We start from the raw sequence: 65827 nt of genomic DNA on the forward strand, positions 1-65827 counted from the left end.
TATAAAGCACTGTAATTGGTTCAATTTTATTAGTAGTTAATTGTTCATAGCATATAATAGATTACCCCTGAGGGGGTCTGTGAAATCTTTCTCCCAACACTAAGTATCAGTGGGGCTTAACATTAACACCAGCCACCCGCCAAATGTTGGTAAAATTCAGCAGTGGCCCGTATCTCCGTCACTCTTACCAGCTACTTTGGGGGCGGGGGTGACCTTTTGGTATCATTTTCTATGAAAAAAAATCATTGTAGTTTGCAAAGGGCATCTTAAGTAATTAAGTCAATTTGATGTGATGCTACATGATACCACTACACCCATGTGCACTGAGTAAACACTGTGTGCTCATCCTATTGGCCCATCCAGTCCTTGCCTCCTCACTCAAATGTGAATATTCTTGATAAAAGGAGAACTTGTTTGAAATCGAAGCACTGCCGAACACGGTGCCGCATACACGCACTGCGGCTTTAAACTGTTCATTTAGTAACACTCCAAGCTAGTGGAGAGCGCCGATTCAGCTTCTGTGACTGTGATCAGACAGCGAGAAAGTGACAAGGATTGCCGTATCCAATGAAAATTAAGGTGAACATTTTGACAGGGCTAGTGACTTTGGAAAGCCACTAGCCACAGTGTCTGGTGAGCCAATGTCAAGCCCTGAACACAAGCTTATTCCATTGTAATTTTGCAATGTACATAAATAACTTATGAAATATACTAAAAAGATATAAACCTAATTGATTAAAAATAACCCGAACCTCAGATATGTCACTAAAAATGATATACAGTGAATCAATTTTAAAAAAATATTTAGGGTGATCTGTATTACGTGTATGTCCACATGATGTATAAGACATTGCAGTACTCATGTAATGCTTGTCTTGCCCCCGACACATCTCAAGATAATCAAGAAAGGGATGTTAAAGTGCCAGAAATTGATTACCACTAAAAACCCTCCAGTCTGATTGATTCTAGCAAGTTCCTGCTGGTTTGCATGTGAATTTGCTTATACACAAGATCGTTTTTTAGTTTCAATCACTGTCTTTAATTTCATCACCACCTACACCAGGTAGTAATTCATCAGAAGAAGTAAATGACAATTGGTTTATTCGTCAAACAGAATAGCGGATTTACCTCACATCCCAGTGTCAAACTGGCAAGTTTCATTATGCTATTATGTGAGACAGACAAGACTAATGTTTCAGGCAAGCTGAAAGTTTTCATTTGGGCCACTGGGTGGCAGTAAGGTTCCAAATGTGACATGCTGAGTGCCTTAGCATGACAGTTCCAGACCCGAAAAGCCTGATTGATGTGTGCGATTAAGACTGTAATCAGAACACACCATCAGGTGGCGATTAAAGGATGCCATTATAAACTTGGATGCCAAAATCTGTAGGTTACATTTCTAGTTGTGCCGTGGCTAGAGCACTTAAAGTACATAAAATCCAATACGTATCCAGCTCAGGATATAGGTATCCCTTGAGAATATGTAAGTTAAGGCTGCTTAAGGGTAACCGTTGGCTAAATAGATTATGCGATAAATTGTAGCATTATTTTTTTATTCCAAATTCCAAATCTGCTGATGAATGCTGCACCCAAGTTGGGAGTCTCACGTCATGAGGATGTAAGTGAGCTGGAGAAAGCTGGTACTGTGGAGGGACAGTAGCGTCACTAGGGTTGGTGACACCTGGTGCGGTCGACCGTCGGTGTCACCCGATGTTGTCGACGGGTGAGCTGGGGGGGGGGGGGGGGGGGGGGGGGGGGGGGGAATTACGCGTCATGCATTCAAACGACAAAGCGCTTCTCGTCACATTCATACCGCTAATTAAATCAACCGGCAGCAAACTAAAATCGGAGAAATTAGCTGTTTCAACCAGTCACTATTTTTTGAAAAATAAAAAAGTGTATTGCCAGTCATTTCGGTGTCACCCCCCTCTGATGGTGTCACCCGGTGCGGTCCGCACCCCCAGCACCCCATTAGTGACACCTCTGGGGAGGGACTCACCCCCACCCCACCTGTCTCACATCTCATTTCATCAGATAGGCAAAACAATACAAACTACTCTTTTTCCTCTTCTTTAATTTCCAGAGTTAATCCTCAATCCAACTTTCCCCCATTGTCTTTTCCCCCTTTAAAACTGTCCCTGAGAGATTAATCCCAGCTGTCCAACTGAGCAAGAGGATGAGCTAGGAAGACCTAGGGAGTGAATATATATATTTGTCCCAAGCATTTTGGAGCTCACTGTACAGTATATGCCCGTATGTTCATTTTTGTGTGTGTTTGTTTGCATGTACATGCACTTTCTCTGTGCTCATTGCGTCCTTTGTATTGCTGTGGAGGCAGCATGGGTTTAAGGGCTTTTGTGCGTGTATGTACAAGGACTATAGACTGGCAGGATTAATACCGCATGCGTGGAATTTGATCTTCCTCTCTTAAGATGAGAGAATGATCGGTCAGGATGAACCTTTCCTCGGAGCACCAGTCAATCAAGGCAGCATCTATACTGGCGGATGTAAAACAGTCTCTAAATTCTCGTGACCTTCATCTGTCAACTGGCAAGATGTCTTCTGATCTCAACAGCGCATAAGAACGTCATACCAGAGCTATAAAAAGAGGGATGGATGATTATCCCCTTATGAGACAAGCTCGCGGCAAAATGAATATTTGTTCTGCTCTCCATCGTGTTTAATCTGCTTTAAAAAAGGCCAAGTGGTGGCGATGCATTTCCTGCCGCCTCCCCCAGCCCTAGGTCTAAGCCCCAGGACAGATCTTCCTGTGCGTAAATCCTGTCCTTAGATTGTGCCGCCATGACATGGGACTTAAAGGCAGTTCTTATATCCTCTGACAGCGGATCTGTAAATCTGTAAAAGGACATCTAGGTCAGCTGATCAAGACAACCTCCCAACTGTCTGTTTTTAGTTTACACATTCAACACCCTTACCACACACGTATACATGCCCATCCACCCACACACACACACACACACGCACACACATACATGCAGCTACTATTGTCAGTGGGAAGCATAACAATTAAGCCATTATCACTCTGTGCTCAGAGATGCTCTAGCAGCCTGATGGTAATAGGAACTGTTTACACTGTTTGCTGACATCAATTACCTCCTCTACTGAGCTGAAAGCAGGCAGCTGGACCGGCCCACTTCCACTTATGAACTGTGGATGTTTATCTGTTTGCTGTTTAACATGAATCCTTTTCAGTTTTAGTACAAACAGTATGTCACCACCTCTTTATTATGAATACTGGCTGAGGTGCTTGAGCCCAATGGGAAAAAAAAGTCTGAATGGCTATTTTACTGCCCGGATCACTACACAGCAGTCTAACAATGTAGCCGTAATGGGTTTGTTGAGAGAAAGCTATACAGTCTGTGAGGAATCCCAGTATCTCTTTGTCTTATGAAGAGATACTGTCATTCAGATGGAAAGTATAATTGTATGGCAGTAATTGACCCTAGATCCACATCCAATCCACAAGTGGCCCTTGATTGAAAGTACTGGTGGGAACAACCAATAAGAGCTGAGCTGACTGTACTAAGTGATAAATTGTACATAAAGGGACCGAGAAATCAGGTTTATTATTATTATTATTATTATTATTATTATTATTATTATTATTATTATTAATAATAATAATAATAATAATAATAATAATAAATTATGTTTATACAGTGCAAACAGGGTGCTTATAGCAACACAAATACTAATATTTATACAATATAAATGCAATTATAGGAAAACTATACAGATATGTCCAAAAATACAAGATCATTGGAGCGCATAATAACAGAAACAGCAGATAATGTAAAGGCTTTTTTTTGTTTTAAATAAAAAAAAGGTTTTTCAAAACTACATTTTCTAGGAAATGTATTTGATGGATTAGTTTGTGCATAATCAGCATCAGTTCCTCCAGTGGTTTCAAGAAGTGGAGAGCAAGTGCCAATCAGTTTATGGCGGTTGATGTAGTGTGAAGAATGAGCTTGCGAGATATAATTGGACAGAAAGTTAGACCACGGATATGGGCACAACGTTGATGGACACTTGTTGGAATTAGATATACTGAACAGCTTCTTTCTTATTCAAAAACCTTCTCAGGGCCCTCACATAGCAAGTACAGCAAAGCTTTACATTCAGTACATTACATTACATTACATTACATTACAGGCATTTGGCAGACACTCTTATCCAGAGCGACGTACAACAAAGTGTATAATCATAACCAGGAACAAGTATGACGAAACCCCTAGAGAGAAGGTACCGGTCCAAGTGCAGGGAACAACCGCATAGTTCAACTTGGACCCTGAAGGTTAAACTGATTAACGCTAACAACGAGAACGGCAACAACGCAGTCTATGGAAAAAATACAAGTAGTAGTTAAGACAGTTAATGCACCTAAGTCACCTACGAAACAGCTGCCTAAGCTTACAGTCATTTACAGGGGGGTAGGGAGGGATGGGGAGAGGTGCAGCCTGAAGAGGTGAGTCTTCAGTCGTCGTTTGAAATGGGTCAGTGTCTCAGCTGTTCTGACCTCCACAGGGAGGTCATTCCACCATCGTGGGGCCAGAACAGACAGGAGACGTGTTCTGGAAGTGCAGGTGCGAAGGGGGGGAGGTGCTAGGCGTCCTGAGGTAGCAGAACGGAGGGATCTGGCTGGCATGTAGGGTTTGAATATCTTGTGGAGGTATGCTGGGGCTGATCCCTTGACTGCCTGAGTACCTTTGACCTACAGGGGGCAGCAGACAATAATAAACAAACAGACACCAAACAAGTACTTTATGCACTAAAAAGGGCCAGAGGAAATCAGTCACCCCCACAGTTAGTACAATTACACTTAGAAGTTGATATTATAAATATTTCAGAAGTAGTAACAGAATTAATTCCACCACCCAATGGCTTCCTCGTGTCAGACTGCTAAAGCTAAGCAGGTGTTTTCTCAGGAGCTTCCAAGCTTGGATAATCCATGGATGGGAAACCTTTTGAGAAAGCAAGATACCACTGGAAGTGGGGCTAAATGCACTAGCATTACCCAAGGAGGGTGACAGAATCTCACTCATTGCATTACAGGCTTTAGCAGACGATCTTATCCAGACTGACACAACTTGTGTAAGTCAGAAGCATTTCCATTGTATCCAGATATACAGCTGGATATATACTGAAGCAATGCAGGTTAAGTACCTTGCTCAGGGGTACAACAGTGTCCTACCGGGGAATCAATCCTACGATCTTTAGGTTACAAGACCAATTCCTTTGCCATTATACTACAATGCCGCCCTGGCAACCCCTGCTAATTTTTTGGGTCTGCTGGATGAGCAGCATGTAAAGTGTCTTCCTCCAACTCTTGTCTGTGCGAGCCCACCTTTAAAATGAGGTCGGATATGAAGTGGTGGCTGACATCTCATTCTTGCAGCAATGAGCACTGATGAATGTGATCAGACATTCCAAATTGTGAGAAGGGGGGGAAATCCTGTGACATATTTCAGAATAGAATCAACCCTAGTCAAATTCCCATAAAACTAGCTCCATACATCAGTCAACCTCATCATCCTCTACATCTGATTGGCTACACAAAAACTCATATCCCTACAAGAAAGATGCATTAGTAATTTATTGTGGTTAATAACAATAAAAGGGGGATAATTGATATAAATGTAATACGTTTTTTTTTTTTTTTTTTTTTTTTCATTTTGGATGAGGAAAGCTGCTTTTGTTTCTTTCTTAACACCTAGGTAAGCTTTTACAAAGCAAATAGCCTACTGTACAAACCAATCTATTGTGTGCTTATTATAAATGCCTGTGGCCAGGGAACTGTTTCTTTTCCATTAATCACATGAAGCATCCACAAGCTTAACACATTTAATATTAAACTAACACTGAACTATCTTAAAAAGTCCAACATATTGATGAGTACAACTTTCTTTTACAAATGTTAAACACCATTTAAAATGCCCAAGGTCCCCCCAAAAGTAAACATGTAGATGGTTTTTCAACTAGTGTCCCATCTCTAATCTCCAAATCTGAAGCCCTCTCCATGACTTGGGTAACAACCCCCTTGTTTTGTCTGTAGATGGCCTTCTGTAGACATATAACAGCAAAAAAAAACAACAAAAAAACAAAAAACATGTTTTGTTATAGGCGTAACTCAACATTGTTACATTTACTGTATACAGACGGGGACATTATGTTGTTTGGTCACCGGGCAAACAATTTCCTCTAAAATTGACTCAGAAAACCATACTGACTTTTTTAAATTATGTATGATTTGATTTATTGTAGATACAGTAATTCCTTAGAGCCTATCCAAAAATGACTTCCGAAACAGATGTTTACTTACAGTACCTTGCTTTTTACTTACAGTACCTTGCTTTTTTAATATATTTGCCAGGTTGTCAAATTGCACCGTTCTTTTGGCACATGATAGAGGACTGAATTATTTGTGTAAAATCTTGAAATGGCTACTGTAGCAGCAGTGTACAAAAAAGTTTTTGATTGAATATGCCTGTAAACAGGTTTTAAATTGTTCTTTCCTATTCTTCTGATTCAAACTCATGTCATCCAGAGGAACAGAGGCGATGAACTTCACCATGGGGCACTGTGGTCAGGGCGGGGATCCACGATGATTAGTCTCTTAAATGGCTTGGTCATTCATCGGAAAGCATACAGGGGAGACCCGGATTAAACAATAACAAGCACCTTACATAAACTATTTTGATGTAGAATTATATTAATTTTATTTTGCATAAATATGACCGATTACATTATCACAAATCCAGATTTAAATATTAAAGGATTCTAAATCACTTAAACTTTTGACACACTAGGACATCAGGCTGAAGTGAAGCAGGAGGTGAAGAATAATAACAATATTGTGTCCAACCATACACACGAATATTACAGACATAACTGGTATTCTTGAAGACTGAGAATTCATTGCATCATTTCAACGAAAAAACAAATCTGTAACCGTACCGTATTCCCTACACGTAGCCTACGCACGACAGAAGCGTGACAAAAGGGATTTCCTCATGATTGTCCGATGACAGTATCAAACAACAACAAACAAAACACATCATTGCATCCTGCCGAGTCCCATCGCCACTTGAAAGTGAAATAGATGTCTGACATGGCGTTCTGCAAGTCTCTACTCTCTCCTTTCGGCGGTCCTTATATAAACTGTTTCACTTTTTTCTGAATAAATTCATGCAGAAAAGGGGTAGGAAAACAGGAAGGTCCACTGAATGCGCTCGAAACACTATTGTCCCCCCTCTCTCTCCTTTTAATCATTCTAATGGGTCCTTTCATAATCCCGGGTTTAACGTTTTTTTTATTTTTTTTTTATTTCAAGTAGTTTCCCTTGTAAATATTTCTCCTTTTGTATTATATGTCAAATTCCGAGTCACTGGATGCTATGGAGATAATGGAGGTCCCCGTTTCGATTCGGTCCATCATATTCAAGATGCTAGTGGATGGTGAACCGCATGGCTCCGAAAGAGAGCGCACCCCATTTTGTCCAATTCCATGGTGTTGCAACCTGGAAGAAACAAGACGTGAGGATAAAACAGATATCACGACATAGCGCATTCCCTCCGCATAACTTGTTCCTCTCACTCTGCTTTATCCTTAAGTGCACCAGACCTACGAGCATTAGCCAGCTGAGTTGTTTTGTGCTAATTTACACAAATAACTACCGAAATTGCCCTAAAAATTTAATTTAAAAAAGAAAAAATTCAGCATTCTCGCCAGGTCTTCTGGATGTTTTTGTATTTATTCAGTGAGTTTTCCAATAAACGTCAAATTAGATACTTTTTTTTTTAAAGCGAAATGTGTCATGATTGAACCTATACAGTAATTACTTAGTACTTCTTACTATTGACTGTGAATGATCCACCTGCATTTTGTTTCATTTTCATGTTTCATTTTAACATTGTAGGCTACAAATTCTACTCAAAGTTTGACATTAAAAACTTCAGAAGTTGTTTTAAAGAGAGTGTACGTTTTGTCAATAGTATATAGTTTTTCTTAAACTGAAAACGTTTTTGTCGAGATTTCTCCCATAACTTCACAATACGACACCAGTGTCAAAACAATTGGGTTGCACGGCTAACTTGGGACAAAATAAATGTCACCTATCCGATACGGTGAAAGGGGAAAACGCAATGTTGTTTCCAGTTTAAAAGGTAGGCTACATTAAGAGCTCTTAAAACAGAGTGGCAGAAAATGAAAATAAACGGACAATAGACATATAGGCCTACTTTAAAATTATTAATAAAAGGCATGTTAAATGCGTTAACATTTAAACAAAGCGAGTGTTTTGAATCCAACAATTCCTTTAAAAATCATATTTTTGATCAATGTATTCGTAATAAATTAAAATAATAATCAGCTATAAGCATACAAAATAAAATTTGAAGACATACATATACCTTTCATTCAATAATATATTGGAAAATAGTTAAATTAATGCTTCCTTTTAAGATAAGTAGGCCTATAAGATGTTTTTTTTTCTTATTTGTTCCACCATGTAGCCTAATAGCTTACATATATATATAAATATATATATGTGTGCATAGCTATTACAAAACTAGGCAGAATTGGGGCTACACTTCAGTTGTGAACACGGAATGCAATAACTCTTGTAGGCTATGGGACTTTTTCTGTTGTATAATGTTATATGTTATAATGTTTGTATAATGAATAATGTTTTAAAAATAGTTAGCTAGTAATATAATAACCGTGTTTCGATTGTATCTCTCCTGGAAAGTATTCACAATCATATGTAAATAAAAAACATGCGCAAACAAAGCGGAGGTTGCATTATGCTTTTGTGATTTCTCCATTCTGTATTTATTTTTAGGCTTAGGCGTGGAACACAGATCTGTAAGCAATTGTTCCACGTATACAACGAAAAAAGAAAGAGTTCTTTGTAAGCTGACTTCAATCATTTATTGTTTTGTTCACATTTTTCCTGCTGGTGCACCGTAGTATGGTGTCAACTATCGCCGAGCACCACTAAAACAAAATGCAGCTGACCTGTGTTTTGACGCCGCGGCTCTGTCCCTTTGCCTTCGGTTTTTAAACCAGTTTCCCACTTGCGTAGGTGTGAGGCCAGTCGCGCGTGCTAGTTCCCTTTTCTTACTTGGATTTGGGTAGGGGTCCTGGAGGTACTTTTCCCTTAAAAGGCCGCGTGTCCGCTCTTTGAAACAGTGGCTCTTCTGCTCGCCATCCCAGATGGTCCTGGGCAATGGAAACTTCTTCCGCACCCTGTACTTATCGACCGGTCCTAATGGGCGACCCCGCAGCTTCTCGGCCTCTAGATAGTGTGCTTCGAGCCACATAGCCTGCAGTTTTCCGTGTGAGTCCTTGGTGAACTTCTGGTGCTCCAAAATGTGATAGAGGTCCCTATAATTTCCTGCGTGAAAAGCAACCACGGCGCGAGCTCGCAGAATGGATTCGTGTTTGTTTATCGCGTCGAAAACCCCAGGCGCCACTGGCAGAGACCACAGGAACCGTCCCAGTCTCTCCACATCGCCGGTTTCTTCCAATGTCTCGCAGACACTTGCTACCTGTTCCAGTGAGAAATTAAGACTGGGAAACATTGACAAGTCCTTTACTTCTTTTGGCGCAGGAGAGTTGTTCGCCAAGAGCAACCGGTGATCAGCGAAGTTTGAGAGGAGATGAGAGGAATAGGCTATAGCTGTAAGGGGTGACAGAAAACCGCGGAATGACCAGAGTTGGTGAACAATCAGGTAGAAAAGAGGGGAAAGAAAACTGTTAAGCAGCTATCACCTTAATGACACCTACCTTTTCAAGATCCTCATCATTTCTAGATCGAGTGAAGCCTTTAAATAATTGTGTTTCGTATTTGGCACCGTTTTCATGGTGCTACTGTATGGTTGTCCTGGCAACATTGCCAATCACTGTCAAGCGTGCCAATCACTGTCCAATACGTAGAAGCCTTAATTGTGCTGCGCGCTCGGGGGGTTATAACAAAGTCCGATCTTGTTTCTCGACACCGACTCACAGTAAGTCAAACATGATGCATGACAGTTTGTCAAAACCTATGAAAAATAAGAGAACAGGACGCTGTAAAGTAAACAAGACCCGTTAGTTCTTTAGAAGGCATTTTGGGAGGGGAGACAATCTGAACGCTCTAAATGGGCTATGACGGAAAGATCTGCTGATTCGCCTATAACCTTGATCTTTTGCACACAAAATCGACAAGAGCAGCACGTCAAATCTGTGGCTTGTTTGTGATGGCAACACAGACGGAATGTGCCAATCCCGGAATATTAGAGCAGTCTTGTTAATGAAAAAAGAGCTGCAGCTCGTTTTTGCAATAAGCTCGCTGCACCCATGTTGCCTATAAACGGTTAACTGTGCCATTATAAGGAATGCTTCCGCCACATAATTGCTAACTTATAAAAGTAGAGTCATTGTCCGCGGTGAACCGAGATAAAAATCGAGATTGTATCAATAAATGCAAAGCATAAATTATCATTGTTGCGATTATTACCGGAATACTCTTCTCACAGCTAAATAATTTTGGCCATCGCATGGGTCCAAATTGTGCGGGCTTTGCAGGCAAGACATTAATGATGTTTTGGCTGGATCGACTTGAGGAAATAAAGATGCTGGCCCTAATATTAATATTATTCACGAAGATGTATTTATTTCCATTGTCCCATTGTTTTTTCGTTCAGAGCTAAATGCAATAGGCCTATTGGCTATTGAACATTAAAAAATAATAACTTAACAATCACATTATATACAATCATGTAGCAATCCATCCTTTCTTAATATTAGCACTTCAGATTTACCATGCCTTTTAAATAAAAATTTTTTTTTTTTCAAAAATGAAGCAATCACATGATCCTTTACTTATAACCCAGGAGTGAGCATCTGTTTGAAATGCTGAAAATTCGTGTGTGCATTCTGGTCAGTGTAGTTTAATGACATATATGCTTTGGAAAGAAGCATTACATCAGTACAGATCTTTGTTTAGTTTTTTTTTTAATTCAGCCTTGTTATTTCAGTTATATAGAAGTGATAAAATGATAAAAGCAAGTAAAACCTTTCATTGTTACATACATGCTTATAAAAAGACCGAGGTAGGCCTAATTGTTATATTGCTTAAAGCAGCTCTTAAGTGCAAATATTTCAAGATGTTAGCTTATTTGAAGGTGCTCCGCCTCCACAGCAAACATGAGAGCCAAATGTATATTTAAGGGTCCAGGAAACTGAAATCTGTGAATGTTTTAATACTTTTTTTTTTTTTTTTTGCATTCATAAATGGCCCAGAAATATTTTTTGATTGATTCTTGCACAAAAAAGACTGTGCCAAGATTATTTTGCTTCCTCCATAGGCTTAACTCCAAGTTTCCAGTGGGTGGGGTTGGCTGGGCACAATGCGCATCACTGAAACTTTAAGACCAGTGAAATCCTTTCTACTTGTAATATGTATACAGTATTATGCACTTGCCACTTGTGTGTGGGCAAGCAAAGTCAGAAATGCCTAAGCATTCTGCTTTCTCCGGAAGCAGAAAAACCAATACACCTTTTTCTTTTTCAAAACAACAAAAAGACCCAGAATAAATGGGTTTCATTTCTGAAGGGCCACAGGCTCTGCAATATTGCAATAACCCCAAAAGTTAATATTTGTTGTGCATTTTCATGAGGAGGATTTTACCAAGTATCTACTATAACATCGTAGCTTTGCTGAAAAGCTAGCACTTCTGCATGGTGCAGTGCCTTCCCTCCCTTCACCTCCCTCCCAACTATTGCTGCTAGTGACACTCGGGGTTGCAGCAGAACAGATGCGTGATGGTTTGATAATTATGACTACTCTTAGCTAGTCCTAATTAAATAGTTTTCAAGCTTAGATATGTGGACTCAAAGTCTTTCTTTATTCGGGTGTAATGCCCAAAGTCTGAGATTGCTGTCAAGTCTAATGTTAGTGTACAGTAACTCAGTGTTACAAAGTTATTGTAGCCTGGTTTATGTTGCTTTTTCATATTGTCTGGTAGTCTAATAATACAGACTTTCTAAATATTTGATTTTGTGAAAGTAAAATGTTTAGAAATGACTTTTTCTGATATTCAAATGCTAGTTGTACTATAGCATTAATAGGAAAGCATCCCCTCATTTCATTTGTGTTATTTATTTTTGATTATTCACAGTAAAAATGAGCAGTGTAACTCTCCAATTGGGACCATAATATCTACTCTGTAAGAGTTGATTTAACATTTTACTGTGTTTGGCTTTTAAAAGGAGGAGGACATATAGTGATGTAATGCAAATATGATCAGAAAACCTCCATCAGAGCATGATGAACAGAAAAAGAGCCGCTTGTTAAATATATGTATACCAATAAATAAAAATATATATTCACATGGACACACAGTCCATTATCCAGGTAAGAGTCAATGATTGCTAATGGAAAATATAAACCAAGCTATAAAATGAATTTCAGTAGGGAAAATGTATTTTAACACTGGTCAACTGAAGTCTATGAACAACTATTTAAAATTTAAAATAGGCAATATATTTACAATAAGTATTTCAATGTGTGAATGTTTTTTTTTTTTAAATTAAATACTACTGCTACTGCTACTACTACCTCTACTACTACTACCACTAATAATAATAATAATAATAATAATAATAATAATAATAATAATAAACATACAAATGAAAATAAAAATCATAAATAATAATAAAATGACTATAATATAGTAAATAACTGTTAGGGCTTCTGAACACCATTGCCATCATACTGTATATGGCATTAAATAAAAATATGTACTTGATTAATATAAAAATTAACTATCCCTTTAAATTTTAGAATCTTGAAAGCAAGCGAATTTCGACACTTTTATATGTTTTTTTTTTTTTTTTTTTCCAAGAATCATTTAAAAATATTTGTCGGGCGTTTGTGAATGCAAAAAAGTATTAAAACAACACACCAGGAAAGAATTCACAGATTTCAGTTTCCTGGACCTCTAAACATTCTACTATCCTGTTCTATCTAGAATCCTCTTCATGAACACCAGTGTGAGTGATTGATGAAAAAATGTTAGGTAAAGACTTTACTATCATACATTCAGTGTAAATTAGCAACACAACTGATGCTAAGGAAATTAATGCAGAGAAACAACAGAAAACTGAGCAGTCTTGTGTAATGTCTGATAACCTCTTTTGGTTAATCGCTCTGTCAGAAAAATAACATTTTGCTAAATGAGTACTGTACTGAGGAATGAAACAGACACGGTTAACACTAACAGGGGAACAGAACAACCAGTCAATTCCAGAACCAAACACCCACCCACCAAGTACCACTATTATTTTTCATAACCTACTCTTCAAAAGGTTAATATTTTAATTTGTGTATATTAATATGTGACTGAAAATCAAAAAAGTGAAGTGTTTTTTGAGGTAGTACAATGCCATTTGAAATTCCTAATTAGACATTGAACTGTACTTTTGGAAAGCATCAATGGAACTCACTGAAAATGCTTGTGGCACATACATGCTGTACAACCTAATCACACATATTCAGTTTACAAAGGCAAGGACATTATGGAGAGAAAACTAAGAAGCAATGTAAGTGATTGACAGTTAGATGGCTTGGAACTAAGTGCAACAACCGGGGGAAATGTGATCTCAATCTAAATGCATGAATCAGATGTGCAGCCAATTGCAAATCAAGTGTTCACAGATACCCATATATAGAGCATGTGCATTATGCAGACATCCAATTTGCCAACAGCATCTGATATGACAGGGTGCAAATGCATTCTGAGTGAAAACGTCTAGCTATCAAATGGCCCATGAACTTTCAATACATGATTGATCAGATGGTCACAAACAGCCCCTGAGGCCGATTAGCATTAAATCTGACCTTATATATAATCCCTCCCTCACAGTCTGCCTAATACTGTTTTAGGGGACTGTTCTCTCTTGATCATGTGACGGACATGCTGGAAAGACAGCTGCATATGCTCTGGTTCAACCCCTTACCTCCACGAATGAACATATGAATGAACAAACATCTGAATGAATGATGTAATGAATGAATGAACGGCCATCTTTAAAATCCTGTTTGAGCCTGCTATATTCCACATGTGTGCTGAAAGCAAATCGATCTGGCAGCCTTCCCCCCAGTCTCGTCTGTCCCTGAAGTATGTGATTTGCTGTATCGCTGTGCACCTATGTATCTCTGTCAGTAAAGGGTTCTGGTATGAGTTCAAAGGGCCGTGGGAAGAATGAATGCTCACCTTTTTCAGGTGTATGACAGCAGAATAATTAAAGCAGACTCCAGGGAATCTCTGACTCTGGTTTCTTCAGCTTATTGTCATCCACTGAGGGAAAACCTATTTGTTTTAGTCCCCTGACAAGACAAGCATTTTGTGCGCCAGGAGAAGAAAAAAAAAACACAAAAAGGGGCACTGGTGTGAATAAAGGGGAAAAATTCTCATCCGAAATTGGGGTTTGTCATGGTTTCCTCACAGAGCAGATACTCACAGCACCAGCCCACAGCCACACAGCGAAACCTGAGGTAAGAGAGCCGATTTACACACCCGTTTGACCCCATCTCGTCCATAGCCAAATTAACGCTCTTATTTTAGATTACTCTGCCCATTCTGTCAGGTGGTGCTAGCCCGAGGGAGAGGAAACCTAAAACAAGCCTGAATTCCTCCTTCTGAAACACAGGCTTGGGCCCCATATTTAGAAAGCATCTCAGAGTTCTGATCTCAGTTTAGCCATTAAATTCATAATGGGTAAGGTTAGGATATGCATTTCAGATGTGCGAAAGGGAACCTGCTTCTACATGAACATTGTTAATCTGTGACATGTAAAAAATAAGCCCTTGATTCAATAGCCATTTGTCCTTAGACTCCCAATTATATACAACGGTTTATCATATGTTTGGAAAATACAGCAATCAGTTCAGGATTGATTCATTCTTGGACAGAAACTCCAAGGACTAGAAAAATCAAGTTGCTAGGAAAACCACTCTTCCCTCTGGACCAAATATAAATGCACTCTCAGAAATAAAGGTACAGTGGATGCACATTTTTGCTCTTTAAGGAACAGATTTGACATGTATCCTGAAAGTACAAGTTTTTGTGTGCTAATAAGTAACTTTTACAAACAAAAAAAATTATGTATTGCTGACCAGCGGTACAGTTTATGTAACTATTGGGTACTACGCCACTTGAACCTTTTAAAGCATTTTTGTACCTTTTTTTCTGAGAGTGTATAATGTCCCAGCACTGTATCGGGGACACTCAATGGTAGAAATTCCCACATTTGGTCTTAAAAGCAAGGTGCAGCAGTAGTGGTAGAAAAAAAATTAGAATTACTGCAAATGGGTAGAGGGATTATTTCTGTATAACCCTGTTATTACATGCATATTATTTGCTTTACCAATATTTACTGTGTTGGAATTGGAGGAAATGGGGCATTTTGAATCAAACAGAACTGAATTCAGAGACGGGAATGTTGTGGTGTAAATGGTCTCTTTACACGGATTTGATCCCCCCTCACTAGGGGCAGGACAGCTCATTTAGCCATAGCTGGTAGGAAAAGACACCCGGGACTAATGGAGAGTGCAAAGGTTAATCACCATGGCCTGTTTAGCCTGTGAAGATCCACTAATTCCTCCAAAAGAAAATGACATGGTGTTATCTCCACTGCAGTTATTATAAAGGCCAGGGCAGGGGGCTTGAAGGTTTCAGGCTTTACTTATCAGTAGATACTCAGCAACGGCACAATTCCAATGCGCATTCAGTAAGCCTCGTTTTTACCTAATTTGGCTGACTAATTACTGCTCCTCCACCCTTGGACCCAGTCTACACCGTCAGGCACCACCCACGTGCGTCTCTGTCTCACTCAACACATCCAGAAAATAACGGACCTCATCTAATATTAAGATCACTGTAATGCCTGCAAGAAAACACAATTTAGCCTAAATTAAATAGCCTAAATTTTGGTTTGCTTGTTATATGTTCTTGCGTACAGGACATTCAAAAACATATTAAAGAAAATGGAGGAAAAACATAGCAAACAGAGATAAGTCAATTAGCTTTCTTGTGTTCCTCAATTAATGTGAAAAAAGAATGGGCAGGTTTAAAAATACATGTAAAATTATACAATCTTTGAGGTGCCCTGCCAAAAAGCACACCCACCCCTTACAAACTTGCACCTGTGTGCAAGTCCTCGTGCATGTGCACACACTTACACATACATGTTCATAAACACACACACATATTCATTGCATGCACACAAATGCATAAACACACTCACACACACACATACACCCACATGCACACGCACACACACACACACACACAGACGCACACACACAGGAGACTATGTAACAAACATATTCAGAAGGAACCTCGCTCCTAATTCTTAATAGGTGTCACAGAAGGACCACTGCTCGGGTCCTTCAGTGTCACCGTCAATGCTGAAAACGTTGGGGCTCCGGAGGTAGACATTTTATTTTCTGAGCACTTGTGTCCTCGTGGCTCCATGTGTTTGCTTTTCCTTTTCACTTTCTTTTCCCGTAGGGGGAACACATCTCAAGCTGAGGGAATGACTGAGGGCAGGCCCTGAGCCCGTAATGAACCTCTTCTTGGGAAACAGAAGACACGGAGAGAAAAGGGCGCCCAATTTTGAGGCCTGAGAGCAGCAGCGAGCACAAAGGCCTTGTTTAAACACGTTATTCAGGGCTTTCTTCAGCTGCGCACAGTCCCTGCCGCAATGCGCCATTCACTTCAAGTGTTCCGGTCTCACTCGCCCTGCAAACAAATGGCTACAACGGTCGCTATTCACAGTCTGTACGTTTCACTTTAAAGTCCCATACGCGACACTCAAGCGGCATGTAGGGGCACGGCTGTGATTGTATGCGTGTGTGTATGTGCGCACATTTGTATGCAAGGGGGTGCTCATTCACAGACGAAACTGGAAATAAAACGATTATAATAATTATGGTCTATTGCGTACGGCGACCTAGGCGTATGAATAGGGCCGCACTAAAAGGGACGGATGTTTCCCCAGGCGATAACAAAGCGCGCCACATTGTGCTGCTCGGCCTAATTTCACCTGAACCCATGAGCTTTGGCGGTGGAGCGCAGAACTCTCAAGGCCGTCCCATACTTCCGCGCTCGAGGCCAACAGGGCCGAGTGGAAACGAGGTCATGTGAGACATTGCCGCAGGAAGGAGAGAGGCTGTGGAAAGTGAAGAGAAGTGAGTGTGGAGAGAAGGTAAAGAAGGTGGGGAAAAAGGACACACCGTCAGCAATGATTCTGTCTTTGTGTAGCGGATGGTTTTATTAATGGGGTTGGTGTGTGTAGAGTTTCTAAGGCTGCCGAACGTTCCAGGGAGGTTCGGGTACAGTAGTTACTCAAACTCAAAAGGCAGATAATATGCTCACCGATAATCGCCCAAATAGACTATAGAATGTGTTAGCATAAGAAAAACACTGTGTGTCTGTGCATGTGTGTGTGTATGTGTGTGCAAGTGAGAGAGACTGAGAAAAGACAGTGCGAGAAAGAGACACAGTGAGACAGACAGAGAGTGAGAGAGAGAGAGAGAGAGAGAGAGAGAGAGAGAGAGAGAGAGGAGCTTTGCAGATTAAGGTCTCTATTAACTTGTTCACTTGCCCTTTCGCACAAAGCCTGGGCCAGCCCATTGGCCCTCCCATCTCATTAAGTGTGATTAGGCTCAGTGAGCCCTATGCAGAGGCTGGGCTGACCTAGGATCTGTTGAGGCCCATTAGAGCTGCACGTATGAACACACAGTCATACAAGCCCAGCGCTTGTTCCAGAAGATCAAAATAACCAACCAGAGCTGGCAGGTCTCGGTTAGGACATGTTTTCTGTTCCCTCGTTGATTTCAGTTTTTAAAAAGTCAAGAATGAAGAAGTTAAGGGAAGAAGTAAAGAATGAGTGTGGGTGTGTGGGGTAGGGAGATTGGTGGGGGGGAGGGGGGTGTCCGGGTGACATGAACAGAGTGGTGAGGGGGGTCACACAGGGGTTAATGCGCATGACAGAGTTAAAATTCATGACTGTCCTAACAAGCATTTATACGACTGGATTAAAATGGACATGCAGTGCCGCATTATCAGTCTTCAGCCACTCCCAGCTCATTCCATTGTGTTCTGGGGCAGTGCAGATTAGAGGATTACACTGTGAGCTGAGGGGGGGGGGGGGCACCCACAGCCTGCATCATTCCACTTACTCTCCTAATTTAACACATATGTTAATCAGCCAAATTACAAACTGCTGTAAGAAGGTAAACATTGGAGCTATTTTCATACCGAAACCGAAACTGCACAGTTTCTGCAAAAGCAATCACACATCATTTGGAATCAGAAGAACCTTGACTTCTTGATTAATCTACGCGAGAGAACAAAAAAGGCAGGGCTGTCATAACCGCAGATCCGGAGAACCGTGGGAGCAGGTGAGATGCCGGACCTGATGGGGGAGAGGGAAGTTTACAAAAAGCATTCCAAAGGGCAGCACTGATTGGAGGCGTCACATTAAACACCAAACACATAACACATTCAGAAAAAAAGCTTGCATGTTGATAAGCTTTTCTGAAGATGAATAGAAGGTTCACAGCGTTTGCAGAAGAGAGACAGAATGTTTCTGCCTTTTCAGAAGGCAGATATATTTAGGTCATTAACTGAAAAGATGTGGAAACTTGTAACTCAAACTATCCATTGAGGAGATACCGATGGTTAAATCACAATGTAGCATTCATTTGTCCTGAATACCAGTGTGTGCATTAGTATTCAACCTGAACATACAACTCATTTAAAGCCCTATAATGTATAGAACAATAGTAGGCACATCTCCTTTTAGGAAAATCTGAACCAGTAGAGGGTAAATTCATTGCTTTTGTCAGCACTGCTAGGGCTTTATTAAAGTATAAATGTTCTATGTGGCTTTTCTCAGAAACACTGGTGGGAATGTAAGTACAAGCTATAGAAGACAATGTTCCCATGCTTGGCTGTTTCACAAATCCAAAAAAGAAAAAAGTCATTTCAAGGTACCATCCTCCCATATTCAAAGGAGGAAGAATGTCCACTTGGCAAGTGTTGCAAACAGTTGGTAAGTAAAACAACATTTCACTTATGAAAGTGAAAAAAGTGACAGTACAAACCCCAAATCATGTTACTTAGAATTTAAAGTCTGAATAAGGAATATTTTAAGGTCATCATCTACATGAAAGTGGATATAAATCTTTTGTAATGCATTGTCAAAATCTTATAAAAACTCATTAAGTACTTCTTCAGGAATTTTCCCTGTGTTTGTCATTTTGAAAAATGTTTTAATTGTTCTTAAGGACTTTTGAGAAGCATGGGAACATTGAAAAGATGATGTGGCTCCCTACAGCCAGACCAAAGGCAAACCTGGTTCACTCAGTGCCCTCCAGAGTCAGAACAACAGTATGAATTTGGTCCACCAGCTCGCCTTATAGCCAGAATAAGAGTTGTTCCCTCAGCTGTGGATCTTGAAGTTGGTGGTTTGAAATCAACAACAGGTCTATCTTTGTTACACCTGCAGTTGTACTGTACAGTCTGTGAGTCTAACAGGACATTTTCTCCTCTGAAAAACCCTTGCCTCTCATTCCAATCTCCTGTCGCACCACAACCCACAGTTTTACATATTTTTCCGATGCGTTGAGAACTCTTACTCTGGAGGGGAAAACCCATCTTCACATCAAGGGACAAACATAGCTGGCTGGATGGACAGAATAAGCAAATATATATAAATGTTAATGCTGATGTAAAACACCATGCAGAGTGAGAGAGAACAGGGAAAATGCTCTCTCTCTCTCTCTCTCTCTCTCTCTCCCTCTCTCATAATATTCTTCTCTCTGTCTCAATCTCTCAGAGTTATTTGCTATTGGTCCAAGTCATCCCTTTGCTGGCCTGTGAAGCATGAAAAAGAGGCAATTTGTGATGGATGGAAATTGCTCTCTCAGCCAGCCCATGGAGAATAGCACGATGTAGGTTATTGTCTGATGAACCCAGAGTGACATCTCTCAGAGACAGAGACATATTAGTACTCTGGAGGCTCTCTACAGCCAGGGTGGCCTGCTGCTACTGGTTCCATCTCATGGATCCTGTTCAACCAATGCAAAAACACTGGGCACAGAGTCACTGTGTCAATATGTCCCTGTAAACGTAAGGACACACAAAAAAATATTCAGAGGGCCAGGACATTGTCTTCAAATAGTAGATAACCACACTGTGATAACTGGTGTGCTTTCTGTGTTTGTGTGTGTGTGTGTGTGCGTGATGGGGTGGGGATCACAGTGCAGAGAGAGGCATTTTACCATACCTGTTCAACGCTTAAAACATCCACTATTTCAACATTCTCAGCTAAAGCAAATTGTCCTCACCCCTCACTCTCGACCGGAGCCATTCCAACTAGAGCATGTGTCAGCCATTCAAAATGCTTTTACCCTTAAAAGCTGCCATCTGCCATCATTAATCAGTCATTATTAACGCCCAGTAAACAAATATGAGGTCCCACGGGACCTTAGTCTCTGCTCCTGGCAGGGGATCGGACTCTATTAACGCCCCGAATCAGGAAATGCAAAATCTGCCCATCCGAAACCATAAAGCCGTTCACCCGCTTGCGCCCACAGCACTGACAGAACTCTTAATCTGCTGAAAGAGTGAAAGCGAAGCCACGTAGTTATCTGTCTGTTTACTGTTGTGGCATAAACCCATGAAGAAGAATGAGAAGGGGGAGGAGAAGGAGGGGTGAGCAATAAATTGAATAGGTGAAGCACTAAGATCAAAATGAATAAAATTATGAATATGATTTTAGATGTGCAGGTAATTAAAGATCAGGTCGAGCTGCTTTATGTGTGTAACTCCTTCATCATCTACACTATTTCCATTAGCATCAAGCCTCACCCACATGATATTAAGGGCAAGGTGTAAATCTTAGCTGTTATGTATGCAGGATATTTGCCATAATACATTAGATGCCGATCATTGATATACAGCACTGAAAAAGTGCAAAAAAGCAATAAAGAGAAGCAAATCAGCGGAAACAGTGCACAATAAATAAATAAAAACACAGAGGTTGTAATTCTATCACAAGCTGCAATAACACAGTCCATGTCCCTGCAGTGGCAAGACACAGAAGGCTAGAACCGGACTTTAGCACTGTTAGCATTTCAGAAGGAAATGACCTTCCACTCACTGAGCAAACTGAGCAAATGGAAGACATCGTGAGGGTACCAAATCACCCCAACATGGCGATGGAATGTGATCGTGCCCACTGCACTCATTTGGCTGTAGGGCCAGGGTTTGGGGGTGGGGCGTGTCAGACCCCCCGTGGAAGTGAATCTCCTGCAATTTGCCATGGCTGTCTGCATAAGCGGAGCAGTCATCCAACAGAATGGCTGTGCATCGAAGCCAGTGGCTTCCAGAGTAACATTAAGCTGCAGCTGACTACACCTATTTAAAAGTGTGTACATTCTACTCTCCAAAAACTCACAGAGGCTTAACAAATACAAAACGACATTGCTATAACTTAACAATGATTAGCATCTAATGGTGTAGCATTAAGGAAAATAAAAAATGCATAAAGTAATGATTTTCAATGGCAAAAGAAATAATTAAATAATGAAAATTAATAAGAACAACAAAGATCTCTTCCTCGCAAATTAAAAATTCAAAGTTGTCCTTTAATTCATCTTTATTGGCATAACCAAATGAAGTATGGTATTGCCAAAGCAAGCACATAATAAAGGGTGTGATGATAGTAACAGTATAACTGATGGAACAATCAGAAAATAATTTCTCCACCCAGGCTGGTGTGTTGTGAACATTCTGGGAAACAAGTCGTACTTGTACAGTTCAGTTTCCCAGGGAAGGGCCGTGCGATGACATCGTTCTCTTGGGTAAATGTGGGAGGGAGGGAGCCTTTCTGGCGACTGAAGCGGGTGTATCTCTGCACTTGTTGCTCTTGGCCTGCCTTCCTGGTGTCCTTCACATAACTTTGCAAATGCTGTGCTTTCCGCCACTTTTTTCAAGGTCACTCGCTCCCTCCCCCATTTTGACTGTGCCTGCATTTTTCTGGGATAAAGAAAAAGTGCTTGTGTGTGTGTGTGTGTGTGTGTGTGTGTGTGCGTGTGCATGCACGTGTTTGTGTGCGTGCATGCATGTGTGTGTGTGTGTGTGTGTGTGTGCACATGCATTATTTCTGGGGTCACTTCTCCATTGTATGTCTCTGGGTGGTAGTGTGACAGATTTGTTACATGGCAATTTAAGCCACACACAAAAAGGCTTTCACCGGCAAGGACAAGGAGGAAAAAAGAGGAGCTTGCCTGTGACACAGTGCAGTCTTTTCAGTGATGGAGTGTGTGTGTGTGCGTGCCTGTGTGCCTGCATATGTGTGTGTGCGTGTGTATGTGCCTGTGTGCCTGCTTATGTGTGTGTGTGTGTGTGTGTGTGTGCACACGTGTGTATGTGTGTGCATGGGTTGTGTGTGTAGCAGATTAATAGGTATTCTCTTAGGGCTTGCACATTTGCAGAGTCAAGAATGATGCAGAAAGGCACCTTTGGTGGAATGCAGTAACTAACCAGGTAGAATATATTTTAACAAAGAAAAAGTACTTGAAAAACTTTATTCTCCAAGATCAGGAATTTTCAGGCTCTGTAAAATAGACAATATGTGTATTTATTATACACATCATCTGAGAAATGTGAGGAATAGACACATGGCAATGGCAAAATGTTTTTTTAATTATAAAGGCTTACCCAGGCCTTGCACTGTACTACGTTAGAGTATGAAGGTCCATAAATTAGGAAACTAATGGTACAATGTGTGTGTGTGTGTGTGTGTGTGTGTGTGTGGGCATGTTTTACTATCTTTGTGAGAACCAAATATCCCCACAAGGATAGAAAGATGAGGAAAACTATGCAAGGTGGGAATCTTTTGCTGGTCCCCACAAGTTCAAGAGGCTGTTTTAGGGTTAGGACTTAGGGTTACAATTAGGTTAAGGGTTAAGGTTAGGCATGTAGTGGTTGGGGTTAGGGTAAGGGTTAGAGGTTACAGAATGAATGTAAGTCAATGGGAAGTCCTCACAAGTATAGCAATACAAACATGTGTGTGTGTCTGTGTGTGTGTGTGTGAGTGTGTGTTTATGAAAGAACGTCTTCATGTGCAGTGGGCACAGTGAGTGTGTGTGTGTTGTCCTCTCCTCCTTTTAGTCTGTAGCATTTCAGAATGCAATATTGAATATTCTATGTAATTCTCCTGTGATAGGCAAAATTCTACGTCCCTTAAAACACTGCAAATTCTTGGATTCTTTCAGGTAGATTCTTAAACTGTGACACAACTCAAACCCTTCTTCAGGATTATTATATATTGATTTCATATAGAGCCATACATTATTTTGGATTAGAATGTGCAGCAGATGCTAAATCCAGCACATTGGAACCTAACTCATTATCTCTGCTAACATTAAACAAACACGGTGGCCCACAGCTGGGTCAGCTCAGGTGCTCCAGAAGGTATGTCGCCAGTTGTAAATTCTGGTTGTAAACAGCTCTGTAGCGACAGCGAGCTTGAGGACAGGAGTATGGATGTGCACAGAGGTGGAAAAAGGTAAGGAAAATAGCTGCTCGATTTCACATGGGCATAGAAATGGTGCACCTTGACCCTGACCCACACGAGGCACCTCTCTTTGTGCCGATACTGCTTTTCCCACAATGCCGAGCATTCCACCTCCCTCGACATCTTTGAGGTGTGGACAAAGCTGCCATCTCCTCCCCGTTTCTCTTCTGGGCCCGTTCCTTGTGTGTTCTCTTTGAAACAGGCCAACAGCAAGAAATTGAGAGCAACAAAGAAATGTTTTTCTTTCACACTGGGGAAAGGATCTTTATAGGTGGAGCGTTCTCGACGTGAAAATCTCAAGGCTACCTTTCATAGTGGTGTCGGAAAGAAAGTACAAAAAAATGTGCGCACACGTTATGGGGGTAAAATGAAAAAGCATTCATGGCAAAGCTAAACAGCCACATTCCAAACACCAGCCACGTTTTGAATATTGCCACTAACACATAATGTATCACTGTAAATCGCAAATGTGCAACTCTGAGAGAGAACATGGGAGAGTGAAGGTGAGAGGTGATGAGAGGCACAGAGACAAAAGGAGGAAGAGGGTGGAAGAGCAAAGGAGAAATGGGAGCATGGAAAATGACAAGACAGGGAGAGGTAGAGGAGGGAGAGATATTGTGTAAGACAGAAGGAAAGATTAAAGCATGTTTGTCGAGTAAATGTGGATTTGTCCTCCCCTTTGAACATGGACAGGAGCAGAATGCATTATCATACACTACATGGACTACATGGTTAAAAGTATGTGGACACCTAACATCTGACATCTCATCCAAAATTATGGGAATTAATATGGGGTTGGTCCACCCTTCTCTGCTATAATGACCTCTACTCTTCAGGGAAGGCTTTATACTAGACATTGGAGCAGTGCTGCAGGGATTTGCTTCCATTTGGTCAGAAGAGCATTAGTGAAGTCGGGCACTGATTGGGCGATTAGGCCTGGCTCACAGTTGGCTTTCCAATTGATCCCAAAGGTGTTGGATGAGGTTCAGGGCTCTGTGCAGGCCAGTCAAGTTCTTTTTCATCGCTGTGTGCCCGGGGGAATTGTCATGCTAAAACTGGAAAGGGCCTTCCCTAAACCACAAGGTGATTGTTAGGGCACATCCGGTTGGAGTTTTAATTTCCCAACACCTTTGGCCTCTTGCTATCTGCATCTATCACACATTCTGAATGGTCTCTAGTCTCTCATTGACTTATATTGAAAAGGAATTCCAGAGCATTTTTTATTATTGATTTGTTTGTATAATTGTATAATACATAAAAACAAAATATTCTAGCTCTATTCTAGCTATTAGTAGGGTACTAATAGTGATTCCTGTGAACTCCCCCAAAATGAGAAAAGAAAAATACTCCATCGAAAAACATAACAGGCAGAGCACGGTATAATATATATCCATGTTGAAATACACATCAGCTTTAGAAATATTTAATCCGCAATTACCATGTTAGGAATCACTGCACTGTATAGTTAGTGAGCTGGGTATTGTAGTTCATTATTGAATTATAAGATAGCAAGCCGGCTTGCATTGGATTTCAATTTAGAGTGAGGTAATCAACTGAAGCCACTGTCAGCAGCCAATGCTATGTTAAATAAGCATTACACTGCAATGGTTTTGATTCCAACCATTAGCCATCCCGACACGCTTTCCTTTCAAAATTAGCCAGTAACACAAAGGAATTTAAAATATCAGTTATTTTGGAGAATGTATTACCTTCTGACTGTTTCCTTTGTTAGTGGATGAGATTTAGCCTTCACACAGATTGGTGGAATACTGGTAATGACATGATAACCTGTGGAAACCAGGCAGAGGCAGGAGAATGTAATTTGTTGCTTTCAATAGAGTCTACGCATTACATGGAGTTTTAATAGCCTTTCCCTCTCAGGGTTTTGTTAGGACTCATTTGCTTCTAATTTGTCCAACAGCTTCTGAAGCTCCAAATGGACGTCATGGCCACCTGCAACACAAAGAGCCAAGTCTACGAAAAGCTTTCGGGACAATTCTTTAGAGGCAACGGAAACATTTCAAGTGTCTTCCAGAACATAATGTATTAGGTGTTGAATGTGACACGTTGCATTTATTTTTACATGCATTTCTTTACACATTTAACTTAACTATCACATTTCCTGCCGCATAAAAGCCATTTTAAAGGAACTGTTTATAAGGACCAGTCACAAAATATAACAGGATACAATGATTGATTGGATGCTTTTCTACTTAGTGAGGTTGCATGTGCACATTAAGGTTGTATTTGATAAACAGGACATTCTGTAACATTTCAAATGTTCCCTCCGTTGAACAGCATTCAAACAGGAGATGCTTCATGGGTCCTGGGGGAGGAAATATGAGCTTTGATAAATTAATAGAAAGGCAACAGTAACTCAAATAACCACTCGTTACAACCAAGGTATGCAGAAGAGCATCTCTGAACACACACCACGTCAAACCTTGAAGCAGATGGGCTACGGTAGCAGAAGACCACACCGGGTGCCACTCCTGTCACCTAATGAAGTGGCTGGTGAGTGTATGTATATATGTATATATATATATATATATATATATATATGAAGCGTGTGAACGGGCACACACAACTGCCCTTTCATTTACCATAACTAAAACATTCTGCGACCGCATATCCAGTCCATTTATAATTTTTTTTATATCATGTGAAGGTTGTGCTCATGAATATGTAAGTGTTTATTTCAGGTTGATTTCCAGCATAGAATCTCTGCCTCTTAAACACAACTAAGAAAAGCACATTGCGTTAGACAGAATACTGAGACCCCCTGATCAGAGCCAACTGGTCTGGTGCCTTCATGGTTATAACTGCCAGGTGCAAATGAGTGGCCAGAAATGATATGGACGAAGGACCTTGAGGACAGCGGAGGGGAGCATAGAGAGCTAATACCACATTGGCTAGGGAGGAGGGAGGAGGGAGGAGGGAGGGGGGATGAAGGGAAGAGGGAAGGACCGTAATCTCTCTTTTATTGTGTGCGCCCAGATAGACAGCTCCACGGTCCCTTGGACCGCGTGCCGCTTTAACTCGCTTTAATTAACGACAAGAAACCCAGAACCGAGCGAATGGAAGATCATCACTTCCCGCATTTTATTCTCTCGTCGCGCTGAACCCTCCCCTCATTGGTTCTTCAAATGAGATATTTAAAGCTGGATAAACAAACACAAAGACTCCTTGAATGATGGTGGGCGTGGATGGGTGATGTACACTGAACTGGGATCAGCAGGTATGTGCAGACGCTGTGGTTGACTCCGTGCTCCTCATCGAATTCGCCATCTTAAAACCTGACTTCCCTCATCAAGCATGAGAGAACTTAAGGGAAGTACATATACAATAGCTGCATTCCCATTAGTGAAAATAAATGCAGCTTGACTGCCAAATCTTCCACTATTTGTGCTTCATGGAACAGGCGTTAATCAGCTGCCAGACCTAATTGCACTTAGTTGACAGTTTCAAAAATGCAAAACATATTTTTTTTAAGGGAATTAAAGAAAATGTACACTGTTGCTCTCAGCAATCTGCATGCCAATTTTTACCCCCACCACAGCTTTGGCTGCACCAAAACATCATTCTCACATCCATCTTTTCAACACTCCATTGTAATGGCAATTACCATTTGCACATGCTACACAGGCACACACACAATCACAAAAGCAATCACATTGTAAAATGAATAAGTTAGAGCCTAATCATTCTGCATACGCACCACACACATACAGTAGCCATGCACACACAGGCATATACACAAGCAAATACGCGGACACACACAAAGCACGGAAACATAAGCAGCACAGTTGTGCACTACTTCCTAACATACACACAGTAACATAATTCAACGCCATCAGGTCAAAATGTATTAATTTAAGAGACAGTAATAAGGTCCCAGGGGGTTGAAGGACATACAGCAGAAACAGTCAGTTAAGTAGTGAATTCATGTAAACAATACAAACGTAATAAACAGCAGTTCCCAGGTCACCGAGGCCTAGGAAATCCTGTGGAGGTTTGGCAGAAAGGCCACCCTAAGGAGTTCTACATTAAGGACAGCATGCAGAAACATACATATCAGAACAAGGTGTGAAGGTCAAACATGAGCTAAGTGAAGGCTCACATGTTGCTGAAAGCACAAGAGCAGTGTGGACGGAGAGAACTAAATCCCAGGTGTGAAGGTCAAATGGGCAGCCATTTTGGAGAGCTGTTGATGATGCTGATGGCAACGGGGCAAGGCAGAAACTGAATAAAGCTGTAAACTATGAAACCAAAACTATCATTTCCTGCATCTTAGCCTCGACTCTCATGGAGGTGTCTTGAGTAGTCCATTACCTATGCTCTTATCAAATTCCTCATCCCTTTTGCCTCCAGTCTGGATCTTGTCTTTTTTTTAAATAAAAAATATTTCTTCATAAACGCATGATTGCTGAGTATACCCCTCTTTGTGCTGTATCATTTTCAGGCAGGGAGCTCCATACTTTCAAATTTTGATTAGGATTTCATTTAGGATTAGGATTTCATCTTTTCACCCTCAGAAAGGTGTGTGTGCAGTGGCTACCTACTTTGTGTCCTGGGGTCAGCGGTGGGGTGGGGGGCTTTGTCACTGACTTCACCCACAAGGGTTAGATGTGACATCTAATGTTTTCCCCATTGTTTTGAGCCTCTTTAGTTGTTCTGTAAATTTGGGATCGACAGAGATTTATAAACTTTTGGTTGGTGGGAATTCCCTCCATTGGCTGTCTGTGTTACAGGCATTGTAAATCGTTAAAAACCTTTTTCCAAAGTGACAGGTACAGTCTCACATGTGGGCACAAAAAACAAACGAATGCACAACTGAGCTTCCTGTAATTAAGTCACAGGGCCTATCTTACCCAGGAGAGAATCTTCTGCACTCAGGTGAGAAACTGCTAAAACTACACACATGTAGCCTGAGGGGTATAAGTCAAGAGAGAATTTTAATTCAGAAGGTCATTATTTTTGCCCTTTTTCTTATTCGCAAACCACATGACAAGTCTGCTTTGCTGTTCTCTGCTCTCTTACCTCAAAATAGGCATTTATTTCTATAACAATATAAATATAAAAATGACAATTATTGCACAGAAACAGCAATGTGGAGCCATTCCAAAGCCTTGCGCTGATGGTACGTGCTAATTGATGCAACTGTTACTAGCACAAATGTTGACTGGAGTGAACAGGCGCTAGCATAAATGCAGCTGTCTGGCTCTGACCACCTCAGTGCTGGAACAGAAAGCTGCTGTCAAGCAGGATATGACATCAGGGGCAAAGTCCCCCTGGTGCTCACCTGAACACACTGCAAACATAGTACTCGTGAAACCCACCGCAAGTCCTTATCTGCCTTCAGTCAGAAAGCAGGGGATTAAGCACCCTCTGGTGGCAGTAGATGTATTCGCACTTACGTAGATGTACCCAGCACTTCACAAATGTGAAAAAAATACTGGAAAAGACATGCCAGTGGCAACAAAGGAAGCAACCTGTACTCTCAAGGGTGGTTGTTGCTATTTTGCATATTCAGTTGAAATCTCAGCAAACTAGATGAGACACTTTACTTTGCTAATCATTTTAACATTTAAGTGTTTTGTTTTAACCCTTTCTGTATCGCCCTCTTTTTTAAGTCTGAAAATAACACACCCAAAATAAAATGGTTACTACTCTATGATTACAGGCATAACATCCTGGTCTCTTCTTGAAGTTAACCCTTTGGAATTTGTTTCCAAAGAGTCATAATTACTCTAAATATTACTGAAACAAAGTAACAGAAGCTCAAACAGTTTTTTCTCACCTAAAATATTTTTTTCAGTGAATACAGAGGCTTGTGGCTGTGTCCGGTGGGCTTAGAAACAATACAGACACAGCCACAAAGCTGGAAAAATCTTGGTTCAAATTTGATGGCAAAATCACCAAAAATTAGTATTCTACATAGTTTTTTCAGAGCTATGTCTTGGCAGCTTTCCAAAAAAGCCATTTCGGAACTCCAAAAGAACACTTGGTAACCAAATGATATGGGTTATTAAAGGTGTAAAATTCCATATGTTTGATTCTATACGCTCATGGTAGAAGTAGTGGCTAGCTTTCCCTCGGCCGGTTCTCCCCCCCCCCCCCCCCAACACCTCCCTCTCCTTGAAACCTCTGGCAGCAGCAGGTCTGATAATTTGTAGAAAATAAAAACGTTAGATGCCAAGTTTACAAATCCATTTATTGAGGTTCATGGATTGAATTTTACGTCAAATACCACACCTCATCATCTATCATGTCAAGATATTCTCAATATTCGCAAAATATTTTTATTATTCAATATGCCTACTCCTTATTGTGAATGTTTTATTTAGATGCATACCAATATAAAATGGGATCATTCACTGATCTCTGCTATGGAGTCAAAGTAATTTTCACTGTTCTCCTCAGAAATTTCACTCAAACGAGTGATTTCTTCCAAGACCCCCAAATTTCGAGTCCTCTGTTTAGACTTATAGTAGGCATTGCAAAACATATTTTTGTTGTAAAACAACCTTTGTAGGCAGAAGAATGTTGAGACTCATGCATAAAATTTTCAGCATGCACACAGAAAAGTTTATGACTTGTTCAGCCAGGAGAAACAATGTGTGTCCTTTTATACAAGCCTAACAACCAATATACCACCATAAACTTAATTTCACTATCGAAAATGGTTCTCAGTCTTGACTAATAATAGCTTGCCACTGCCTGGTAGAGTACTGGGCAGAAGTTATACTGTCCACGTTCAGTTGTTGTGGATCCCATTGACTAGACTTAGGGACAGCTTGGTCAGTACTGGTCAGAGAAGCTACGATATTCTTTCTGTGACAAGCATACCGACGTTATTGTCATCCATGTCATCTGCGGATTTCCAAAACGTAAAGAAGGCGAGGACCCCCCAAGCTTGTTCTGCCACCTCACATTACAAAATAAGAAACTGTTTTTGCTAATACACTGGCATGGTAAAATAGTTAATAGAGGATTGAACTGTGAGTTTCGACACTTTCAAATGGTGTATTGTGTGAAAAAAACTAATTGAAAATTTCACCATAGTAAACGTAATGAAAGCCAACAAACCCACTCCGGCCTGAATACAGGAAGGTGCGACTTAAGGGGTTGATAGCCATTCCACAGCTATCACTTTGAAAGACCTTTAAGACCCACAAATATTTTGCTGTATGCTGCATTTTCCTCCCCCCGGAGCATAGGTTACCCCAGTCCTCATGTTTGACGCTGTAATCCAGGGGGTGGGGGCTGCGTTGGCGGGGGGGGGGGGGGGGGGGGGGGGGTCTGCGAAATTCCTCTCAGGACCATTCCATCCAGATTACAGACATTGAGATGGATTTAGGTGCTTGAATGCAGATACTGAATGGTCACGTTTTCACCCCATCAAGCAAGCATGGTTGAGCAAGTGACCCCTCTGACATCTGGGGGGGGGGGGGGGGGGGAATTAGTATTTTTGTTATGTGTGCAAGTGTGAGGGAGACAGAGATGGAGAAAGGACAGTCAGAAACAGTACAATTCCTCACCCATTCAACAGTACAATGGAGAAATGGGAGAGAATGTCCCCTTTCCCCAGCTGTTAATTATAGAACACACAGCAGGGTTTCCCCCAACACTTACATAGGAGGCGCTACGCCTCCCCTAAATTACCCAGCGTCTCCCCAAACGTTCAGGGAAAAACGCAGAAATGGGCACTTGCATTATTCTATTATAAAAGATTTTAAAAAAACAAGTTTACAATTAAATTATATCACAGAATTAGAAGATAGGATCTAACATAGCAGCGAATGCGGTCCCTGCAGCATAGGCTGCAAAGAAATGAACATTTTAAAATATGATACAATAATATCCACATCAATTAAATAAACAAGAAAATAATGATTCAGAATCAACAGCAGGAGCAGGAAAACTTCAACTTAAATGGTATAAGTTAACGTTGCTAATAGGCTTTTTGAATAGCAGTTGATAGGCAATGGCCTAAAATGGGTACGGAAGTACGTTTTTCTGACCATTTTGCACAACTCCAGTTCCTCAAATATGGCAGCCTTTTATGCTGGCTTCAGGTGGTTCTTGGGCAAGACTAGCATCACATATCCTGTTTAGCTAAACGCTTTCACAACAAACTGATATTGCACACACCAATCCAAAATATTAACTTTACGGACGAGAACTTCTTTATTGACCGGCTGTATAATGGACACTGGGCATATGCTAACCATTTAAAATGATTCTGAATCTGATTAAAGAGACCATGGGAATTGGAGACATATGCAGCCACTGACCTTGGCATTGCCTCTAATGGACAGTACCAACTTGAGACATTTGGACTAATCATTTTCTGAAGTATAGTACAGAACAAAAGTATTAGGCCACCTTTGGTTTAAAAAAAAATAAAAATTTAAGCAAAGAAGAATTAAGTTAATATATGTGCACTTATTGCTAGACAGCGCAAGATAATGTTTACAGGAGATGACCTCTTGATTTTCCCAGTCATCTCCTGTAAACATTACTGCCCATCAGCTGGACCCTTCTGAGAATGTACTGAACACTTCCCCCAGAAATCTTAAGCTTCTTTGCAATTTCTCGCTGGGGATAATTTCCACAATATGTTCCCCCTCTCCCCACCTGGACCTGGCGCCTAATGCCCTTGAAGCAGCAGCTAACATCTCCTGGATTCATCTAAAAGGAAGATAATGCCAGATGTGTTTAGCGATTCTTTATTGAAGACAGCAGGGTGAGCGTGATCATTGCATGTTACGAAACAGCATAATATCATATTGGGAATTGGTACAAGGAGGTGTTCAGGTGGACAGTGAAGAGAAACCCGGAGCACTGGGAAGGAAGGGGGATCCGCACCCCCTCCAAACACACCCGCAAACATCACCTCAGCACATTCTCATTTACCGCACTTCATCTACAAAGCTAAAATCTAGGAATAAATAAATTAAACCATCGCAAGAATTCATTCTAAATCTCAATAACTGCATTATACCAAAGGACACGCGGTCCTTGAATACCAGAAGCACACAACGTGATTATGCAATCAAATCATCTGCATTGGTAATCATAGCTTTATTCACCATAATGGGAAGCCTTCCAATGGCCAGCGTAGAGTTGCAGTGAACTAGCAGGAAAGGAAGTGTGGGACAGTCTTAAAAAAAAAAAAAAAAAAAAAAAAAAAAAAAAGCTGCACCGGAAAGGGCAAAAAAAAACACAGAACGGGGGGTGGGGGGGGGGGGTGGGACATCAGTGGAGTCTTAAGAAGGCCTCCATTACTAATGTATCTGTAGTCGTGTGAAAGTACATTCAATGCAACCCCGAGAGCCTGCTGTTCTGCAGTGTGAAGCCTTCCTTTTCTCCACAACCCAGCAAACGACAGGAACTGCCAAGGCTCAGTTCCTGAAACCCAAACCTGCAAAATCGTGTCACACACAAAGCATTTTCAGGAACCAATCATCTCGTACCATGATGCCAGAGGCGACTAATCGAATGCTGAGCACCCACCTCCACCCCCCCCCCCCCCCCCCTCCATTTATTGAAACCACAGAAAAACAGATTTTTAAACACTAGTCATCTTAGTTAAAATCTCAGCTAACATTTGATTTTCAGCACCTATTCCTTGTTGCTGAATGTAAATTAAAAAGCAATTAAACAATACCAACTATACACAACACTCTCTGAAGGGGAAAAAAAAAAAGTCTAAATTTGTTCTGAACAAACCCATTATTAAAGATTATTGCGGGAGAAAAAGGCAAAACGACGCAAGGATCCCACAGACAGAACAAAGTTAAAAAAGGTAAGGAGAAGAGATAACAAAAGGCTAGGAAAGAGCAAGGGGGGGGAGGGGAGGGAGGAGGAGGTAAGGAGTTGTAAAAGAGAGGTGCCTTTTACAGGTCCAGAGTGCGTGCCTGAAAGTATCAAGCATCACTCCTCCCCCTTTGTCACACTTCCTACTGTATATGCATTTCATCCCATTCCAGGAGAAGTACATAAATCCTTTTTTATATCCTCTTCAACACCGGGACGAAAGAACATCGGGCCAAGGATAGAGGGGTGATAAAATGAGCTGGAAGCAGGTGTGTGGATGCCAATTCTGGCTACGGCAGAGAGCTCGCGACGAGTCAAGTCGTCCGTTTCCGTTAAAACTCGTCTGCACTCGAGGTTCCTGAAGAGACAAGAGCACAGGTCTGGGAACGGCGTGCTCTCGGTGTCCACGGCGACGGGCGTCCCGCCTCGGCCTTTCCGCCCAGAACGAGGCAACCCTCCATCTCCCGAATTTGCAGCGAATCCGGCAAAAGCGAGCCCTGAAAAACGTGTCTGCCTGCAATCAGGCCATCTGTTCATTTCTACGTATTAAATATTTTAAGAAAAAAAATGACAAAAACAATCCAGAAAAGCATTAATTCTCTTGATTATTCCGGTTGATTTGATTAAAAATAACAAAATATTAAATTTAGGGTCCTCTTCTGACTTAAAAAAAAAGTCTACCATCCTTTTTGAGTGGTATTTTTCTCCTATATTTATTTTTAAAAACCTTTGAGTTTCCAGATGATCTCTTGGTGCTGAGGAAAACACAAACACTGAGGTGAATAGCCATTGGCTTCTGTATGAATTTTGGGAACATTCTTGTGTTTGGGGTGGGGGGGGCCCAGTCTCTCTACCAGGTGTCATCCAGGTCACCACCATTCTGAGGGAGACAGACAGGAGAAAAAGAGACAGAGAGAAAGAGGGAAGTGAGTGAAACTGAAAAAAGATGACAGAAGGTAAACAGACCATGTGAAGCACACTGAGGTCTCCACAGGCAGAAAGACTGGAGGAAAGCTGACTGAACCCTGGGAGACTATTGAAGGTGCTAGGACTGAACAAATTTACAAACCGGTTTAAACAGGCTTAACTCCTGAGGAGGAATTAAGCACGAGGGGAATATGCCAATTTCACTTGATTGAGTGAGGAGAAACTTGCAATCACAAGTAGTGGACGTGAGGTCCAAACGGTCTTTGAACTTCTCCCCAACCCTTAAAAAAGAAAATAGGAACCTAGCTGACTAAACAAAAATCAGACAATGGAGCTGAAGGAATTTGAAGTCCAAGGCTCCATAATTGTAGTCCAAAACCCCTGTGAAGAGAAAGCCCTTTTCACTCTGGCTCATTTGGAAGCAGCTGTGATTACCTCTTACATGCTGACATGCTCTCTAAAAGATCCCCAGTAATTAATATCACATCACAGAGAGGAAGACAAGAAGACATTTTCTGTTAAATGAAATTTTATTTGCTCAGGAAAAAACAGCAGCACGAAACACCTATAAAAAACGAAACTTATTCGCTTCAGCTCAAAAATAACAGCGTCGGAGGAAAATTAACTGGAATGCATTTAAACTTCTCATCACACACCCACTCTTTCATTTCGAAAAGTTGTCCTGTGGCAGGAGAATTCTGCCTGCTTTACCTCTGCTGTGTAATTTCATTTTCTCCACAGGTTTTTGGTGCTGAGGGTATACACACATAAGAAACAAACATGCTTTTAAAACACACAAACAACAAAGATTGATCATTTGAAGAGATTAATATGGAAAATCTTTGTTTGCTCCCTAGCTCATCAAAAACTCTCCGGACTGTGGTATCCCGGCCTCACCCACATATAACTAATAACATTCTGTGAATGACAGTGGGGTTCGATACCCCACCAGCCAATCACTGGCTCCGTCAGGGGCAATGTTAACTCCCTGTGCCAGGAGGATGTCAGAGACCAACAGAGACCATCCATGTTGGTGTGGAGTCTCATCCTGTTGCCTGTGATGTCACTGTTGTTATTTCTGTGGTGCTGCCATTATGATGTCACAAAAAAAGCCTTGACCTATCAGGGTTACCTCACGTCTAAAGTAAAAATGGCATTAGGAAATGCAAGTGCAGAAAACATGACATAAGGTTCAGAATGCCAAGACATTCTGTGAACTTTCCTTTTGGTTATTTTGTTGAATAAAAATATTCACACAGCTAAAATGTGTGCAGTTAACAGCCTTCCATTCAGCTAAATATAGCATGCCAATGACAGCTTGTTAGGTTACCTAAGCAGTGAGCAGAAAGAAGGGATAGGTGAGAAGTGTAGGGAGAGAGGGAAGAAAAGAGTGAAAGAATACTCCTTAAAAGACATCTGCAGCACCCACCGCATGTTTTGCACATACGGTCTCATGCACACAATCGCATTCTTTTTCTAAAACGCATCTACTGCAGTACACCTATCCTCCGACACACACTTGCACCTTGCATTCAACATCACCACCGCTCCTCTACCGGACACTTACAACACACTCCAAAACCTCTCACCTGTTACACTTTCAACACAACACGCAACACCCAGACTGCCTCTCTAACATGCAGCCGCATTGACACTTATACACGCTCGTGCACACATGCTAGCATATACGCACAGACGCGCAGGCATAACAAAAACACATAAGCACGCTGTTTAAACACAACAGCATAAACTTAGCACGGCCAAAAATAGCGCATGCTAATAAAATGAGACAGGCCTAATTGTTCCAGCCAGTGACTAGACTACAGAACACAGAATGCATTGCATGTGGGCAATGTATTGTGGGAATCATGGGCTCCGTGCTGCAGAGTGACAGGGTCTCTGGACCCAACACACAGTCAACAAAAGCAGTGCATATCCTCTCGCTCTTTCACACAGGAATAAGCAAGCAGGCAAAAGGGGAAAAGTATGACAGCTGCTCACCAAAAATGCATGCACACTCTACAATATCTCAGTCAAGTACAAGTTATAGTTAATTCATATGGTCTCCTCATAAAAGCTCAATGAAGTGCGTGGCTAAAGCTGTCTACAGGAGGACAAATACAAGGAAGGGAGCTGGCTGGGAGACTAGGCCTGGCTGATCCTCATTAACCGTTGCAGAACGTTAGAACACTTGCTGCCTGGAGAGCACCGCCCCCTTTGCCTCACCCTAACGATGCGAGTCTCTGTCCTGGGGAGGCGTGTCACAAGTATGTTTCCTTGGCAATTTGTTCCCTGTGGATTATCTGTGACGAACTGTCCCGCCCCTCTCTCCTCTGCCCCGCCATTCTGATTGGCCAGAGGGTCAAACCCGAACTGTGCGCTGTGGTCGGGGCGGGGCAAAGGGAAGGGCAGCGGAAGGGCTTGCGCTCGGTGTCGCCGGGGAACGCGGGGTCGCGAGGTCAGAGGTCACACGATGGGCGGGTCAGGGCTTTCGGGAGGCGGAGGGGACGAGCTCCCCAGTCGTCCCTCCTCGTCCTGGGGTCCCGGGGTGGCCGACTCCGAGGGCGGGGCTTCGTCGCCGGGGGCGGGTCCGGGGCCCTCTTCCCCCGTCTCGCCGAGCAGGCAGATGGTGGACAGCGCCTCCTCCAGGACCTGGCGGTACTGGCCCCTGTGACTAATGCGGAACTGCCGCAGCGCCTCCCGCAGGTGTGTGCTGTTGCTGCCCTCCTCCGCTTCCTCCGACTCCTGGCGCGAGACCCCAGAGTCAGAGAGAGCAGCCGACACACACACACTGCGCACACAGCTACAGCACCATGGGAGAGTGCTGCTCACACATCTCCCCCCTTTCCACTGTAGAGCAGGAACCAGGCCCACTCATTAAACCCCTTAGACTGTAGAGCAGGAACCAGGCCCACTCATTAAACCCCTTAGACTGTAGAGCAGGAACCAGACCCACTCATTAAACCCCTTAGACTGTAGAGCTGGAACCAGGCCCACTCATTAAACCCCTTAGACTGTAGAGCAGGAACCAGGCCCACTCATTAAACCCCTTAGACTGTAGAGCAGGAACCAGGCCCACTCATTAAACCCCTTAGACCGTAGAGCTGGAACCAGACTCACTAATTAAACCCCTTAGACTGTAGAGCAGGAACCAGGCCCACTCATTAAACCCCTTAGCCTGTAGATCTGGAACCAGGCTCACTAATTAAACCCCTTAGCCTGTAGAGCAGGAACCAGGCTCACTAATTAAACCCCTTAGACTGTAGAGCAGGAACCAGGCCCACTCATTAAACCCCTTAGACTGTAGAGCAGGAACCAGACTCACTCATTAAACCCCTTAGCCTGTAGAGCAGGAACCAGGCTCACTAATTAAACCCCTTAGACTGTAGAGCAGGAACCAGACTCACTCATTAAACCCTTTAGACTGTAGAGCTGGAACCAGGCCCACTCATTAAACCCCTTAGCCTAGCTCATCACACCAGTTCTGTACTGTAGAGCAGGAACCAGGCTCACTAATTAAACCCCTTAGCCTAGCTTATCAGACCAGTTCTGTACTGTAGAGCAGGAACCAGGCTCACTAATTAAACCCCTTAGCCTAGCTCATCACACCAGTTCTGTACTGTAGAGCAGGAACCAGACCCACTCACTAAACCCCTTAGCCTAGCTCATCACACCAGTTCTGTACTGTACAGCTGGAACCAGACCCACTCACTAAACCCCTTAGCCTAGCTCATCAGACCAGTTCTGTACTGTAGAGCAGGAACCAGGCTCACTAATTAAACCCCTTAGCCTAGCTCATCACACCAGTTCTGTACTGTACAGCTGGAACCAGACCCACTCACTAAACCCCTTAGCCTAGCTCATCACACCAGTTCTCCAATGTAGAACGGCCATCATAACTACTAGCTTTATTGTAGCTTTTCCCACCGTAGAGCTGGAACAAGGCTGTCCCATTACACGCCATTAGAGAGCTACAACGAGGCGAGCGTGAACTCCACTCCAATTTCAGCTGAAGCTGACCCGGGCTCATTGGTCGACCCTGCTACCCCGACCGACAGGTTTGTCAGCGCATTAATTCTGACCAATAGGAGAGGGAACGGACAGCTCTCGCCGCACAGGCCGCTACGGAGGAGGAGGAGGAGGAGCGCCCGCGTGACCCCCCACCCTCGGCCCGTGGCTTTCGGGCACGGGTTCGCCCGAAGGGCGCGCCTGGCGGCGAGGTGTGCATGCGGACAGATTAGAGTAATCAGGAAAGGCTCACCCCGTCCTCCTCTCTGTGAGGGTTGATTCTGCTGTACGCCGCCTCGACCACACTGCGCCTGGGGGACGGAACACAGGCACACACGCACACAACGAGAGGCTGAGATCCCAATGCACGCACATCACATGGAGGTCTTCATTATAAATCGTTGTTATATTAGCTATATTATATTACAGCATGTTATGTATTATAAAAGTGTGTACCGCACAGGAGGTGCAAGCCTGAGATCTCAGGCATTCACAATAAGAAAGAACACAAATGAGAAATGAAAATGAAAATGAAAATGAATCGGTGTTACAGAGAACAGAATGCACAGGAATCTGTGTAAATACACGTGAATGGGAACCTACGCACACACGTGAACACACACGCACAACAGTGAAAGGAGCTGAGCATGGCATTGCACTTCCATGCTAGAATGAGCGCTTGCTTGTACATTTGATTATGTGTGCAATCTGTGCATGCATGTTTGTTTGTTTTGTGTGTGTGTGTGTGTGCGTGTGTTCGGCGAAGTAAAGGAGTTTCCTTACTTGCTGGCAAGGCCGCCCCCTGGTGGCAGGTTGGGGATAGTCTCTGAGGCTAGGGTGCGCATGACGTGTCCAAGGTCAGGAAGACCGTCCTCGCCAGACGTCTCCATGATTTCTGCAAGACACGGCAGGGGGAGAGGAGGGGATGGGGAACACCCTCAAACAAAACCGCACCGGAGGCAGATACATGCACAGAATTTAAACGCGGAGCATTTTCTGTGCCGGTATGGGCGAGGCCATGACTCTCGCGAAACACCCACGTCACATGGTGCAGCACATCACCACGACACGTCTACATGGCCACAATCCTGCTGGCTGCATTCTTTCACAAGAAACGTTTCTACGCGAGCACACGGGACGTAGTTCCACAGATGAAAACGGTTACTATCGCACGTTAAGACCTCAACACGAGACCATCAAATTAACGGCTTTGGTCCGCGGTGAGAGAAGCGACTGCGGTGCAGAAAGGAAGTGATTATTAAGGTAACGCGGTACCTGCATCACAACCCGCTGCTCAGGATGAATCACCATTTCACGCAAGCAAGACGCAGGCAGAAACTCCCTTCACACAGCTTGGTGCTCATGGAGTAACTGAGCTGAAGTAATTTCCACAAGCTGAGCGTTTGGGGAAGAACCGAACGAAAGTTGCACACGGTTGGGTTATTTGAGGTAATGGATGCACAGCTGGCCGTTTATAGGGTAACTGAGGTAAAGTTGAGCATAGAGCTAGAACCATTTTGGCTCATGATACCCCTTTTCCACTGCAGAGCTAGAACCATTTTGGCTCATTTTCCCACTGCAGAGCTAGAACCATTTTGGCTCATTTTCCCACTGCAGAGCTAGAACCATTTTGGCTCATTATACCCCTTTCCCACTGCAGAGCTAGAACCATTTTGGCTCATTTTCCCACTGCAGAGCTAGAACCATTTTGGCTCATTTTCCCACTGCAGAGCTAGAACCATTTTGGCTCATTATACCCGTTTCCCACTGCAGAGCTAGAACCATTTTGGCTCATTTTCCCACTGCAGAGCTAGAACCATTTTGGCTCATTTTCCCACTGCAGAGCTAGAACCATTTTGGCTCATTATACCCCTTTCCCACTGCAGAGCTAGAACCATTTTGGCTCATTTTCCCACTGCAGAGCTAGAACCATTCTGGCGCATTATAGAGCCGGAACCAGACAGGCAATGAGGAGGGGAGAGGAGGTTCCTTGGGGAATCAGGCACGTGAATAATTTGGGTGCCAAGCAAGTCATCACCATCTTTCAGCGCCCGTGACTCCCAAAATCCAGCCAAGGCTGCATTCCAGTGGCTTTCCAACGCCGCCGAAACAATTCCCTCCGCGGGAGAGCGAGGAGCTTCCACAGCCAGAACGTTTCAGAAAGGTCAGGGGGAAGAATGCAACCCACACAGCCAAGGGAGAGAAGGGAGAACACAACAAACCCCGCCCGCCCGCACACCCCCCCACACACACACACACACACGCGCGCGCAGGCACGTACACACGCATGGATGTGAACACACACACGTGAGCGGGTGAGCGTGCTTACCTTCCACGCGAGACTCCAGGTACTTGTCTAGCTCAGCTTCCTTCTTCTTCGCCTCCTCAGACACCTTGGGGGCGTTGGGTAAACACACTAGCACCACACTCATGTTGTCACGGCTCCCCTGTAAAACACACACACACACACACACAGTTTTGCTGTGGTTTTTAAATGGCAACTGACTCATTCCCTCACTCCCACACCATCACACACATGCGCACACGCACACACACAGATGAAAGTGGTATTTGGGAGGGTGGTGGGGAGGAAATGACTCATCCCAAATCATGTCCTACCAGTGAAAACTCAACACAGAGCCTGACTACAAACATCCACTGCCAAACGCGCTAGAAGCGACAGAGGACATATCAGTGGAGAAGCCCGACAACCCCCCTGTCTACAGTCTACACACCGTACGGAAATGTTAGCCATGTGACCTACAACTGGCAGTAGCTATATGCTGTTAAGCCCGGAAAGGCTTTTAGGCAACAAAGATTTGTAAGACCAATCATATGAGCAGGCCCATCTTTCAGTAAGAGTGAAGACTAGGATACATGTCCTTTAAAGCATTTTTTGCTAGCCAACAACTGTATTCACTCCACAGTTTGCTGGGCTGGGCCATACACTATATGACCAAAGGTATCTGGACACCCCTTGGTCTGGGGCTGTTTTTCACAGTTTGGTCTAGGCCCCTTACTTCCAGTGACAGAAAATCTTACCGCTACAGCATACAATCACATTCTAAAAAATTCTGTGCTTCCTCAACAGTTTGGGGAAGGGATAGGGGGCGGAGCTGGGAGGGGCAGGGATAGGGGGCGGAGCAGGGACAGGGGGCGGGGCGGGGCCGAGCAGGGACGGGGGCGGGGCAGGGCGGAGCCGAGCAGGGACAGGGGGCGGGGCTGGGCGGGGCTGAGCAGGGACAGGGGGCGGGGCTGGGCGGGGCCGAGCAGGGACAGGGGGCGGGGCTGGGCGGGCCTCACCTTGTGCAGGCACGTGTCCACCACAGAGTTGCAGACCCTCTCCAGGTCGTCGCACACCTCCAGGCGGGAGCGGACGAAGTCGCAGAGCTCCTCGTTGCTCATGACGTCCCAGATGCCGTCGCAGGCCAGCACCAGGAACTCGTCCTCCGGGGCGCGGGCGATCTCGAACACCTCGGGCTCGGGGGACACCAGCTGCTCCGTGGGGCCCTTGCCGTCCACGCACTTGTAGTCGTAGTCGCCGAGGGCGCGGGAGACGGCCAGCGAGCCGTTGACGCGCTGGATCATGACGCTGCCGCCGGCGTTCTGGATGCGCTCCTTCTCGCGCGGGTCGCAGGGCTTGTGGTCCTGCGTGCACAGGCGCACCTGGCCGTGGCGGCTGAGCACGGCGCGCGAGTCGCCGCAGTTGATGAAGTACAGGTGGCCCGGCGACAGCAGCGCCGCCACCGCCGTGGAGCCGCTGCGGTCCAGCCCGTTGCGCAGGTCCGAGAAGCCGCGCATGTGGTCGTCGATCTTCAGGAAGCCCGCCCGGATCCCGCTCTTCACCGCCTCCACCGCCGGCTCGCCGTGGTCGCCGCGGAAGCCCTCGCTGCCCGTGATGTGCTCCAGCAGGTGCTGCGAGCAGTAGTTGGCCACGCGGGAGCCGGCGTGCCCGTCGTACACGGCGAAGAAGGACCAGTCGTCCAGGCCGCCGGGCAGGCCCACCGCCGCCGTGTGCGCGTCCTCCATCTCCACCCGCCAGCCCTGCATGCTGCTCAGCCCGAAGCGCAGGCCGTTGCCCCCGCCGTGGGCCGTGTGCTTCTCCGTCTTCGGCTTGTCCAGGAAGGCCCCCATCGCTCAGGGCACCGCCTGCGGAGGGGGGGGGGAGGGGGAGGGGGAGGGGGGGAGAGAGAGGGGGACGGACAAGGCTGCCCTGTCATTGCACATCACCCGTGTACTGTTCAGGCAACAAAAGTTCTCTTGTCGCAGATACAAGGGGTTTTTCTGAGCCATGCTTCGATTTACATACAAATGTGATTTGGCTGATTTGGAGCTCCAAGAAAAACACGAATAATGAAGCAACTTGGCGAAGCAAAGATCTCAGAGAGGTGATGTTGTGATCTGGTTGAGAAGTGAACCGGTGATTCAGAGATTTGGTCAGCCCAATACCTGTGCTGTACGAACGCAAATACAGGTTTGATTGCAAATGTTCCAATCCAAACGAGCATGCGCAAGTGGGAACTGACTGTCGGCGGTCAACGAATCAACGAATCACTTTCAGAGCAACTTCCGAAGGCGGGCGAAGTTGCACTGCGGCTGAAATGGCGGCAGCAAGTGACGTTCGCGTAGGTATGTGCGGATACGAGAGCGACTGTGAAGCGCGCACGGCTCGGCAGAGCCGCTCCAGCTGAAGCGGAGCGGCTGTGAATCACTGCAGGTGTGGGAGTAAACTGCGAAAGCACGAAGACGCCATTTCTCTCTCAACACCGGGGACATACAGAGGAGCGTCTGCACAGCGGCCTGGCTGGGGGGGGGGGGGGGGGGGGGGGGGGGAGCTGTGCGACAGATGATGAGATAAGAAGAGAAAAAGAGAAGGAAAAATGCGTGAGCCAGCTCAAGAGATAAAGAGAGTGAGGAGGAGAGGGAAAGAGGGATGAGAGAGAAAACAGAGGTAACTCTGTGATAGTCAGGCTAATAGCAGTGGGAACAGAAAGAGAGAGAGAGGAAGGGATCGCTAACAGTTTGAGAACGAAGCAGTTTCGAAACTCCGCGCTGAGCACGCACACAGACAAACACACAAGAGAAATGCCCACAGACCCCACCAACTGTGGGCCAAACTGTACGCTGACAAGCTCCCATGCTGCCCCATAACATGCCACTTAATGTCAACATGCATGTCTCTTTTCAGGGTAAGGAGCATAAACAATGGGTAAGGAGTTGGTCTTGTAACCTAAAGGCCACAGGTTCGATTCCCTGGTAGGACACTGCAGTTGTACCCTTGAGCAAGGTACTCAATCTGCATTGCATCAGTATATACCCAGCTGTATAACTGGATACAATGTAAAAATACTGCGGTGATGGTTTCCCGCTACGTCAAGGGAAATGTCCTCAATGCACACGTCCAATGGCCTTTCACCCCGCAACCTGCTACCAGGATTACAGAGCGGTGCGGCTCTTAAGCCTCTTAAAACAAACCTCACCGGTAAGAACATTACGCACCTCCAAAGATAGCATCACACCATGCGTTCCTGGCTCAAATCAGGCGTCGGCTAAATCAGACGGAACCGCAGGCTGATGGTGACCCACATCAGCGCGGAGGCTTTCTTACGTTCAGAAATAAACCGAGGACCGTGGAGTGGGCTGGGCTGAACTCTGTACCGGGCCACAGTGAACCGTGAACTAGGCAACAGGACCACACCCCACCTGTAGGACATCAGCAATGTTAGCTCTTCTAGCCAGTGACTTGCTTTGCAAACTGTGAATGTCCAAAGTTATTCCCCATAGCATAGTGCCATGCTGAACAGCTAGCGTCCAGAGTAGAATGGTGGTGAACAGGACCATGGCCTGACTGAAATCCAGGTCATGGTCCTGTTCACCGCTTGAAATCCAAAGCCAGAGCTTGAAGGAGCTGAATTCAGGATGACGGCTTGAACCCTCATCACAGGCTGTCCCGGGCCTTGGGTCAGAACCGGCAACGGGACGGTCTGGGGCTATAATTAAGCACCTCGTGGCCCTGGGCGCGTGGGAGGCACACTGGGCACGTTCCCAAAAAAGGAACTCTGACCCAGACCACAGCCCTCGGCGTTGTGAAGAGTCACGACACTGTCCGCCAACATGCCTGCAGCTCGAACAAGTCACACTACTTATAAACCCTGCCAAACTCAGTCATGCAGTCTCACAATTAATACCCCCTAACCTGCAAACCACCCTTATTATCCCCTACCCCCTTCCAATAAGTATTACTCCATATCAGTCATCCATCAAGACTCCATTGGTGGAGTGCACCCCCAAAATCACATGCATGTTCTTCCATTTGCCTGAAAAATCAAGAGGAAGACACTTGGTAAGTGCTGAAGACCAGGACTGAATTCTAACAGATGCCCATCTCTTCTACACCTCTACAGTACACAGCACTTTTGCTGAGTAGACACAAGGAATATCAAACGCACTTGAACAGACGGGCATGCGCACTTTCACAGAAACTCAGCAGACGCCCACACACCACATCCCCTCGGTCTCGAAACCACACACTCTCGACCTTTCTCACCCGAAACTGCTGCAGCCAGAAACCTACCGCTCCAAAAGCGCCGATGGAAACCCGAAACTCGAACGCTCGGGCGAAGCGGCAAATCAGTACGAGGGGCTGAGGCTCGCCCGGCTCGATCCCGCACGGGCCCAACGCCGCTCCGCTGCACCTGGGCGACACGGCCCGGCGCACGCCTTCGCGTTTGTTGTCGTAGCGACTGAGCTGGCAGCAGACCAATGAGAGCCACAGGCTCGGCCCGTGTCTCGCAGCTATTCTGTAAGGATGGGGTCAAAGCCACAAAAAGTAGCCAATCATTATTCAACTATAACAGTTAATATGCAGCGGTAAGCTGACGTCACCCAGAACCATGATATTAAAGAATGGAGGAAGTAAAACGCATCAGTGTGAGGAGGTCACATGCTGTTATTGCATGCTTGAGTTCTGAAACGTATCAAAACCGGACAGAATGTTTAGTTCTGGTTCCAGGTTTCTCCAGCACTTGGTTCAAGTTCCTCCGAGTGTTTGGTTCTGGTTCTAGGTTTTTCTTATTGATTCTTGGTTTCCCACGTTTCAACAAGACACTGGCGAAGAACCCACAACGAAGGGCATGGGGCCATTCGTTTCAGAGAATACCGATGAGTATTTCATTGTTTCCCCATCTTACATGTTTCTTTTTGGTAAATCATTAAATTAGAAGTATTTGCATTCATCAGAAGTGTCGTTGTGTTCTCACTTCTAACATATATATGATATGAAAGAAATCTATACAGCATAATATAGCGACGCTCTTTTCCGTGATACAGTGGTACCAAGTATCAATATTTTTATCTGAAGATAGTATATACGTATTTAATAATACATGTTAGTTTTAACTAACAGAGGGGAAGAAAGACAACATATACGTATTACCCAATTAATACCATGGCCACTTCTTTTTAAAAGAACACTCACTTATTTTCGGCACACATTTCGCATTAAAAAAATTAAAGGTTATTAGGAAGAGAGGCGCCGTTTCCTTGGCAATACATGACGGACAGACTAATATCTTGAAAACAACCACTGTCATCCCATAATAAAGATTAGTTTAACTATAGATACTACCTAGCAACCAAACATTCATTCTAGTCCCACCCGCTCTTGTCAATTACCCAGCCAATGTTGCGCTAGGTTTGCTGTCACTTGTTTAACTTTGTATTAAAATAAAAATAGATCTTTGATTAAAATGGCCTCACAGAAGGTTTATTAAGGCCTATCATGGATAGCTAACTAGCCATCTACTCCATTTGCTTCAAAACTGCAGCTACTGTTGTAGCAAAACCATAGCAAAATTAAACTGAGCAGCTATGTGATGAGATGGGAGCTCTCATAGCCCAACACAGTATGACATAGTTCGTGGATACTTGCTAAATTGAATAAATAAAACAGATATTTACACCAAACTGCTTAGCCAGCTCAGAGTTGATGAAAGATATTCAATGTAAAACAAGTCCTGTTAGGCCTACATGTTAAGAATGCACCGTCTGAAACTGCATGATCGACAACTAAAACTTCTGACATTGCAGTGCTGCAAATGATTCTCACTGTTCATGTCCATTTTTCCATAAATTTAATTGCACTGATTTATTTATTGAAATTAATTAAAGCAGCCGAAGGGGCCGTATGTTCTTGAATGTTTTTTATTTTCCTCCTGGATGCTCATTGTGCTCATTTGCACGAGTAGACGTTTTAAGAGAAATTAATTCATTGATGCAAGGCTTTTTATTATGGGGTGTAAAATAGCAATATATCGCAGGATCAAATCAAAATACGTGATCACAAAAAGGTATCACAAAAATACACATACAAAAAAATACTGCATTGTAACCCAAGCATCGGGAAAAATTCATATTGTGAGGTCCCTGTTGATTACCAACCCTAATGTATGAGGTATTAATGAAGATATATACAATTACTACCCAATACACAGTACAGAGAACACACTGACACCAAAATGATGTTGGATAAAGATGTTGTCCTTTCAAATCAACAGTGAACTTTTCTATTGGTGTATCCCTTCGAACAATAAGTAGTGCTCTGGGCCCTAACAATCCTTTTGTGCAACAGAAGACTTGGAAAAGACAGGATACACCTGACAGCAAACGTTACCATGTGAAGAAAAATCTGCAGTGATGTACAGATGGGAAGAACTCAAGCTGCACTTGCGTTTTGAGTACAAGCCAAACCTGCGTGTTCGTTGGGCAAGACAGCTGCTGTTAGCCTGCAAGTTCTCTCTTCCTGTAAAAACTGTGGCTTTCATCAGCAGTTAACCAACAAAGCACTTTGAACTAATCAGAGAATAGAGCTCTGTTGCCTACTGCTCCCCTCCTTCACTGCACTGTAGCTGGCTGCTCACCTCTACCTCTTCATTCTATGTTCCTGACTGCTCACCAACAGCTCCCCATTTCACTATAGCTTACAGCCCATCTGTCTTTGACTATAACTTATTGCTCAGCTATCTAGATCATATTCTCCATAACAATAACCTACTGAGATTTATTTAGTTTTACTTGTACCTGACCACATTTGCTGAGCCAGAATGACCCCAAGAAGGGCTGTCTGAGAGCAGCAGTGACTGTGAGGGGTGTAGCCTAGAGGGACATGTACATTTTTGCCCAGAAAGGTATCAGGACCAAATTAAAACATGGATATAAAGTAGCTGAAGTAACGTAAAGTAGCTGGAACAAGTTTCTGAGGGAGGGGCACAATTAATGAAGATAACAATGCCACATTGAGTACAATAAAATAGGATTCAATGCATTTCTCAACACAATGAGAACTGCATATCAACATAGCTAGAAGCAGTTAGAAGCAGTCGGGGGCTGCCTGGGCGTCCATGGACAGGGTAAGTCCAGGTCAATACAACACACTTTCGGACCGCATCGTCACAGATTCAAATGAGATTTGGCACGCTTATTTGGTCTTATAAGAAACCCCAGGAACGGAAATTACATTTATCCTTTTATTAAGGGAGACATGGGCTAACAAATTTTGGGTAAATTAATTGTTAATTTACTTTCAATGTTAACGATTTTATGCCATATCTCCAGCCATAACCCCACCACTATTTCACTGCAAACTGCTCATCTACCTCTTTCATTATGCCTGTAGATTACTGCTCACTTTCATTATCGCTCAGACACTTTTAGAAGCAGTGCTCTGCAGAGGGGTGATCTTTAGCTTTGTCACCACACTGAAGAAGGGTAGGCCTAAGATTATGGTGCAGGCTTCATGTTCAGGTATTTTAAGAACTTTCTGTCTGTTTGATCCAAACACTATAAAACACAATCACAATAACATTGAAGACAGAGGCAAACAGAAAAGGGTTAATGACCCGACAGAAAAACTTTGACAAGCTTTGAGAGTAAACCTGCCATGCCAAAGACATGCTTCTGGCAGAGATCACACAAGCAAACATGAATCCTCTCTCTCTTTCTCACAAACACACAGACTACTAATATAATTGCCATTACTTAATTATAATGCAAACAATAATTCAAAAATATGAAGTATAAAAAACTCCTCATATTGTATTTATAGCAAAGGAAATGTATTAGCCTTTGAGGACTAGCCTAATTGCTGCCTCTCGATTTAAAAAATTGTAATTCACAATTCCTGAACGACACGGATTACGACAGCACCAATGTGTCCTGAGGGCAGTTGAACTGAACGGTTCAAAGGTTGCCTGCCCACAGGAAGGGCAGCACAACCGTGCACTGGCCACACGCTCGTGCACACCAGACGCAGCGAAGCAGGAACACGGTGGGGCCGGGGCCCACCACGGAGGCCGCTGGCAGTCTGACGCCGTTTCCGACCTCATCGCCACGGATGCCACGCACGGACGGCGACGGCGCGATCGCTGTCAAGGAGACGTGTCCCGGGGCCACGAGTTCCCAGTGCCGAGCATGCGAAACGGACATTCGTACAAGGTGAACTTCAGCTAATGTTCGCCAACATATTCTGATTTTCTATTGGCCGTAAGAGTTCCTTAGTTTTAGCCAACCATCTGACAAGGTAGTGTGCAGCGAAAAAAGACAACAGGTGAAAAAGTAAGTCGACAATCGTTTTGCTGTTATATGTTATCTAATGAAATGTAATATACATGCCAAATTTTTTAACACACTCCGCAGATTTCCAGGGGTAAAAATAGCCACTCATCATTGTCACATAAATCTCAACAAAATGAACATAACTGGTGAACAAACCAGAATATTCAATTTTAACTGATTTAGCACTTTTAAGATGGGAACATACAAGTCTTCTGTTTAGGACTGTACATTAGAAATCTACATTAGATCATACAGCAAAATCTTCTGAATCAAAAACACATTTTTGTTAGGCATTCATCGAGCCACACAAGGCCACAACAGAAACTTTCCCTTTTTTTTGGGTGAGGTGGAGGGGGGGGGTAGGCCAGCTGTATAACATTTTTTTTAACTGCGTGTACTCAAACACAAGCGAACACAGACAAACACTCACACTCGCACGCACACATGTGCACGTACACACACACACAGACACACAAACACTCACACATATAGCAGGGTGCCTTTCCGACTTCTTCCGTTTCACTGATCACAGAGCTACGAAGCAAACTTTGATCCTACATGCAGTCAGTACCTCCCACAGACCCATCAAGCAGAGAGCACAGAGGATTGCCACCCAGCCAAAATGTATTAAACAGTCTGTTCTGCCACACTGGCAGTATGTGACATACAACACTCCTTCCAAGTGAAAGACCTACAGCACAAAGTTAAGAACTTGGAAATACTCCAGAAAGCAAAAGGTGAGGACTTAACTCTGGCTCTGTTGTCTGAGGCAAAGAAAGAATTGGACATTTTACTAACCAAAAGAGTGGAGAAATCATTGCTGTTTACCAGACAGAAATACTATGATACAGTAGCAGGGCAAAAGCTTTAAAAATCTTACCATATAGCCTAAGTTGAAGAAGCTACCAACCTATATTACCACTATCAGGTGTACCATCAAGAATAAAGCTGTTAGTGGTAAACAAAAAATTGAACAGGAATTTGCAGAATATTATAGACAGCTATACAATGAGGATGATGACCTGGCCCGAGGACAAAATCAAAGGACATGTGAAAACACGGAATCTGCCCTCAGCGACAGATAAGCAAAATAATGATTTTATTTCCCCTGTTATCATAAATGAGGTAAGGTTAACAATACAAAGGTTAAAAACTGGCGAATGACCTGGAATTGATTATTTTACAGGGGAATTTTACAAGCAATTCCAGGAGGAATTATTACCAAATGGGCAAGAGCTTTTAACAGGGCTTTGGATTGTGGGCAGATGTAGCATTTCAATTATTCCTGTAATTTATAAAGAGGGTAAGGACTCAACAGACTGCAGCTGATATAGGCCTATAGGCATTATTACATGTTGACCAACGACTATTTAGTGGAATCCCCACTGATCGACTAAAAAAAAGATTATTCCTGATATCATAGACCCAGAACAGACAGGTTTTATAATGGAAAGACAGCTGGCGGACAAAGTCAGACATATATTATATATAACTGCCTACTGGCATAAAGCTAATATTCACACACTGATTCTCACTTTAGACACTGAGAAAGCATTTGATAGGGTGTCTGGGTCATGTATTTCTGAAAAATAAAGCTTCGGCTTCCACACCGCATTCATTAAATGGATTTGAGCAATGCAGAGGATCTCAAAAACACAGGTAAGGGAGAGAATGGAACCATATCAGACCGTTTTGAGGTGCAAAGGGGAACTAGACAAGGGGATCCCCTATCTTCTCTTATATTTGCACTCTGCATTGAACCATCAGCAGTAAGTACTACGAAGCAACAACAGACTGATGGGGTGGACATAGAGGCAGAATGCCACAAATTAGCTCTCTCTGCGGATTATGTGGTGCAGTATATTCCAAATCTTAAGAGGTCGCTATCAGCATTTATGAATGCAATAAAGGAATACAGTCTCTGGATGTCTCTCCATACAAATTAAACATGCAAAAACGCTAAATACTGACTTTAGGAGACCAAGTACCAAAAAAAAAAAAATGGGACAAATATGAATGGAAATGGGATCATGACAGAATTAGGTACCCAGGGAGTATGATACCCAAAGAGTTGGACCTAATGTATATCCAGAATCATGAGTGCTTGGACGCTCAGCTATAGCAGGACATAAATAGATGGATAATCGTTCCTATGTAATAATTTTAACATATAAATACTATTTGCATGCATGTATTACCTCACTTATCATTTTTGTTTCAAACATTACCCTTATATATTGGTATTACTGAGTTTAAAAAATGGGAGAGAATGTTAAGTCAATTAATATGGGATGATAAAAGCCAAGGGTGAAAATGAAGGTGCTTAAATTGAGTTGAGTAAAAAGAAGTGGGGGGGGGGGGGGGGCTTGCTCTCCCTAATCTTCAGAATTATTATTTTTCAGTCAAAATGCAAAGCATAAGAACCTGGTTGAGTGAAGGCTCTCAAGCTAAGTGGAGCTCAGCCGAGGCATGGGCAGACAAAGGCTTTAAAAACACTTCCTGTTTGTTCAAAGTCTTATTTGTAGGTAAATTTGATAACACCTGGGTTAAAAATACAAGGAAAGCCTGGGATAAAATCAGGCATACCCTAAAACGAAAAAAAGAGTTAGTGATATTAAGAGAAATACATGGTAACTCCGATTTTACGCCAAACAAGAATGACTATACCTTTCACATGTGGGCTGAGAAAGGGTTGAATACAGTTGGTAAACTTCAGTAATGAGGCATTACGTCATTTCTATAATCAGAAGTTCTATTTATAACAGGGATATACAAATAAAAACAACAAAAAAATCTTCACCCTCTTGTAAAGTTCCTGTTGAGAAATTATGATTGTGTACATGTGAAAAATCAAATTGCTACACTGTATAATTTTTTAGAAAATAGTTGCGAACAAGAACAGGTAAGAGCTAAGATAAAGAGGGTGAGATGTGGACTGGGAAGGAATGAGTGTAGAGTACAAAAATCATGAGGTCTCATATTTGGAGAGGATGTACATGGAAGACACAGATGCTTTACTTCGTAACAACAATTCAACAAGCTAAATATAACCTAAATGCATCTTCGAAATGCTGGCAGGAGTTGTTATCATTAACTTTTTCATAATTAGTTATGCATTTTGCTACGTAATCATTATAGTTATCTCATTATCACAAAATTGTCACCGTTGCTAGAAATTCTAAATATGGTTAAAACGTATAAGTATTTAAAAAACACTCTTTCCAAATCCCACCTCGTGCTCCCTCTAATAAAGCCAGCACTGCAATGAGAGTCTAAGTCTCGAAGAGCCGAAGTAGACCTCCTTTAACAATACATCCTTCCATTGCCTAACTCTACCCTTTTGGTGGTTCCAGCAACAGTGAGCGAAGAAGGAATAGCCTACCCAGTAGCAATGGGACTCGATTAACGGTTTTGCAACGGTAATTGCATAGGGGGGTAAGGAAGAAATGAAGCAAAAGAGATACCTCAAAATGTGTTTTTCAGAACACTCCTGTTACAATCCCTCTAAAATCGATTTACCGGTGCTTTGCTGTTTCTTTCCAATGGACGTAGAGAAATTAGCCTGCCCATTACCATACATAGTTCAGTTCAATACAATTCTGTTATACACCCGAGCAGAAGTGGAAACATTTATACTGATTCACTTGCTCACTTCTGCCTGACAACACTGTTCTTAATGAACCACACCATGTGGCTCCAGAACCAAAGCTTGCCAAACCACATGCTCCCGAACTTAGACAAGCTAATACATATGCTCAAAAGCCAACACCGGCCAATCCATGTGCTCCAAAGCCAACATCAGCCAATTCCCATCGCATCACACCCAATACGAGCCAATCCACACACTTAACAGCCAACACTTACAGTGGGGTGCAAAACTTTGGGCACCCCTGGTTTAAAGGTCTGCTACAATTAATCTCTAAGTGATCGAAAGCAAACCTGAACTCTATACAACATTAAACATGAGACCTTTATGCAAATTTTAAAGCAAAATAGATTTTTATTTTCATTTTTTACTGTTTTTAAATTATTAAAAAAAGGTAAAGGACCTTGTGCAAAAGTTTGGAAACCCTTTATTTTTTGTTACTTAAAAAAATATATATAGCCTATTACAAAGGCCCAGACCTAGGTGATTTAGGCTACTTGTAAGGGCTTCAATGAGTCAGGTGAATATAATTCCAGGGCTGAACTATTTATTCTGAAGTAACTCCATGCCTTCTATAGTATCCGACTGCGATGGCTGTTCTGTCTGATGTTAACAACCATGGGTTCCTCTAAACAGTTGTCCAAGGATGTCAGAATCAAGATAGTTCATTTCCACCAACAAGGAGAAGGCTATAAAAAAACTCACAACGTTTCAAACCACCTATTTCTCCTGAAACATTATCAGAAAATGTAAGATAAATGGAACAGTTAAAGTCAAGGCAAAGTCTGGAAGACCAAGAAAAATTTCAGATAGAATGGCCTGAAACCTGGTGAGAAATGCTCAGCGCAACCCACACATCACTGCAAAAGAGTTGCAAAAAAAGTAGCACACACAGGTCTAGTTGTTCACAGGACAACAATACAACGTACTTTAAACAACAAAGACCTACATGGCAGAGTTGCCAGAAAGAAGCCTTTCCTATGACCTCAACACAAAATTAAGCGTCTGAAGTATGCAAAAGAAAACCTTGAGAAGCCTAAAGCCTTTTGGAAAAATGTGGTTTGGACTGTCAAAACTAAAATGGATCTTTTTGGCCACAACCAAAGAAGGTAAGTTTGGAGAAAAAAAGGTGAAGCATTTGTAGAGAAGAACACTTTGCCAACTGTTAAGCATGGAGGTGGATCCATTATGCATTGGGGTTGTGTGGCAGCTGGGAGCACAGGAAATATTGTGTGGGTGGAAGGAAGAATGGATTCCACCAAAGATCAAGAAATTCTAATGTTCAAAAGTCAGTCCAGACATTAAAGTTGAAGAGAGGTTGGGTATTCAAGCAAGACAATGATCCAAAGCATACCTCAAAATCAATAATGAAGTACCTCCAGGAAAGACGGATGAAGGTTCTGGAATGGCCACCCCAGTCCCCAGACTTAAATATATTGAAAATCTGTGGAGAGATCTAAAACATGCTGTGCATGCAAGGAGGCCGAAGAATAATTCTGAGCTAGAAGTGTTCTGCTAGGAGGAATGGATAAATATTCTAAAAGCAAGAATTGAAGGACTCTTAGCTGGCTACAGGAAGCGTTCGCAACTTGTTATAGCTGCCCGAAGAGGATTTTCAAAGTACTAACTAACAGGGTTCCCAAGCTTTTGCACAGGGCCTTATCCTTTTTTTATTATTTTGAAACTGTAAAATTTTTTTAATAAAAAGTAATCTTGCTTTAAAAGAAATAAGAAATGTGTCCATGTTTAACTTTGTACCATTTAGAGATCAGGCTAGCTTCTCTTCATTTAAATATTAATTTTAAATGGCATTTTGACCAGGGGTGCCCAAATTTTTAAACCCCATTGTATCTATATGCCCCAGAGCCAACACCAGCCAAACCATATGCTCTAATATCAACATCAGCCAATCCCATTGCTCCAGAACCAACAATTGCTAATACCAACACTCCCAATGCCAACAACAGGCAACCCCCTGGCTCTGAAGCCAACCTGCCAACCAGCATGCTGCACAGCCAACACCTGCTGCTTCACAACTTAAAGCAGGGGTAACCAACCCTGTCCCTGAAGATCTACCATCCTGCAGGTTTTCATTCCAACCCTAACAAAACACATCTCACTCAACAGCTAGAGATCTTGCTGAGCAGCTAATCAGTAGTCATTACAGCAAAGTTAGGCAATTAGGTGCAGGGATAGCGTTCGCTTAATTGGTGATGTGCTAACCTTTGCTAGCCTCTGCTAGCAGGCTGCAGCCTTCTTAATATATAGGCTACATCAGGCCGTAACTTTCAGTCTACTATTGAGTCTGCATTGTTCGAAGCACGGCAAAAATCTGTAACGCAAGTATGCACATTCACAAAAATAGTGTGGATTTTACTGCTTTCTTCTCTTTTGCATCTTCACGTTGCCTAGCCTGGGCAATTTCTTACTCGCCTCTATTGCAGCAAAGTTAAGCATAGGGATGATGGAGTAGCTTTCACTGAATTGGTGTGGAACCTCTGCTAGCCACTGCAGCTTTCTTATATATATATATATATTATCAGGCTGTAACTTTCGGTCTGCTATTGAGTCTGCTTTGTTAGAAGCACAGAGTAATTCTGTAACACAAGCACATGCATTCACAAACAAATTGCTCATTTTATTGCTTTGTTTTCTTTTCCGTCTTTACTCTCTAGTCTAGCTCGTGTTTATTTACTCACCTGTTGCGCAAAGATATTACTCACTTTTATGTGAACAGTCTACACTCAGTTTTAAACCTACATTTTTTGTTGTTGCCATTTTTAATTCATACAATACGCTGTGAAAGTATTACATGAAGTCAAATTTGTTTGCCTGACCAGAACTGACACGGCTACATTTAGTCATCTTTTTATTTTATCTAGGCGTATGTTTCATGCTCTGAGTTTATACAACTGCACTTCCATTCCATTCCAATACTTTTTTGTTATTTCAATAAAAAAAATTTTAAAAGCCTAACCACATCATTTCATGCTTCATGGGCACATTGCTAAATAGATGTGGGCGTGCCCTCTACTGGATGTATCTATGTTTTAACAGACCTTGAAAAAGTTTTTTATGGATTATGATGAAAACAAAGCTTCGGAGCTTCATGGAAAATCGCCACCGAAGCTTTGAAGTGTGAAATACGGTATTTGGGCCAGCCCTCGCATGATCCGTTCCCACTTCAACAGTAAATCAGCAAACGTGTCCAGAGGGGAGTAGCCCTCTGGTCCTCCCAATACAGTAAATGAGCATTAGCATTAGCTAGCTCACATTCGCTTTGTTTCAAGGTTATTGAAAGTTGTCGGCTTAAAGATTATAAAAAATTACAAGAATAACTAGCTATAGGCTATACTTTTATTGGGGACAGGACTCTTAAGTTTCTTTTTGTTCCAATTAAACTATGTTGGTCCTGCCTTTTTTTTCCAGTTTCGAAATGACAAATAATGCTCAACAGTAGTGGGCCCTGTCTTCGTTGTTGCTGTGGCTAAAGAGTGGTGTGAAAGAAAATAACCCTTTCGACGTGAGCCATTTGTCTCCCGTGATCATGGCAACATCGGCACCTTCATTGCGCAGGTTTTTTATGCAGGCACATGGAACTCTGAATGGAAATGGAACTCCCTTGATGAATTGCTCTGATAAGAGTCCAATTAATGTACATCTTAATAGCAAAATATGAACAGTAAGCAACGTTCAGGGCAAATTTTCCAGGATAGCAGCAGTAATTTCATCACTATTGCACGAGTGTAAGCAAAATCACATGTACGCTTGCACAGAATATTATAGTCGCAAATAGAAGAAAATCATTCATGCTGTACTACCATGCCAATATATACACATAAAATTATCAAAGACTACAACCAGGCCTACATCAGTTATTATAATGCCATATGTTTTGACGAATAGGCTTGCAGATCTATGAGAACTCATCCTTATTCAGTCTACTACATTGCGCAGTACCTGTCTGAGACTATGGACATTTCATGTTTTCCCATTTTCCATGCCAAATCACTGATAGAACAGACTGCTGATACATATGGTTAAACCAAGACCAATAAAACCAGTACATAATAGGTTGAACTAAAATCAGTGTATACCTGGCTATACCCAAATCAGTGCATAGAAAGAAAATGTGTATTTATAAATATGCAATTTGATTATCAGTTAGTAGAGCAAATTCTTACCTTACTGCTTTACCATTACAGTTTTGCCATGTAATTGTTATGCACAAATTGCATCCACATTCAATGTCAATTAATAGCACTTTAAAGGGGCAGTTCACCCTAAATGAAATTAAGGTATGTTTCCTCTTACCTGGAGTATAATCTGTACATCCAGACAGTTTCACTGAAATGTGATGAGTTTTCAGGATATCAATTTCATTTTTGGGCGAAGTGCCCCTTAATACAACCTAACAGCACGTCACAGAAGACATACGATCCATTTTTAAGTACGTTAACGGACAGCTAGGCCTTGCTACAAGAAATACAGTACATATAAAAATAACCACTCAAAATGTTAAAACAAAAATTCTTAAACACAAAAACATGATAACAATTTATCCGTTCTTGTGGTGACAATTTTGGATTTCAAAGAGATCTGCACATTTTTCCTGGGGCTCCAGCAAATGTGTTGATTTGCCACTTCATCTGGCCGTTTATTTTTGACGTGACTGAACATAACTCCAGTGCAGTCATATGATAACAGTAGTAGTAGTTCTGTATATTAAAGTTTGTACTGAACTTGTATGTCCCCTATTTTTTCCTAAAAAGGCCAGATGGGGGCTCTTTTCTTTCTCTCTAGGTCAGACATAACCTATTTCTAAAAACATTGCATCATCACATACTTTCTTTTTTTTTTTAATCACACGGCATTCTTAAAGACACAGTACACTTTTATGAGTAACTTCTCAAAAATAAAAAATCACATTCCTAAGTGCACAGGCCTGCCTGGCCAGAATATAAGCCAATCAGTAAATGGGCGGGCATGAATGACAATACACAACAAAACAATACATGGACAAGGTTTGCAGACAGCATTTATGAAACACTGCAGCTTAGCAATAAATCCTGAAAAAATGCTTTGCGGATCCAATCTGAAGAACCACGGCATTTTGGTTTGTGAGCACGGCCAGGCAGCCATGTGATAGGACACCCCACCCCCGAACAGGAAGACCGTGGGCTCACAAACCACCTGGAGCAAAACAAAAACCTAAAACTAGAGCCCTGTGGTTTCTTTTCTTGATTCCAATGATGGAATAATTGCCCAATAATAGTACCTCTTTTACAGATGGATAGGGAAAATAGCCCCAAGACCCCAAATTTCAGCCTGGAGGAAATGAAAGCAAGGGGGTAAGCGTCTCCTCTCCAAATCATTAAAACGCATACAGTAAGAGCCAGCATGACCCTCATTAACTCAAGTGATACAGAGTGCAGGTCCTGGATGGTAGATAAACTAGAATCACAAAAGGCAGCTGTAGTTTGACAGAGCTCAGAACTACATGCAGATCTTCTGAAGAAGCCGGTATCACCAAGAAACGCTCTGGCACATGTGGCTAACAAATCAGTCCACCATTTTATTTTTATTTTTCTGTAGAGGTAAAGTTAACAACGCAATTGGGAAAATACCCCCAATGCATTGTTACTACATTAATTAAACCATATAGGTAGTTTCAGACAGAAAGCTTGCTTTATATTCTCTGTGCTGTGGAAACACATCTAACTTAGCTATTTTGTGTAGATCTCATTCTATAAGAGAAGTGATTTTTACCTCCAGTGCCCAATTGCATGCTGTTCTAGAATACAAACAAGCAAAAAATAAGCTATGGCATTCTACCCTGCTCACCGAACAAGCTTAAACCATAGGTGTTTAAATATAGCGATCAGGGCTAGGGAGAGACAGGCTTGGACTCGGCCAATGCGTCCTATTATTACTGTGGATGACGTTTCCAACAAGCCGACCCCTAACTCACACCATCCCTTAAATCGGGACCCAAATATAGCGCACTGTGAACAAATAGCTTGCTCCAACATCGACAAGGGGCAAATTCAAGAACATTATTGTTTGATTAGAAGGCCATATTGTCAATATTACTAATTTCAAGTGAAACAGTATTTCGCTAGCTGCGTTAACTAGGCTACATAACTCTGAGGGACAAATTGCGGAAAAAATGCATGCTTTTGAATGATGATATATACATTCACTGTCAATAGCTAGCTAGCTGGCTAGTCACACAAAACAGTAACATTATCTGGACAGCAAGATAGCTTGCCAGCTACCTACTGAATTACATAACAAACCTTGCTAGCTGGCTAATATTACGCCTGATCCGATTGGATTATTTCTGACGCGCGCCAGCGTTTGTTGATCGCATTGAAAGCGATAGCTAAACATACAGACTAGACTGTATCAGTAAATAATGTACTTTAGCCAGTTAGCATTACCTAACTGATATCTCATTGGCAAGTTAGCTAACAATTTAGATAAGTGTTATCCAAATTATTTACATCCAAAGCGAACACCGTAACGTTGGCAAGCTTGCCAACTGGCTAACAATAGCAAAGCTAACGTTAGCTAGTTAACTTAACATGGGCCAACGTTAGCTATGGTAACCAGGTTCGCTTAGTTACCTCCCGACAACTGCCGTTTAATTAGCTAGGTCGTTAGCGAGCTAAAGTAGCTGGATTCCGTCACAGCTGTTGACAGAGCTAACGTTAGCTTCATACTATTAGCAAACAACATGGCAAACCAACTAGCTAACAAGTTCACCCGTTAATGGAACCAAAACGGTCACTGATCACCATAAACACAGTACACTGTCCACCAAGCTACTAGCTAGCTGTTGACGTTACCTTCCAAAATATTGTACTTACGTTGTCAAAAATGAATTAATGCAGCTCCGGGCCTCCGAATTATTTTTTGGCGAGTGTACCTGTAGCTAGCCGCCTAATTTTATTGCAACCGTATTTCAATTTTTCCAACCTAGCTAGCAAACTAAATCAAGATTTAATTCACATAAGCACCCAATTTGTTATCCAACGGTTCTCTGCACTGCTTATGTGCAATCGAACACATGTTTGACACCTATCAATCAGTCCACTACAGAAAAGCAATAAAGATGTTCAACAGGTTGGGGCGCGAAACAAAACGAGACACTGAAATGAAGTTAAATTAAATGTTAGTAGCTAGCTAATGACGCTCTAGCCTCCATTGCAGGACCACGGCTCTTCCTCAGCTCAATGTCCTACTTAAGGGGAGGGTTTTGCTTTTCGGGCCTTGCAAATGATTGGCCAATCGACCGAGCGATAACTGGTTGTTCTGACATACGGCCGTTTCACAATTGGTGTAAATATTCTAAACATTTCTGGATTGGTCACGGTCTCGTCAAATTATATGTTGATATGTTGAAATAAAAAACATTTTTTTATTCAGGTTTTGCACTACATCATGCGATGTGTCATCACATGCCACCTGTCAGGAAAGTATCTCTCTGAAAATCTACCTCCAAACAACGAGTAAATCTTATTAATGTAAATTATTTATTCAAATCTAAGTGTAAGAATGTAAATATTTCTGGCTATTCGTGGAAAAATATATCATGTAATGTCTATCTTGATGTAATGCTTTTGGATTTAGGTTATGTTGACTTTTGGTGAATGTGAATCACTATCATCTAGTTCCAGGCATTATGTCATTTTCTAAAACGGAACACAATGCGGAGACTGTTAGCAGGCCTATAATGTGCTTTCTTCAGTGCCCTAGGGCCAAGTCAGCATGAATTATAAAGCTAACTTTAGGTACAAATATTAGCATTTGCCCTTCAAATGTGCACATACTATGACACAACACAAACAATACATACTGCAGTTACTTAAGGCCACCAAATCCCTGCACTTTCCATTGAACTGTTTACAGCCATTGCTCTCTCTTCATGAGTATTTTTCTCAGCCACAAGGACCATCGGTCAACAGTTTTATTTACTTTTTTTTTTCTGTTTCGCAATTTGGTTCTCTTATTAATTTCTTCTCTGTCTCCAGAGGAATTCTATTTGGTGATCTGAGGAAGGCTATTTGCTGAATCACGTCAGTGTTCACCTCTGTAGTATTTTTCTTATACAATTTGGCCAAAATAAACATGCAATATTTTCACTCGCCTTTTAAGGATATGCTTCCTTCTTGGTTCAACAAATGATTAATGGACTGATTGGGCCACTAACATCTGAGGACAAAGGTGTCTTTGCTCCCCTCATATGATCAATACTAAATTATCTTGGTTTGCACTGTGATAAAAGCCAGAGGTTAATAGTTGCCCACAAGTCCTGCTGAATTCAGCAGCCATGTTTTCAACACAACAAAAAAATCCTCCATATGCGGATTTGTTCCCCACATCAGCCCAAACCTCCCAGCAGTCAGTATACATACACATGTGTTATCAGTATAAAAAATGCCTACATGTGCATGCATAAAAAAAAATAACAGACCCTTCATTTGGGGTATAAGAACCTACAAGCATCTGAAATTATGTAGTCAGAAAGGACGGCCTGCAGCTGTCCAACAACTTTACTCCATAGGGCAATGTGCAATTGGCCATTGCATTACCTAGGGAATGGGAGGGTTCAGTCAGATTGGATTCCGCATTCATTGCTATCCGGCAACCCTGCCGGTTAATCAGGTGCCCATAGAGTCAATCAAAGACCCAGATGAAAGGTTTTCCTTTGACTCCGCTCAATGTAAGCTTACCTCTAGTCTGCAGTGTGAAAAGAAGCAGCTGGCAACACCACATGTTTTGGAGAACCATGGATATCCACCATCGAGATATATAAGAACTGAAGACAGCTTCCACCTACCGGTTCAGTGTATCTCTACTCATTGGCACATGAAGCTCATTCGTGGAGGCTGCCATGTTCGACTATGGGGCTTTAAGGAAGCAGTGGGTGCGCACTGGGTACCTAAATGTGAAGGATCATCATAAACCCAGAGCAATGGCATGAATTACTGAGCACTGCAGGGGCGCCTCGTACATTGTTGAAAAAATATGGACAAGTCGCTGGGACATTATTCATTTACTTTACAAGGGCTTGTGAAAAGCATTTTGATGCCGCAGAAATGCAGTTTTTTGAGCTGTCATGTTGTAGAAATTGGAGTCAGAGACTGCGCAGTTGAGAAATGGGGAACTATTTTTGGTCATGAAGTCCAGGCTGGGTCCGGGCACAGTGTGATTGACAGTCTGGAGCCATGACTGAGGGCATACAATACCACCCTGATTGGTCCACACAATATAAAAATATCATCCAAATGACACAATAACTAAACAAATTGGCACATTAGGAGATATTAAATATACAGAAAACACCATGTTGTGACTATGTGTTCTTGTGAGAAAAAAATATTGACTTTGTATTCTGAAATGTATTGCTAACGTTGACTTACACTGAAACGGGTGGCTGAAGTACCTATACTAGAGCCAACTGCACTGGCACGAGAGAGGTAGATCGCTCAACAAGACCAGGAAGTGAGCTTCAGAAATGAAGCCCGGTGTACTTGAAAAAATGGTGGACCTGCAAAACCTGCGTCAATCTGTTTCCGGTTCAGGTGTCTGGAATTTTAAAAATCTTGTATCTTCTTTTGTGGGGGTCAGTAAAAATAAAAAAAATAAAATAAATAATCGGTCCCTGGAGAGTAATTCATTCTGTGTGAATACATTTTTGAATTTAACATAAGTGCAAGTGAGTTTCACGTTTTGTTCTACGACATAAATTACACCCATTAATACCCCGACTGTGGATTTTGAAGCTGTTACATTTTAAAAAAAAGTAAGTTTCACACAAGTTTCTACATTGAAACTACCACAAGGGTCGCATTTTTATACGGCCTATGATACTACTAACCACCAAGCAAGTTTCCATACTCTGCATGTGTTTACTGTTGTAGTTTCAATTAAATTTAATTTAATTGCACAGCACATGTAACAGCCAAACACCCGTTCCAGGAATGCAGACATTTTAAACTGTCAGACTCTGTCTACCTCACAGCAACACTTTTACTTCCTCGCAAATTTTCTTATAAACCTGAGCAAACCAGTTTATTATTTTTCAGGAAGGAATTCTGCAACAAGCCAACATTTACTGTTACTAATTAGTACGTGAGAGTAAAAGTGAGTGTAAGCCTCATAGCATGATACTGTATATTTGCTGTAATATACAGATGGCTGACCAATTAAAGGAAAAACCAACAAAGTGTCTTAGCAAGGTATTGGACCGCCACCAGAACAGCTTCACTGCACCTTGGCATAGATTCTGCAAGTCTCTGGAACTCTACTGGAGGGATGGAACACCATTCTTCCAAAAGATATTCCATCATTTGGTGCTTTGATCATGGTGGTGGAGAGCACTGTCTAACACGTTGGTCAAATAATCTCCCATAGGTGTTCAACTGAGCTGTGTTCTGGTGACTGAGAAGGCCATAGCATATGATTCACATCATTTTATACTCATCAAACCATTCAGTGCCCCCTTGTGCCCTGTAGATGGGGGCATTGTCATCCTGGAAGAGACCACTCCCACCAGGATAGAAATGTTTCATCATAGGATAAAGGTAATCACTCAGAATAACAAGCCATCCATCTATCCATCCATTATCTATACCCGCTTATCCTGGGTAGGGTCGTGGGGGTGCTGGGGTCTATCCCAACGTGCATTGGGCGAGAGGCAGGAATACACCCTGGACAGGCTGCCAATCTATCACAGGGTGCACACACCATTCACTCAACATTCGCTCACACACTCATACCTATGGGCAATTTAGAATCTCCAATCGGTCTACCTGCATGTCTTTGGATTGTTGGAGGAAACCGGAGTACCCAGCGGAAACCCATGTGGACACAGGTGTGCAAACTCCACACAGAAAGACCCAGGACCTTCTTGCTGAGGCGACAGTGCTACCCACTGCACCACTGTGCAGTCTGGACCCAAACCATGCCAGGAAAATGCTCCTCATAGCATAACAGCCACCGGACCCCCTCACTGTAAGGGTCAAGCCATCAGGCCCCCATTTTAGGTATGCGCCACACATGCACTCGCCCACTTGATGAGAATATGGTGAAGGATGACTCATCTGACCACATCACTTTTTTCCCCATCTCTGTAGACTGGTGCCTATCGTTTTCGTGGCACTGAACTCTCAAATGTGCATTTGTCTTTGTAACAAGGGATTTCTGCACTGCAACTCTCTCTGTATAGTTGTCGACTGACTGTTCTTGCTGACACAGCTGACTGAGAATGTCAATGCAAGACGTAATCAGATTGAGGAGGAGTTGCTTCTCTGTTTTTTCTTACGTCACACTAATTCACAAGCATCACAGTCATTGCATGTGCGGTTTCGACCACAGTTTCTGACCTTGTTCACTTTAATGTCTTCCCCATAGATCTAAATGCAGATGTCACTTTAGTCACTGTTAATAAACTAAAAAAAATTAATAAAATGAGTCACAATAAATTAGCTTGTAAATTACCTAATAAAAAACTCTGATTTCCTCCTATTTTTTCATTTTCTGTGATTTTCCACAACTGAATTACACCTAGACCACTGGAAATGTATATTATCACAAGAAATTGCGACATTTTTTTGTTGTTTTTGTTTTCACCAATGTTTCAGTTAGGTTGTACGAGGTTTATTAGTGAATTATTTTGTGAATATATGCAAATTGTTTTTCTAGCGAATACACTGTAAACATATCCAGGTCATGCATACAGTCCCCTCCAAAAGTATTGGAACAAGGTTAATTCCTTTTGCTATACAGTGAAGACAATTGAGTTTGAGGTCAAAAGATGTACATGAGATGACAGATCTGAATTTCAGCTTTTATTTCCTGGTATTTTTATCTAGATATGTTAAACAACTTAGAACATACCACCTTTTGTATCAGACAACCCAATTTTTAGGTGAGCAAAAGTATTGGAACATGTGACTGGCAGGTGTTTCTTGTTGCCCAAATGTGTCCTGTTAGATTGATTGGTTAAACAATAAATAGTTCTGAATGTCTACTCTTGGTTTTAGCCTTGGGTTTTGCCTGTGAAAACTGCATTTGTGTTATAAAAGATAAACTAACATGAAGACCAGAGAGCTGGCTTTGGGAGAAAAAAGAGGGGAAATCGATCAGAGCCATTGCACAAGCATTGGGGATAGCTTGTACGACAACTTGGAATGTCCTGAAAAAGAAAGAAACCGCTGGCGTACTGAGCAACAGATATCAAACAGATCGACCAAGGAAAACAACAGCAGTTGATGACAGAAACATTGTGAAAGCTGTGAAGAAAAACCTCAAAACATCAGTCAGTGACACCACAAACAATCTCCACAGGACAGGGTGAAGGTATCTCAATCAACCGTTCGAAGAAGACTTAGAGAGCAGCAATATAGAGGCTATACCACAAGATGCAAACTACTCATCCGTAGTAAGAATCGGAAGACGAGATTACAAATTGCAAAGAAGTACAGAGATGAGCCACAAAAGTTCTGGAACAAAGTTTTATGGACTGATGAGACCAAGATTAACCTCTACCAAAGTGATGGAAAGGCCAAAGTGTGGAGAAAGAAGGGATCTGCTCATGATCCAAAACATATAAGCTCATCTGTGAAGCACGGTGGAGGAAGTGTCATGGCTTGGGCTTGCATGGCTGCTTCTGGAGTGGGCTCACTAATCTTTATTGATGATGTAACTCATGATGGTAGCAGCAGGATGAATTCAGAAGTCTACAAAAACATTCTGTCTGCCAACTTACGGAGAAATGCGTCCAAACTAATTGAGAGGAACTTCATCATGCAGCAAGACAATGACCCAAAACACACTGCCAACACAACAAAGGATTTCATTAGGGAGAAAAAGTGAAAGGTTTTAGACTGGCCAAGTCAATCACCAGACCTTAACTCAATTGAGCATGCATTTCACCTCCTGAAGAAGAGAACGAACAACAACTGAAAGAGGCTGCAGTAAAAGCCTGGAAAAGCATCACAAAAGAAGAATGCAACAGTTTGGTGATGTCAATGGGTCGCAGGCTTGATGCAGTTATTGCAAGCAGGAGATATGCTACCAAATATTAAGTGTTATTTGCTTTCATTTACTTAAATACTATCTGTTCCAATACTTTTGCTCACCTAA

General features: G+C 42.5%; 2 protein-coding genes across 4 annotated transcripts; both read right to left on the reverse strand.

Annotated features, from left to right (window-relative positions):
• Positions 1–6374: 6374 nt before the first annotated feature.
• Positions 6375–10159, reverse strand: LOC118220098 (homeobox protein SIX3-like). Of its 2 annotated transcripts, XM_035403716.1 has the most exons (3): positions 9808–10159; positions 9037–9700; positions 6375–7537 (listed from the first exon to the last, which is right to left on the reverse strand). In XM_035403716.1, the coding sequence occupies exons 2-3, from the start codon at positions 9600–9602 to the stop codon at positions 7384–7386; spliced, it is 720 nt and encodes a 239-aa protein (XP_035259607.1). In that variant the 5' UTR covers positions 9603–9700; positions 9808–10159; the 3' UTR covers positions 6375–7383. The 2 variants fall into 2 exon arrangements, with proteins under 2 accessions (XP_035259607.1, XP_035259606.1); XM_035403715.1 differs by lacking the exon at positions 9808–10159 and having other exon boundaries at positions 9037–9738.
• A 22740-nt stretch (positions 10160–32899) lies between these two features.
• LOC118220603 (protein phosphatase 1B-like) lies at positions 32900–59927 on the reverse strand. 2 transcript variants are annotated; one of them, XM_035404560.1, is made up of 6 exons: positions 59545–59927; positions 41719–42564; positions 40745–40862; positions 39199–39310; positions 38669–38726; positions 32900–34360 (listed from the first exon to the last, which is right to left on the reverse strand). In XM_035404560.1, exons 2-6 carry the CDS (start codon positions 42547–42549, stop codon positions 34331–34333), a joined length of 1149 nt encoding a protein of 382 aa, XP_035260451.1. In that variant the 5' UTR covers positions 42550–42564; positions 59545–59927; the 3' UTR covers positions 32900–34330. The 2 variants fall into 2 exon arrangements, with proteins under 2 accessions (XP_035260451.1, XP_035260450.1); XM_035404559.1 differs by lacking the exon at positions 32900–34360 and adding an exon at positions 34919–37152.
• Between the last annotated feature and the right edge of the window lie 5900 nt (positions 59928–65827).

The sequence above is a fragment of the Anguilla anguilla genome, chromosome 2 (assembly GCF_013347855.1).
Source record: "Anguilla anguilla isolate fAngAng1 chromosome 2, fAngAng1.pri, whole genome shotgun sequence".
Taxonomy (NCBI): Eukaryota; Metazoa; Chordata; class Actinopteri; order Anguilliformes; family Anguillidae; genus Anguilla; species Anguilla anguilla.

Coding starts and splice junctions, on each gene's coding strand:
- LOC118220098 (XM_035403716.1), bottom strand. CDS start 9,602: ATGTTTCCCAGTCTTAATTTCTCACTGGAACAGGTAGCAAGTGTCTGC. Junction 7,538..9,036: donor GCCGCGGCGTCAAAACACAG/GTCAGCTGCATT, acceptor TGTTTCTTCCAG/GTTGCAACACCATGGAATTG.
- LOC118220603 (XM_035404559.1), bottom strand. CDS start 42,549: ATGGGGGCCTTCCTGGACAAGCCGAAGACGGAGAAGCACACGGCCCAC. Junction 40,863..41,718: donor TGGACACGTGCCTGCACAAG/GTGAGGCCCGCC, acceptor TGTGTTTTACAG/GGGAGCCGTGACAACATGAG. Junction 39,311..40,744: donor CCTGGAGTCTCGCGTGGAAG/GTAAGCACGCTC, acceptor CGTGTCTTGCAG/AAATCATGGAGACGTCTGGC.